This window comes from Crassostrea angulata, chromosome 7 (assembly GCF_025612915.1).
Source record: "Crassostrea angulata isolate pt1a10 chromosome 7, ASM2561291v2, whole genome shotgun sequence".
Classification (NCBI taxonomy): domain Eukaryota; kingdom Metazoa; phylum Mollusca; class Bivalvia; order Ostreida; family Ostreidae; genus Magallana; species Magallana angulata.
The window spans coordinates 14,484,417-14,550,223 of NC_069117.1; the positions used below are offsets into that span (position 1 = coordinate 14,484,417).

The 65,807-nt window shown below is 33.8% G+C and overlaps 3 protein-coding genes and 1 pseudogene across 4 annotated transcripts in view; 1 reads left to right on the plus strand and 3 right to left on the minus strand.

Annotated features, from left to right (window-relative positions):
• Positions 1-7,241: 7,241 nt before the first annotated feature.
• Positions 7,242-11,698, minus strand: LOC128157243 (zinc finger protein 726-like). 2 transcript variants are annotated; one of them, XM_052819702.1, is made up of 4 exons: positions 11,372-11,698; positions 10,197-10,427; positions 9,492-10,070; positions 7,242-8,230 (listed from the first exon to the last, which is right to left on the minus strand). In XM_052819702.1, exons 1-4 carry the CDS (start codon positions 11,454-11,456, stop codon positions 7,977-7,979), a joined length of 1,149 nt encoding a protein of 382 aa, XP_052675662.1. In that variant the 5' UTR covers positions 11,457-11,698; the 3' UTR covers positions 7,242-7,976. The 2 variants fall into 2 exon arrangements, with proteins under 2 accessions (XP_052675662.1, XP_052675661.1); XM_052819701.1 differs by having other exon boundaries at positions 10,197-10,430; positions 11,372-11,684.
• An 18,408-nt stretch (positions 11,699-30,106) lies between these two features.
• LOC128155424 (uncharacterized) lies at positions 30,107-51,917 on the minus strand. Its single transcript, XM_052817122.1, has 6 exons — positions 51,650-51,917; positions 50,465-50,608; positions 50,246-50,320; positions 47,022-47,216; positions 31,671-31,814; positions 30,107-30,974 (listed from the first exon to the last, which is right to left on the minus strand). The coding sequence occupies exons 1-6, from the start codon at positions 51,806-51,808 to the stop codon at positions 30,807-30,809; spliced, it is 885 nt and encodes a 294-aa protein (XP_052673082.1). The 5' UTR covers positions 51,809-51,917; the 3' UTR covers positions 30,107-30,806.
• On the plus strand, positions 34,418-44,542 carry LOC128155425 (uncharacterized; annotated as a pseudogene).
• Positions 51,918-57,482: 5,565 nt separating the features above from the next.
• LOC128156791 (uncharacterized) overlaps positions 57,483-65,807 on the minus strand; it is a 9,274-nt gene continuing 949 nt past the window's right edge. The window contains exons 2-4 of the mRNA XM_052819090.1: positions 65,090-65,807; positions 59,486-59,997; positions 57,483-57,494 (exon numbers count right to left, since the gene is read on the minus strand). The exon at positions 65,090-65,807 is cut by the window's right edge and continues 417 nt beyond it. Of these exons, the coding sequence (XP_052675050.1) occupies positions 57,483-57,494; positions 59,486-59,997; positions 65,090-65,807 (1,242 nt within the window). The remainder of the gene's footprint in view (positions 57,495-59,485; positions 59,998-65,089) is intronic.

Below are 65,807 nucleotides of genomic sequence, written 5' to 3' on the forward strand. Positions count from 1 at the left end.
CAGCGCCATTTTCAGACCCATTGGGAATTAATTCGAGAACGCGGACTAGCAATATTTAATTATAACAGCGGGAAAAGGTTAAGGTTAGAACTGCAAGACACACAAGAAAGTGTTCGAAGAATAATCAAAGATGGCAGTCAATTATTAAATATATCAAATTCTGAGCGTCAAGCATGAATCAAAACTTCGTCAAATCATTTGATTTTTTCTAGATTTAGGGATTGTTGGTAGCGGCATCCTATCCAGAGAAGATCAGCGCATTTATTTACAAATCAAAAAAATTGTTCCTAAAACGCTAGCTTTGAAATAGCTGCAAAACTATAACTCTTCCGGAAAATCCGCGAAGTCAGCCGTATACATGTACAGCTGGCTTTGAAATTTTTTAAACTATTTCAAGCGTGCATGTTTATGAATCTATCCTAAGACTAAAAAAAAGTATGAAGAGAGACATGGACCACCTCTAAAATATAATGTTGTTTTTAAAAGTATTTCAGTGAAAGAAGAAAGTTGTTCCTTAACATCAGCTTTAATAGAGCAAGTTTTGACGTATGTTGAGTCGGATGTTATCCCGGACAGTCCGATTTCAGCACACCCGACACGTGACACTGGCAAATGACACTGACACAACTTGTTACTGAAGCTGTTCTTGGAAGTTCGCCATATCATTTTTTAAATGTCTTTTATTCTATTTACTGTAATTTATCTTAAATAAAAATTTAATTGTTATTATATTAGGGAATAATTGATAAGCCATACCTAAATACAAAATGTGGTAACTTAAATAGGATTCAGAGGATGAAAAGGTATAAAAGAAAAAAAATCATATGTAGACAAACAATAGATCCCGAGCGATGATCGATCTTTGATTGGTTGTGCATTAAATAATTTCGATCCTTTAAACTACATGTTTTATTCATGTTTCGTTTATTTAAAGAAAGTATATTGATTAAGTTCGTGTTAGTCATATATTTTTATTTCACAGATTTGCCGAAGTATTTCAAATCTTTACTGTTGTGAAAATTCATAATAACAATATCACATTTCCTTTCTCCGTACAAATAAGATACTACCGTTTGTATATACTTAAATATATGTATGGTTTGTAGAACGTCATTGCGTCTCTAGAATAAATCAAAGTAGAACCAATGCGGATTTCAAACAAAAAAATCTGAAAAGGATTGGTTCAAAATTGAAGATGTCATACAGGGAATGTATCCGCGATCCCATTAAACGATATCTGCTGGTCTGTAGCTCTCGGTCTGAAAATTTCAGATGGACAACCTGGTACAGTTCCAACCTCTTGTACCATTATATGGTGTTGAGTGAAAATAAACTGAACTGAACCTGTTATAAAATTGCAATATATGGTGCACAAAAATTGCGTTAGTTTTGACTTCTTAGCCTCATTCACATAAATTCTGTGAAAAAATGGTGCAACTAAGGAAGGAGTCTTATCTGGTTTTCGACTTATCAAAAGTAAATTTGATTAAATGTTCAAAATCAAGATGAAAGGAAATTAAAATATCATATTTGTCTTTCTTTTTTACTATTATACAACTTGGCATATAAATAGTAATCAAAGTTTAGAATCTAACAAGGATTATATTTTTGGTGGAACATTGGCGTACTATCACATGTTTTTGCAATTCAGAAGTGCTGTAGAATCATGAATTTATTTTGCTTTTATAAAACAATAACATTAAAGCTGGACGTTTTCAGCTAAGTAAATGCAAGCTTATATTAAGATACTCGGGTTTCAAAATTTGTTTTTGAAATAAAATTTGCCTATTAAATTTTGAAAAGCTTTTTTAAGCGCTCATTCTATAAATTGATTTATGTGAAAATATAATTAAAATCGGATTTTCTCTCTTATCAAAGAGTAAATATGTAGCTTTTCTGTCAATTTATATCTGTATGTATGAAAATGACAATACCAAACTGTCAACCATCACAAAAATCCATTAAACGAAATACAAATTCAAAGCACAGCAACACGAACCTCTAAAAACATATAGGTAGGATCAGGTGCCGAGGAGGAGTGAGCATCCTCTGCTGACAGGTAACACCCGCCGTGTGCTCTTTGTTGTAATCGGAAAAAAACCCGGAAAATTCCGTAGACAATTAGTTGATTAATTATTGTCTAACAGTTAGTATAAAAAACGTCAGTCAGCATGCGAAAAGTCTTCATCAGAAATATTTTATTATTGGAAGCATAGAAAAATAATCAAAATATCTTCATTTAAGAAAATGACATGAAATGCTGACTAAACAATATCATTTTTAGTTTACATATATTTCAATTTAGTAGTATAAGCTGATATAAATTCTAATATTCTATCATTTTATTGAAGAATAGAATCTTCATATCATAAACAGGTGTCTGCATAACTGCAGATAACTACATTTTCTTTCCACATATAAGTTGAGAAAAAAGTTAGTGACCTTGATTTGACCTTTTGGCAAAAAAACAAGAAGGTCAAATTTGGTTTAACTTATACAATTATTTGGTTATGTGACCTGTTTGACTATTTAAAAAATCATGAATTTCTTAATATAAGACGTATGTCTGATAACGAAAAGATTCCTTCTTTAAATTCTTCAGAAAATATACTATTGATATCGTCACTTTACTTGCCTCGGACATTGAAGTGTGTTAAATTCACGTGCAGATCTAAAGTCGCAATTTTTACAAATTAAAAAAAAAAACTGCACCACTTCACTCTACGGGGCTGGTGAACTGACGGTGTTTAAAGGAATATTTTAAGGAAAATTATTTTGGAATCAAATATATATGTACAAAAATGTGTTCGGAATAAAAGATTAATCTGTCCAAAACTAGCACAAATTTATGTGCATCTTAAATTGCAACTTTTCAATAGGAATTGTTGCTTCCAGGTCATCCATCCGAAAGTTTTCAGACCGGAGCTACAGACCTGCAGTTAATCAAACAATTAACTGCCTAATAGAGCAAAACAATGCAAAACAATGCTAGAGGATTACATACAATGTACGGTTTAATACTGTGTATCCAATGAATCAAAAAAAAAAAATTTGCTGGTTGTGTGAATATGGTACATTTGAACACTTGCAGTGTATATATGTATTTCCCAATGCGAAATGCCTTGAGCGTACATCAAACAATAAAACTAGACCTGAGTGCTACATGTGCCATTCGAAGCCCATCATTCCTCGTCCGTTACGTTGATTGAGATTCGGCGCCGTGACGCATCCATAGATGGCACCGGTAAAAGACTAACAGAGTCCTGGTTGCGTGACAGGAGAAGGGGTATCTAATGTAGTGGATGGGCACACTTTGTTAACAACGAATTTGACACGAAACTTAGATTTAATTCAATTAGTAATGGAAACAATGCCTTGCAAACTGTAACCAGAACATTAGTGCTGCCCCTGCTCAAAATATAACAAATCTCGCGAGGTTTTGTGTTCTCGTGCGAGCAGCTATTTGAAACTGATTATGTCTGATTAATCAGTGTGAGCCGTATATTTTTGTTGGACTTTAAATTCATTACATACGCTTCACTAATTACGTCTAATTAGCTTTTCTCGTTAATCCTTTTTCCGATTTTTGTTGTCTAAAGCAATTTTCAGGAATACAATGATGTTGCATTTCTTCATAAAAATTTTGAATCTGGCTAACAAAAAATATAGTGATGTTATACAAAATTAAAGAATCAATCTTACATATTTTCAAGTTAAAAGGAGATCCAAATAGTATTAAGTACCCCTGATTTCAAAACATATGAAATCAAAGTAGGAAAAACATCTTTTTTAAAAAAAGTCTTTTTCGCCACGTTAATCAAAAATAAGAAGAGCCATAGGCAACATCAGTCTCAAAAGTAACACATTTTTGTTTTCTTATGTTAAACAATGGACTCATTTTTTGGTCCCACCCGCTTGTGATCAAGAATTGAAAAAATAAATATACATTCCGCCTTTACAAAAATTTTGATTATTGAGAATCAAAATTTGCATAAATTTTGATTCTAAATAATCTAAATTTTTGTTAAGGACCTATGTATTCTCCATATGTTTCCAAACACAGGTTTACTCTGTGATGTTTTTTAAAAAAATGCCTACGTATGTTTGTTCACTTTACTTATGCATTAATGTTAAACCTATGAATCGTATGGTTCTTGGTAATAAACAATACAATACCATACACCAATTTTTTTTTTACTGTTCCGTACATGGGCTTCAATATTGATTTCGCCCGGGTCACGACCTGAACAAACAATATAGTGTTTCTTATAGACATACAAAGTAATTTCATTTTTCAAGAAAAGCTGCATATGAAGAGTGCGCCGTTCAACATTTAAACAAATTTGGGTCTTTTCTATCTTAGTATACCTTTTTCAAGGTTCAATTGATATTAACCCAATGGTTCTAAAAATAAATTGAATATAGTTGAACAGTTAGACCTTGGCGATGACAATGAAAATGACGCACGCAAGGCAAATTACTTCTGAAAAGCTTTCTACTCAGATATGACAACAGAGATTTTGTACTTTAATCGAGATGAAATTAGACTTTCTGAAATGATAACTTTAATTTCCAAATTTGCCTTTTTTATTATGAATTTTACAATCGTATTAATTGGGGTGCATCAATGAATAAATATAAAACATCTTTTCTTCTTTTTTTGTAGTTGTCTCTTATTGTAGTTGGCATAAGTACATTTTTGATAGAAAATCGCCAAACGTTAGACATTTAGGAACTGGGGCAGTTATGTTCATCATTTTTTTTCCTTTTATTTCTTTTGTGTAAAACTGAATAGAATTTGATTGATAAATTCACTCGTTAAAGCACTTCATGCACAATGGTCTATATACCCGTACATGTATATACTTTATATGTATCCAGTATGATTGTCGCGCCGTTGACATTAGCTTGACAGGGAACATTGTAGTTTTAGATCTGGCCGGACTATCGAGGGGGGCCTTGCAGCAGCAGCGAACGTGATGAATTCCAGATTTATTCAAATTTGAATTGATGTACACACCATCACATTATTGGCATCGGTCAATCATGAATGCGGCCCCAGACTTTGAGTTGATTGAAGCTCCGAAAGGACACCGCATTTCTATTGATTCCGGTCCACAACGTGAAAAGTGCATACACGGCGTTTGACGGGTAACCACACTGTATATTACAGGAGAAAGGCTGTATATCTAAATAAATATATGAGTATTAAGGCTTTTAAAAACTCTGAATTGCTGCTTTTTTTCTTTTGAAGCATCATATTAATGATTTTCCCCTGCTATTGATAGAAATGCAAGTTATTTTCTGCATAGTTGACAGTAAAACGTGTATTTACAAAATTGTTGCTTATAGCTTATTGTAATATCATGACATCATCGTCCCTACTTCTAAACAATGGGCGTCTTAATTCTCTATTCTTACTCATAACGACTAGACTTTTTTATGGCTTGGTGTTGTGGATTTTGACAGATTCTGGCGATTTTCATAAAAATGACTGGTCCCATGGGTTCCATTGGCAACGCCAAGATTCCACAAAGGCTAACAAGACAACAAGCAGGTGTTCGGCTCTGCTCACCGCATCCCCTCCTGTCTGGCACAGAGAACTTAAGAAATCGTAAAACGGCAAAAAACGGAAAATCATTGACTGACTTCTGGGTGCAGCTTTCTGACCAGTCTATACATATGGCTAATATAATTCCTCCGTCAGAAAGTATCAATTCTAAGCTCAACGTACTAGTAATAAAATAATAATTCTGGTACTTTGCTTATACAATGTCATGTATATAGGGAAAAAAAGAAGGCATTCGAGATTAATTTCAGCGTATTAAAAACTTTTACTGAATTGAAGGACAATATCAACCGTACAAGTACAAACGAAATCAAGACACATTGATAAGGTTCAGAACGTACTAAGCCTGACTCTCTCTGTAGTGTTAGGAGGTGGGAAAGCGACAGATTGTAAGCTTGTTCACTAATCAGAACACTGTCTCTTGACCTTACACTGATTACGGAAACCTTCTCCATGTTTCGTGAGTTCCGGTTACTCCGGGTTGGGGACGAAATTATGGCATTGTGAAATCACATTCGTTTTCATGCATGGGGAGACTTTTTACGTTTATACATTATGTAACAGCAAAGAAGACAAACAAAACGAGACTGAAACATCCCACTAATGTTGCAGGTCAAATGCACATTTGTAAATATTTTATATAATTTATTACTTGCAATGTTGATGTAGTTTAAAATGGAAAGTTATAAAACCTTAATTATGATACAAGAGTTTGCAAGTGAAAATTTGCTTCATTTTTTTTCTATGTTGGGAGGTTAATGTACGACATTTCGCTACAAGTAAGTAAAGATGAGTTAACACCTTATAGATCGACACATATTTTCTCTCCTTAATAAATTCAAAGGAATGTGTTCTTAAGACTTTTAAGAAATAATGACTGGAAAGTGTTTTCTTTAAGAAAGATATAAATCGTCTTGCCTGAAAAAACACCGATTGATTTTTAAACAGGACAAGAATGAAAATCTGCCATACGACCAAGCACCAAATAAGTGTTTTTCTTCTGATTTAAAACGATTGTATCAGAGAAATATTCCCGGGGGATTCCTTTACCTGTGTAATAATGTACAGGTATGTTTTCCCACCTGTCGAGTTCTCGACACGTGCCTCTTTGTTACTCGAGGGATAATCCCTTTAAACATGGCAATTAAGATTAGTGGTGGTCATGTCTTTCTATCTGTCGACACTGATTTGGAAGATTTCGTTACAAATATGGCGTTATTTAAATTTCAGAATAATTAAAAGAAATATAAAAATTAACCAGTTGCCATATGCATTGCAGGAAATAATTTTAGATGGATTCCCTATCTGCCTTAAATCTGTATGGTTATTTCTAACACAATTGCATAATCATCCTCTAACATGTACAGAATAAACGAGACGTCCTAATCAGACAGTGTCTTTTTTTGGGTTTTAACGCTTGAAATAATAGAACTTAAACAAATAGGTGCGATTTACCGGTGTCTCAATCAACAGTCACATCCATTCAAATGCAACACACTGCTGTTCTTTAAAACCATTCAAATTTTATAATAGTTTATCAATTATTAAACTTGCTTTAATATTGTCGCTCAGTATTATGTAACGATACATGTCAAATTCAGCGGTGAAGCTATCATTTGTGTTAGGTGGGAGGGTTACTATTGATCAGTTTGACACCACAAAATAATGCTCCGATTTCCAGACTTTAGCATTCGTCATATTACGCATTTTATTTCTTTATCGCAGATTGCTATTTTCATTGTACAATAATACTAATAAAAGTATTACAATTACAGAGTTCCAATATTATCTTATGAATAAGGGGAACTATTTGAGAACTTGATATAAAATGAATTCTAACTTCTAAGAATATAAGAAATTGCAAACATGCTTCCTTATACGAACCTTTTGAATTTCAAAAACATTCAATTCTGTGTGTATGTAAATATAAGTAATAAACAGCAATATAAATATGATCATCGGGATTTGAACTTGATCAAATCTTCTAAGAAGCCATTCGGGTTTCACAGGATTATAGATCACGTGACCAAGTTCATATCCCGGTGAACTTTTTAACATGCTGTTTATTTCTTCAATAAAATCAATTTATTTTAGCACTGTGTAATTTTATTTAAATATCTATAAACTCACATACATGTATATATCTTGATTTATGTGCTGATACTTGCAACTTTAAAAGCATTGAAAGACTAAGTATGAATTGATGTAGAAAACCCCCTACTGCAAAAATATTTAGATAAACAATCATTAAAAATATACCATTGAAATGCACGAGGAAACAAACATTAAGAATATTAACAATACCTAACACCAAAGTAAAAAAAATTTTTACATTCACAACATATAAATAAATAATCTTGAGCATAACAGTACATAAAAAACTCTACACACATGGAACCATGTGATGCTAAATTGTACCATCTTCTTGTCTGTTTGAAACCTCGATTGTTGATGACGTCACTAAATCGCTAGATGATGTCGTCATTTCCTCTACGTGTTGGGTTTCATGGTGCCGGCGAAGGTCTACCTTTCTTTGAAAACTCCTGCCACACGCTGCACAGGAGAAAGGTTTGAAGCCAGTGTGTTTCCTGCAGTGCGTGATGAGGTTGGAGGACTGGCTGAAGGCTTTGCCGCAGTGGTTACATTTGTAAGGCTTCTCTCCTATATAAAAAGACGCAATGGATCTCGTTAAAAACTATTTTCAATTATGATGTTCTCGTCTAATAAAATTATTTTTAAGAGTAAGATGATGCATGTATATTAAATAAAGTATCTCCATGGATGATCACGAGTTCTTATATTATCCTCAAATCATGTTCAACCCCGACAATACTCTAACCACATCTTAAAGATACAATCATTGTTACCGCATTTTATTGCTGAATTCAACACCCTTTTCTCGTTTTTTGTGTTTGATAAACATGTTTTAATGAATGATTTTTTCTCTCTTTTTTTCACTTCACTTTTTAAAACTCTTCCTAAAAAAGACATATCATATACTTTTTTATTGTAGTGGATTCGATCTATATCACAATGTAACACATTAACGCTTTTTTTTTTTTGAATAAGAGGTCGGTAAACTACAATTTCGATTTATCATGTTTATACATATGTTGCTTGTATATCGCGTCAAGTTTCATTTCATTAACATATTTTGAATTATCTCAGCAGGATATTTTACTTATATTCTAGGTATCTGCTCACCATATGAATAAAAGTACAAAGAAAGATTTTTTTAAACTAAATAAAATATAATAAACTAGGCAGAAAGAAAAAGTCATTTATGATTTATGGGAAAAAAAACTTAATGACAAACAAAGCAGGCCAGTTCTTGTCAAAATAATTCTTGTTTGACTGTCCGTTACTTGCAATGCTTAACAATCTCTGTACTGTTTTAATTTCCTCGGTCAGATTATCAGATTAATACCGTGTGATTAACACAGATCTGACCCCACGACATCAGCCATTTGCTCTCGGGTTTCCCAATTCAATCTCTGGTCGCCATTGACTGATACTCCCCAACATTTATGAGGAAAATCAAATGACCCCAGAGATTTCCGAGGACCGGACAAAAACAGGTCTGCTAGTCAAATATCAGCCACAAATATGGAAAAATATGCTAGTACCAGGAATTTGATTGACAAATTAGTTTATACATGTGAACTCTTTCAGAGGGAGCCGTGGTTATTGTGTGACAGAGAAATATCCCAGGATCTGCCAAGTACTTGCTTTTAAAATTTGGTTTTGCATAGATTGCTACTACGGAAAATCGAATAACGGAATCAATGTACACTTAAAACAACCTCCATAATATTAAAAAAATGATATACTTATATTTCTTAATTGTTGAGATGTAATATTTAAAAAAAAAGTCCACAACCAAATAAGCAAATAAACCCCCAATAAAATACAAATCACGTACCGGTGTGGATGTAAGTGTGTTTCTTCATGTCCGACTTCTGGTGGAATCGTTTGCCGCAGTATGGGCACGGGTAGGGGCGTGTGTCGCTGTGTATCAGGAGATGTGTTGACAGTGTTGACGATCTTTTGAAGCTCTTGCCGCACTGCTGACAAACAAAACTTCTCTCCTGAGTATGAACCGCTCTATGTTGCGTCAAGCTGACGGAATGTCCAAAAGTCTTACTGCAGACGTCACAAGCGTACGGTCGTCTGCCACTATGAGACCGCCGCACGTGGACCTCTAAACCATGGGGGGTACTGAATTGCTTCATGCATTTCACGCACTCAAATGAACCCTTTTCGAATCCAGAGACTTCGCCTTCTTCTGTTGCGTTTAAAAAGTTCTTGAATAGCGATGTTTGAATGTCTTTTCCTTGGCCTAAAAATCGGTAAAATCTCGGATCTGACCATAATGTTGGTTGTGCATAAGGGAATATGTTATAAGGTGTCCGGTACATAGCCTGGGCCATTTGATATCGGTAAATGTCGTTGATATTTGGAGTCTTCAAACCACCAAATGAAAATGCTGGAATGATTGATGCTAGTAAAGAAAAAAAAACCGAAATAGAATTAGATACACAAGCACGTTTAAATTATTTACAGAGAAAATTTTCTTGTTTTGAAATACACCAATGTGCAAAATGCGTAAAATGAGTACGTGTATTACTTTTTCTTGGACTGTCAGGTATGGATGAAGTTTGTTTGTTCTTTACGGTGAGATCTGTGGCTTGGCCCGCGGGCTCGCACAACCACGGGCGAAAAGCACTGAATCTGGACGAATGTTCCTTTTCCGCCATATTCTCAGATTCCTTGCTTCTTGACCTTTGAAAGTTTGGGTCAGCATTGAAAGGTGACAATGCACGCGCATCTTCAGGCGGGGTCGGGGAGCAAGGGTCTTCTACTGAAAATAATTAGTGTATTTCATACATTAATAAAGAAATAAATAAACTATACGTTATCTTTAAAGAGGATGAAAAGATTAAATTATGACTATCATAATCTGGTTATTCTTGTCATTTCCGATGAATAGGAATATAATTTATTTTTAAAACTACTCTGAGTGCTCCTGATGAAATGATATAGAGTTAGATAGTGTGGCCATATAGGATGCAATAATTACACGGAGATAAATCTGCGGTTTATTTATTAATACAAAGTATATTTAAGTGTAATAATGTTTACAGATGTATAATAAACACTTTTTATTTTCCTCCATTTTTTTTTCAAAGTCATGGAATCGAGCGTTACATAGAAAAGTTAACAAACACAATTATTTTTAAGAAATAATTCTTATGTCTAAAAAAATTTCCAAAGACAAGAAAAAATAATTATTTTAACAAACAGAAAATGAATCATCTTTTACATTTTGAGAAATCAAAATATGTGTCTACAATGTGTTCTCTCAAAGTGAGTACCGGTAACTAAAACAATTCAATCTCAATCTGTTCAATTTTTCATGTTTATTAATGAGACAGAATTAGAAAGATACTATTAATCAATAATATTTCTCCGAAAGTGATAACGACAACACCGATTAATGGTTCAAAAATCCCAAACCATTTTTAAAACAAATTGTTTTAATAAATCTAAAGAAATATATACTTTTAAAAATCAATGATTGAAAGAAAGAAATAGTCAATTGGTTTAACTATTTGTGTCCATATTTGACATTCAGAAAAAAATGGAAAAACGATAAATCTTGAAATTAAAGAGGATAAAGTTGATTTTCAAATGTAAAATACCTCTTTGCATAAAATTTTATTCATTTATTCTGAGTTTATGAAAAAAATTTAAATTGATAAAATTTTATTCGCGCAGAAAATTTTCATTTAATTAAGTTACCTGATTTCCGGGGTTGCACTATTTTGAATGCACTTCTGTGTTCCTCTTCAGATAAGCGCACAGTACTCGAATTAATAAGTTCCATATTTGATAGATAAAGTATGGAACTAATACCGTGTTTTCTCTTTGCGCAAGAAAACAAAGCTTTTGTGCTCAGAGAACAAAAATTTGAATATGTAATCAAATAAGTAAAGGAAGGGACTACTATGTCCAAACAGGGCACCGACTAATGATAAAGTTCTAATAAAAGTTAACATGTGTCTGTTTTCTGTCGATTTAATTCCGTAAGGAGCTAAGAGCACATGCGCAATCGGAAGATTGTTACAGGTGCGAAAACTCTCATGTAAATCTTACTGTGATTGGCGGAGCGACTCGGTGTCATTAAATCACTCCGCCCCTTCATCTACCAGCGTTCAGACGATGCAGAAAACTCTCCCTAATAAACTCGCATCGAGTGAATGGTTTCTCTCATTTAATTCCCCAGTGATGCATTTAAATAGAATTCTGTTTTATGATTCCCTTATTATTTTCAGGGTTTTTTTCTTCCTTGCTCAGAAAATGGTAGGGAGGGGGTCCTAAAAACGCTTTGTTTACCGAAGTTATTTATTTAAGTATTTTCTTTACTCTCCGTTTAACTCGAATTGACCTTACAATTCTAGTGCTTAGAGATTAGTCAAAATAATTTATCAAAATAGTGAGCAACATTTCTAGAATGCAATACTATCTTGATTTGACATTCTAAAGATGAGTCAGTAATAAAAAGTCAAATACAGCGTTTTAAAAATCCTATTAAAAACACTATGTAACAAAATTATTTATTATCCGAATGCCTTGAATTTCAAATTCTGAATCATAATTACAATTTTATTCAATGTTTAAAAGTTTGAAATGGAGCAATCAAGATGTGTTGCCATTATTATCTTTATTTATCCCCCCCCCCCTTATTTTTAGGGGGTGGGATGAAGAAGTACAAATATTAAACATGCATTTTAACATTTTTGAAAAGAACTTTAGAGCCGTTCTGAATATAAATTAACTTTTGTTTATTTTTTTCCAAACATTGATTTTAAAGTAAATGTAATTTCAGTGTTATAATTTTCAGGTCATTAATAGCGATTTGTTATCGGACGAGTGGTCCATTTTCGGTTGATTTTTAAAACTTAAAAGTGACCATATGTATATATACCAAATTAACGATATAGCAAATTTAGAATAAAGGTATATAAAGAAATAATCATCGAAAGAATCCCCGCGCTGAAATGTTGAGCAAATGGCCCTCGGACGAGAATATAAGGTAAAAAGTTTAATAATTCATTTAAGCCATGGTTTGTATCTTTTTCCAGATAATGAGCAAATAAATCATATAACACGCTAAATAATTGAATATTTAAAAGGATTTGGAGGGAGATTATAAACCTTCCCTCTCTATCGGCTTTTATTTACAATTCTAATTTTTAATTCGTCAAAGGCAAGACGGCCTGCACAATATAATGAATTTATTTCTTTCACTGCATCATGATGCACGAGGAATTTCCCGCCGTAATTTATTCACTTTAACCATTTTGATTTCTTTTTCATATGCAACCTGTTCGTTGGTTTGATTTAGGACAGGGGTGTCAGTCTAATATTTCCATGTATCACAGCTTCAGGTTGTAAACGATTGAGAAACCAGGGAGCCACGATTGCCTGGTCAAATATATTGGCATGTGGTAAACGAAAACCACTGAAAAGACAATTTATCAGTTTCTAAAAAGAGGTGTTCTTCCTGTTCATATTATCCTGTTACTGAATTATTAATAGATTCAGTATTAAATCTTATCTACGCCTTTCAACGATATTTTTTTGTTGTTGCAGACATACTAGCAGGAGGTGTACAAAGCTATGCTAAATTCTGCCATCAATCAGTTAATAATTTATGATTTCGAAATTAAGGTGCAGTGAATTACACGTACGATTTGTCTGATTTTATCTTAAATAGTTCTGCCTCATTTCATGTATGTAGTGGAAACATTACATTAATTACCAGGCTTCATTTGACTACGTCTTTTCCCCTAAATTAGTAATTGTTTAGAAATAATGTTAGCAGTCGGCATAGTTACTATAACCAGTATAAAGACTAAGAAATGGCATATCTTACCGCTATACAACAAACACTGCTCATGGTGTCATGATGATCGTGGAACATTGCTGATGAATTTCACTATATATACTAAAGTGTAAGGCTTTAACTGATGTAAGGAAAATGTTGGATAGTCTTTTTTACAAAGATCAAGCGTAATTAAAGTTTTAGACCAAATGCCAACACATAATGAAGAGATGCTGAGAATGTGCTGCTGTTTATTTATCCAGAAACTTTCTGCCGCTTCAGGAGTTCCATTCATATCCACATTTTGTTATATTATTTTACAGGAATAGATTTAACTTTAACCTCTGACTAATTTATGTACAAATTGAAAAGTGAAATAAATTAATAAAACGCTTATTCACTAGAATTAAACCATTTTTCTGAAGTTTCAAACGAAGCATTTTTAAACGTTAAAAAAAACCCCGTCCTTTTATGACATACGACTTGGTACTCTATCTACTAAACTCGGAAATCAACGGGATTTTTAATACATGTATGTATGATCTCCTCTCAGAAAATATCACCGAGTGTCCTGAGGGTCAGTATATGGATCAATAGATAAATTCTATGATCGCTCATTGTGTGAAGCAAATATTTTCATCTACTAAATAAAATGCTTATAAATGTGTCTTTTAAATTCAGACACGAAGAATTCTTCGTTTTAAAACAGATATACATGTATTTCTAAAATTTAAATGTAAAAGATCTATTTTTGAGCAATTTTATCAGAAAAACATTGAAATTAAAATGATTACATAATATGTAATAATCTAATTTTGAAATACTGTTTCTTTGAATCTAATAATTTAAAATCTGTAAGACCTCTCTTCTTCTTAACATGGAGGGTCTTTCTCTTATTCCGTGACCCACCCCCCAATACCTACCTACCTACCTACCTACATACATATATATGATATCTATATTGTGTGATTTTATATTTGCATTATCCAACGAGTTGAAATGGTCTTTATATTCGCGACTCTTGCCGACAAATATATAAATTTGCTACAAATATATAAATTTTAAAAATTGGGATATTGAGTTCGATACCTTATGTGAACGTTATTGAAAGTTTGTCTCTTGTTTGTCCAATGAAAAAAAACACAACAGAGCAAACATCACCCTTACAATCGGACAATCAATGGATACAGGTTTGTCGACTTCACAATAAAGCATATCGACCTCGTACTTCATATATATATATATATATTTATCTATGAACAGACCTTATGTTCATATGGTATAAAAAATACACATGATCTTTTATCTCAGTACAATTAACAACTAAAAATGTTTGCCTACCAAAGCTCAGAAGAATTAGCCGAATAGTAAAACTTTCAAACAGGAGGACAAATGGACCGACTTGACAAAAAATGTTATGCTCCTAACCTTCGTGATTATTAAAAATGAATTTAGTTTTTTAGTCCGAATAATTTTAATTCTATTTAGAAAAAAAGTCAAGTTGATAAAATTTGATTAAATGACAGGTGTACGTCTTGCTCAAAATTATTTCTTACTTTTAAAATGGGAAAAGATATATATATGTATAATTATATGAAATTAACCGACACTTTTTCTTTTCAAAATTCAGTTCTTTTAAATTCTAATATGTTCGGTTATATCACTATTTGCAAGTGGCGCGTGCGTGAAAAAGGGGCGTTTACGACATTTTGAATGTATCGCTAGTTCAAGTGGTTAATAACACTGTAAAGATTTTTCAGAATTTTATGAACTAGCAACAGATACACAAACTTAAAATATTCCCATAACTCACGAAAGTCTTTTGAGACTGTTGTCATCTGCAAGTGTGCGTATGTCGCGTGCGCAAATAGTCACACAGTATAACGATAAAACACGATAAGATACGAGAGTTTAACGGAATCCCAGATTGCGACTGTCGCAAAATAAGTAAAGGATCGTGATGGGCCGATACGCTACAAGCTCTTGTCTATCCAACAAAAAGAAGCCGATAAGGGACCCCGACGATTCAGACCAAATCGACAGGTGAAAAACAAAGTATTGATAAGCGAGCACACATGTCAGTTCGTGGAAACATGACAGTCGTGGTGCTGGCTGAATTTATTTAACGTTTTACCTGTTAGTGTCATATGCTGGGCGCTTGATTCGCTTTTGTTCCCGTTTTTATTGACTTCCAAGCACTTCTCCTAACAAAACAACTCTATATATCATCGGTTTTTAAAAAAGTCAAACATTTTAAAAATTAATGTAAACATTCGCCCAAGACTTGCAAAGAATGCACTTTTTCATTTAAGATAAAACTTTCGACAGGAAATTAACTAGTATGTTATACTGAATTTTTCATTCAGATACATCATTGGTCCTTTCTCCTCTTAATGGGTATCACTTCCAGTAATTTATGTACAATGTGTTCACTTTGCAATGTTATCTATCAATTGGATCAGTTTTTAAAGAAAAATCCTTATTTCATCTTAGATATTTTCCAAAAAAACAGAGTCGACAGAATTCTAATTTTGAAATAATTTCATCTAAACTTGACACTTTAAAATATTCAACCCGAGAACTTAGGTTTCCTAAGCCATCTAAATGCTTGCCTTCTCAAGTAAAGTGTGCTAACATTTGATTATAATAACAATACATGTAGTTATTACCTACAGACCTATTTTGCAGCTTTACAAAAACATGCTTGTCTTATTATTAATATTTTTCAACATTAAATATGAACCAGATTAAAATCTATTTAACTACACGTATTCATTTGTAAATATCCAATATCAAGATTACGTTTTAAATGAAACTTTGAAATCAGATTAGAGAGTTTACTGTTTTCTCCATTTTTGTTGGAACGACTTGTTTAAATAAAGAATACCGCGGACTAGAAATCTTCCGAATTATTTATTTACTGTTTGTTTATCGTATTTAAATTTTTATTGCTGAAATACTTATTGTTAAAGAGTACGCGATCTGTTGACTCATACGTAAATCGTTTTCAACAAAGGCTGGTAGTGGTAGATATGGCAATCCGAATTTAATGAACAAGAAAAAGGAGTTAAAGACCCAGGTTTTAAAAAGATTGCTGTTTTATGGCGATTTTCAACCTGTCTGTATACTTTGATGAATTCTGTCAATATTTAATTAGATTACGGCTCCGTAGAATGGTAAGCACGCGAGTCTCTATTGTATTGGTTACTTGACACGAGAGAACTAGGGCTTTATCCGGAACTCTGTAAATCCGAATAGAAAACCTTAAAACAACTCGACCCGCTGTATATACATACAAAGCAATCCTTACGATTTTGTCTGAAATGACAAATTATTTTACAAAGACAGATACACTTCTCGGTTTATTTGAATTTTATATTAGATCTATTCCATTCATTGTATTCTAGACAACTTCAGCCGATGCTAAAAATCATCTCATGTCAGATGTCATATTATGTAACAAAATGTGTCTACCTTTTTGAAATATGAAATATCTAAAGCAGTAATGTAAATGATATTCATATTTATGGGGAAATAAAAAACTTCATTCAAAATTACCTCCCCCCTTTTTTCGCAGTTAAGTAGTTTTGAATTTTACAACGATTGGTGGGCGATTTTTATCAGTTCATTAAAAATTTATGTAAACAAGCGCAGCGTTTGAAAAAAAAAATTAAACCATCGTAAACAATTACAACCTGTCGTCTGTTTAAAAAAAAAAAAGACAATTGAAAAGACTCGAATTAAACATTGATCAGTGACATGAGTATAGTAAACTATTATAATGGTTTCTTTCGTCAGACTTGTCTCTGTAACATCTGCAAGTGTACTCGTATATCCGACGCGGGAACAAGTGGTATTAAGGAGAGGAAACTTCGAAATCCGATAAAATGTTGCGCCTTTTTATATAGATTTCGTGGTTTTTTTAGTCATTACATTCAGATTAGCCTAGGGAAAAGGTATGGGTTCATTCAATCGATTTTTTTGTGTAAGTCGCCAGACAGTGTTTAATAGCAATAGCACCGAGTATCTATCGTACACATAAAAACTCGCCAAACAAGTGAGAACTATCATGTCTTTTCCCTATTATTCATAAAACCCAGAAAACAAGCGAGAAAATCCTTATAAAGCCCGGCTTCTGGAGATTAAAGTATTGCACCGTGAATTATGAAAAATGGATAATAAAAAGTTCTATCAATCTTTGCTTTTGTTGAATGATCAAACGATAGGGGAAAATTGTTTTGAAGAAATTGATTTCAACACAAGAGCATCCGACATTGCACGGAGGGAGATTAGTTTTGTCACGTTTCTACAAATGTTTGCACTTGGACTCTCGCGAGATTTGCAGCGAGATCCCTTTCCTCAGCTGCGCAATAACGCACTTGACGCCCCTGAATATTGTCAGGAGAGGACTACTTGGCGAAATAGACATAATAACCAATATGCCAATGACTCTGGGAGATAAAATATTGACCGACGACCATACCCACTGTATGACAGTCTCTACTAGAATTAAAAGAACAGTATCCGCATTTAAATGCTATACATGTGTATAGACTACATATGTGTGTATCAAGCACTGTCTCAATGAAAGACGTACGTGTTGCAACAAAGATTGTATTCCGTGCCTATTACAGTATTGTATTCAATAAAATATTGCCATATCATATATTTAAAGGGGAAAAAATATTCGTCCAATATGGTGAAATTCGATGGCTTTCTTTATAATTTTTTACTCCGGCTTTGCTGAAAGTAAAGTTCTGACTTTAGGCATTCAAATTGTCAGTATTTCTATAAATAGCACAACCAAAAACCGAACAGCGTCAAAGTAGAAGCTTCCGCTATACTAAATGGTTACAAAGGGAACCATGTTTTGTGCATTCTATTTGTTCTTATTTTTAGCTTGCGAATATATATATGCGATTTTTATCATTTTAATTACAAGACTGCATTTTTGGCACATAAACAATGCGCATGAAATTCAATGAACAAGATTACAAAACAATAATATTCGGCTTCACATCGGAAAAAAGGAAATTTTTTTTATATCGCCTGGCTAAAAATTCAACGCGCTGTTGATTTTTCAACTACACAGACATATTTTTGTTGATAACCGCTAAGAAAACTTGGTCGCTCTCTGACGCTTTGCCGACATTATGAGCATGAGAGAGAGAGAGAGAGAGAGAGAGAGAGAGAGAGAGAGAGAGAGAGAGAGAGAGAGAGAGAGTTTACTACACAATATGCATAATAACACATCAAAAAGTCCGGCTTTCAAAACTTCAGTACTTTAATTTGTATGCTTTGTATCAGAAACGAAGAAATACCGATGACAGTATCAAAACTAAGTATACTGCATCACGGGTTTGTAAATCTGAAGGTACCCACATCGTCTTGTAAGCACTGCCTCGTGAGAAAATCCTCATTACAGCAAAATGATTCGGAATGAAGCAGAAGAAAAGAGCCATAAAAGTTTTCATTTTGTTCAGTTTTGCATGGTGTGAACTTGTTTGATGTGCACTACCGAAACTGGCTCAAATCTGGTTTCAGATACTTTTATGGTCGTCATATTCATGCTTTTATCGATGGATTACTGGTTTCTAATTAACGAAAATTACAAAACAGCACAGGGAAAAGATGTAATGAGTATAAAAAGTTGGAAAAATCTCACTGCCACTGAAACTTTGAAGCCCAAGAGTTATGCAACGCAGCAATAAAATTGGACTAAATTAGACATGATAGACTAGCAGCTAATCTCGGGCGGGTTAAATATTTTCTTGAAGAATCCAATTTTATCCGCGATAATTTTTCTAGGGTTGGTTGTGGTTCGGCACCCTTCTTAATTAAACACCTTCCCTTTCTCACACATAGCGTCTTTAACCATCTTATTGATGCTAATTTACAACGACTTCACATTTCTAAAATCATATTAAGCAGCCGAGCTCCCAATAGTATTGGACCAGCAGTCATAGTTTAAACATTATTGCTCTAACGAAAAACGGCATCGGTTATTTCAATGACAGAAAACGCGATTTGAGCGCGGAAAAGGAAGGTGTGGAAATTTAATCATGGAAAAGCGTATGTAAAGCAAATGACAAGGAGACATTTGTCAACCAAAGATTTTTTAATCTTTGATTACTAGTACCAGCTAGAGAAATTGTTTGCTAAATATTGAATGGAATATATAAAATGATAGTCTTACAAAATTGGTTTGCTCTCTAATTTTAAAGCACCCACATTGCAATTTTATCAGTTCTTAGTATGAATTAACGATTAGAAATGATCATACATGTATATAATGCATGTCATTTGGAATTCAAATGGGGCCGAGAAAAATAAATATAAAAATATCGCATGTAAAATAATTTTGTACATGCATGAAATGTTTTCTACTTCATTAAAAAAAAAACCCAAAAAACACACAAACCCAATTCAGATAATTCAGAATTTCAAATGCAAAAACCTGTGAACCCTTTACAAAGTTTAACATAGCCCTGTCAATAAATAAGAAATAAATATATGATAACATATACTAGTAGATTTACCAACAAATCATGCATGAAGAGGTGATTTGTGTTTTCAGGCTTTTGTTTATCAATTTTTTCTTAAATACAATCCTATCTAAAAATACTCTTCAAAAAATATTTCTTTAAAAATTAATCAAGAAAAAAAAATCAAATATAAATAAGTGTTTGTACTTTTAAAAAGGTATTCGTTTCATTTATTCAATTAATTATTCAGCATTAAATTAGAAAGATAAACATATATAGTTACTTTTTCTGAATATGACATGTCTCCTTTTCTATCCGGGGTGAGTTTGTGAGATTGTTCATGAGAGAGTTTGTGAGTTTGACTTTTCTATGGCGAGTGATTCATCAAACATTATACTGTGTGGCAACCATGCAACCTTACAAACATCTCAGAAATAAACAGCAAGTTTTAAATTCACCGGAATATAAACTTGGTTGGTCACATGATCAAATCATGTGAAGCCCGAAGGGCTTCTCAGATGATTTGATCACGTAACAACCAAGTTCATATCCCGGTAAAAGTTTTTACATTGCTGTTCAATACTTATAATTACATTTACACAAAATTGAACGTTTTCGATATTCTTATGGTTCAAATCGGTTCATAACTGCAAATGTATATATTGACTTTTAACACACATAAGAATAACGTGAATAACTTAGTAACCTCGCTGCGTAGTTTTTATTCTAATTAACTACACTTAACAATGGATTTCAAAGCATACTAAAAGGGAAAAATTCATAAAAGATATTGCTCTCAAGGCTGTGTTTGGCCTAACGTGTAGCTGCGATTACTGATTACCATAATTGTTTGTCATAAAGAGCAATCCCAAGATTTGGAAAATCGAAATCGACTTTGGTAATAAACGTTAATATTCATGAAATATTTGTTACTACAGAGAGTTGGATTCAAATCGAAAAATTAACTATTTACCACGGCATCGTATCGGAAAACTGAGTTCTAAATCCCCATGAATGCTCGCCCTTTGATTATATTCTTGGCGGGACAATATGCAAATAACAAAATGCAAACGAAGGAAGGTTAAATTAAATTCTTCAATATTAAATATTCATATGATTTTAGGAATCAAAACAGCGATAAGATTGCATTGAGACGTAAAGATCTGATTGTCAGCATTCAAAATTAATTATTGATTAAGATAGCTGAAATTTTACACATGAGAATGTAGAAAAGGTTTCACTTGTCAGTGAAGTTTAAATATACACGTATATCATTTAACCTTTTTATTTATTTAGAAAATGAAAATGAAAAAAACCCAACCAAAATAACCTTGAGGATGACTAAGTCATTAATTATTATATCAGATGTTTTTTCCTTTGTATAGTTTGTATAGTGATATATTTATCAATCGTCAAGTTAACTATAATATAAGACAAATATGAACTAATCTCTCCATTTACATAGATTTTACATTCATAGACAATCTTAAACTTGTCTTGATAATTCAATTAAGCATTGAATCATTTTTTGAAAGATGTGGTCTCATAACTGCAACGGTGTGTGCATACAAATTGAATAATGCGCACTAGCGCGTTATGAAAATTTGTTTGCACACACCGTTGCAGTTATGAGACCACATCTTTCAAAAAATAATGATTCAATGCTTATATTTACGTTTTTAAACATTTTTTCCCTTTCTGCAAATATATTTATTTTAAAAAAATTCTGCCTTATTCAACGAGTAATGCGCAATTCACGGAAGAGCCACTGGAACAGTCGAATTATGCTGACAAAAATAGTCCACAGCGTTTTAAATCATTGCAACACAATTTGACTTTTCATTCTGTAATCTGATTAATTTACTTTTGGCATACTAAAACAATAATCAACTGAAGTTATTTAACTATTAGAAAATATTCACAACAATGAAATATTAATCAGCGTAAGTATAATATCAGGTCGTAATCCGGTTTGAAGTCGCGAGGAGAGTCAGTCATGTTCTTTGAGAAATACTGAATGTATTCATACGCACCAGATTTGGTGATTGGGTCTTCTGTGTTATGCATAAATATCACTCAAATCAATCACTGCAATTTAATAGGGAAAAAGAACGTGAATGTAAATATTATATTTTATGCAGTCTACTTCGTGACATATTTTGTGTATCTACTGCATAGGGAAAGTTTCAGATTGCCCGATCTTTTTGTTCATCATACAATAAAAACAATCATATGTTCAAACTTTTAAGTTCAGACAAAATGCGATGTTTCTGACCGCAGTAACACATTGTATAATCTGTTCATGACTATTTTTTCTATACGATACGAACACTTATCGCTCATGAAAATCCGATAACATGCATATTTTTTTTTTATCTTAGCAAAAACATATACTCCATTCCATTTCTTTATTTACACGTATCTACCAATTAATGTTTTGGATGCGAACTACAAGAATTACAGACTTGATTATACACAGTAAATCAATTTTCTCTTGCTATATTTTTAATCAAGTAAATCTGTATGCTGTTTATACAGTCCAAGCTAAATCTGCAGCAACATCATTACCTCACTGGATGACAATTTTATTGAAGTTAAAATTTATCATTCTTCGGATATTAAATTCCTCTCCATTCTAATTGATGGAAAAAACCTTAATGTGATATAATACTATGTCCATGTATTTCATTGGTTAACCGATGTTTAACGTAAGTTAGATAAGTTATTGCTGATCTCATAGAAACAAAAGTTCAATTTTACACGATTTTGAATCCTGAAAAAAATTGAAAGACGAACATGAACCACAAAAAACCCCAATTAAAACAATCTTTGATTTATACAGTTCATTTGTTTTATAGGTAACATTGTATCCATATTTCTATGTTAAACAAAAACATTATTCTTTTGAAAATATTTATTAATTAAACTTCCGGTTCTTTTATACTGCTTTAGTCACCAAGCGTCTTAATACTGATGTCATATGAAGCGTTTGCAGGCTCTTTACCCCATCATTTCTAAATATTATGCAAGTCTGAATATTCTATAGCTTTTGTAAAAAGTATACAATTTATCATTATTTAAAAAATTAGTGATTTTAATTTTGAGAATGATGAGTCAATGCTTTTAAGAATAAAAAAAAGATCAGGCTAATATTCCAAACTTTTAGAAATTGCTAAACATCGCTCCAAATAAATGACCAAGTGTCCATCATACATGTATGCAACACATTTTTTTTTTTAAAAAAAGGACATAACTCTCGGAATAAAATAAAATTTACAACTTCCTTCGAATATGCACATCTACCAAGGATGGCCATTTTAGCTACAACATTTTATAAAATTCTAGTGAGGGGTTACAGAATAGTTGCGCTGTCAGGACTGGCGGAAGTCCAACCTTTTTAAGTTCAATTGTCACAAAACGAAAAGCCGTAACGAAGGCCGAGCTTTTGTATATATATGTGTCCTTATGCATATTGTGCAGAAAAGAGTGGAGCAATCTCTCTCTCACTCTCTCTCTCATGCGTTTAATGTCGGCAAAGCGTCATAGAGCGACTAAATTTTCTTAGCGACCATTGACAAAATTTGTCCGTCTATCATATATTGAATTTTAAACAAGCATTATAAAACCAATCCCTATTCATCGCTGATTTGTAAAGTAGTTCATTGATATTCTAATTTTTAAAACACGTAATTGATAAGAAAAAACCACTCGTCGCTCAATTTATTCACCCCCCCCCCCCCTCCGATTTATTTGGACAAAATATGACTCTTTGCGTAACTGTTTGGTAAAGCGGAATCTTTAACTCTGACGCTGTTCGGTTTTTGTTTACTTTTGAAGTTGTACTATTTAAAGTAACATTGGCGATTTGCCTGTTTACAGCCAGGTGTTTTCTTTCGGCAAAGTCCATGCAAACCATGCAAATACGCTAATCAGGTTAAATTTTATCCTCGTATACTACTTTCACAATTAAACGGTATGGAGTTGCGTTACAATCTGTTTCGGAAGTATTCAATGATTATGGCTGCAAGTTCAAAAGGGATATAGCTCTTAGAATAATAATGTATTTTACTTTCTCTAAAAAATCTATTGCGTAACATACAACGTAGGTTTATACAGGTCTTTCATAACATGGAGAACTCGCTGTTCATTTCTTCATCTAAAGATATACTAATCAGATCTATATTGAACGCCACAGAAAGCCTGGGAATATACACATCCAACCTATGCGGAAGAATCTAAATAATTCACTTATAGCAATAATTGCATAGAAACGCTAAACGTATCAGAAAAATAAAGTAGAGTTAACGTTCCAGATGACCTGCATTTTTTTCTTTTCTTAACATCGCGATTTTCTGTTACATATGAAATTATTATCGCCGACACTCCATTCCCTCTTGTTTTTAATAGCCCACCATTCAGTGGCGTCGGAAGCAAATTGAAAGTGGGGGGGGGGGGGGGCAGAGTTATAAAAAATCTTACCCCCCCCCCCCACGATGTATAAAATAGATTATTTTCGAACGCGCCCCAACAAGTTACTTACTTATATCACCTTCATAAACACTATGACTATCTTTATCAGCACCAGACGAACATATTTCCACGAATTGAAGATACACAAAACATCAAAAAACAATACAAACGAAAGTTGCAGGCAGCAGGTGACATTTCAGACCCTTGCCTCGCCCGATACCAGCTGTGGACGACAGTGCTCACTTGTACCAACAGAGGCACACGGTGTTCAAATAACCTGCTCTCACGAAAAATCATTAAGTGCATTTATCCGTTAAGTTATATATATTTAAAAATTGATCATTTTATGACACCATGCGCATAAATTTTATATCTTATTTTATGATATCACATGAGAGAAACACTAGAAAAGTTGCACGCGTTATTTAAAACAGACACACACAAACACGCGCATGCGATGTAATTTGCTTAGTTTTTATACAAGATTGCTAGTAAGAACTATATAGCCTATGATATGAGTTGAATTTGGCCCCCATATTTCGCCATTTTAAAAAGTGTTTCGGGAACAATAAAATGTTTTTTTTTTAGATGAGTTAATATTAAATATATTTTTCACCCATTTGTTTGATTTATTTGCATTCACTTGCAGTATATGACGTCAGAAGTGACGCTATTTCTATAATTCAATCAAAATCAATCAAAAATTGACATTTTTCTTATCTTTTAACGAACGGGAAACATAGAGCGCATGCTTGAACAAGGAACATTTTTTTGGTCAGTTATTAGTCTTGGCTAGTTACGTCTCTGATTAAAATATTTTGTTTGTTCAAGCTTGCGCTTTATGTTTTCTAAAAGAAAAACTGCTTGAAAGCAAGCTGTTTTATGCTAAAATGCAAAAATGGCGGGAAAAGGTTGTCTTTATGATATCATATTTCTAATTTATGGGCACTTGAATCAAAATCAACATAATGAAAAAACATCACATATATATCTGTACAAAGAAAACAAAGAATTAAAGTAAAATGATGATGTTCATTTTAGGGGGCCATTTAGGCCCATGTCATATATAGTCCTTTTATGGCGTATTTTATGAGTACTTCTAAAAGTGAAATATAAGTTAGAGTACATATATTGAAATCTGATTATCTAAATTCAGATAGCGACAATACAAAAGGAGCGGATCGATAATCTGTTTTTAATCATATTATACTATATCGAAAAATATCCTTGTGTAGTACTAGTAATTATTTATCCAAATCAATATCTGCTCAAAGACAATTAACTATATTTAAACATTATATACACTGTAGTACAGAAAAAACTTCGATTAATTTCATGCACATATCATTCAGAAACACATCACATATTGTTAGTGGTGATATAACTTGACAATTGACCACGCAAATGACAAAATTTCAGGCTCTTAGCCAGGCGAACGCAAGTGCTTTCAAATCATTTTCATCATAAAAATAAAAAAAATGAAATAAAATAAAAAAAAAAACAATAAAAATTAAACTTGAATAATGCGGATTAATTAAAACTTTGTTTTCGGAATTAAAATGAAACTAAACCATATAAATAATTCCGGAATTTTATCTTTTCCACCGATTAGTTTTACAATATTGTTGCGTTCATCATGATATGTTTCAAAAACAACAAAAAATTACCGATTTGCTCGGAAAGTCTCGAACATCAAAAGAATCAACTGCAACAAAGATAGATTTTGCATAGTTTAGAAAAATTTTCAGAAGCTGTTAAAGGTACATTTGATCATTTCTTTGACTCTCAAGGTACCGACTATCCGGCTTTATTTCAAACATGCGACAACGATTCTTAACGATACCCGATCCTCAGTCATGTTCGATAACTCCAAATTATCTAGTATTTTTTATTCGTATTATAATACTGCCTTTTATATAGACAAATTTAATAAGACTTCTTAAGTTAGTATCACAATCAGTTATTCAACAAAATGCTTGACCTGCTGGATCCATGGAGATGTACTGCATACACATGTAGGTGATGAGGTTGGAGCCACCGATGCACCAGTACAACCTTTTTTAAATTTATTTTTTATCTTAACTTTTTTATTTATTCTATAACATCTTGGGCATATTTGCAATACAGCTTTGTAAAATGCATGTATACCATCTTAAAATTTCAATTCATTTAAAAGTTTGAAGGACAAATACCATTTTTATGACGAAACGATACTTTGAGGCTTAGGATCGGAGAACGTAAGACAAAGCCCCTTACTGGGAAATGGGAGGTGGCTTATAAGTTTGATTATCCATTCATGTAGGAAAATGTTGCATTATTTCAGCGTCATGCGTCGCCTAAAGACATACCTCAGGGGCCCATTTCTCAAAAAGGCCTACGTCCAGGCGTAAGCTTAGCCCGGACTAAATCAGGGACTAAACCTCAAAACCAGACTAAGTTGCGTTTCACAAAAATGCGGAAACTTAGTCGGGACTAAATTTGGGTTTAAATCTACGCCTGCTAATGGGTAGGCGCAAGTCCTTAGTCTGTGCACAAAAATGGTGAGTGTTTTGTTTCTAAGGCAAGATATACAGAGAATTTTATTTTTTGGTTTGTTTTATGTGTTTTTTTTTTAGAGAAAACATTCACATTTATTTAAATATTTGTACATGTACGTATATCTTTTCACATTTATTTAAATATTTGTACATGAACGTATTACTTAAAAAAATACCTATTGTTCGATAGCTGTTTCTATTTCTAAATAAATTAAGATTAAATCAATTTGATAAATAATGGGCTCACCTTATTAAACGTATGTAATATACATTACTACTCGTAATGAAATTTACCTAAAGTGTGAAGAATGGGTATAACCCGATAAATGATATAAACACAATAATTAAAAAGATGCTTTATTTCTAAATTTAACATGTATTCCTCAACAAGATAGATGTATATAAGTACGAATAGATTATTGATTTATTTAATCAATACTCAGTAAGCATGAACTAGTTTAATGTTTCTAATCAAATTTGAACCTGTGAAACGAAACTGATTTCAAAATTATGAATAGGAGCAACTCAAAACGTTTACATCTGTAATTTGTCCTTGTGTGTGGTTGTTTCTTTACCTATACATGTATTACTGAAAACTTTACAACACGTATGCATTCTCATTTTCATTTTTTTACTCATTACAAAACCGTATGAAAGCTACATGTATTTTGGAATGTTTATAAACTCGCATTTAGATACAATTAATTTTGGTTTGTTAAAATATTACTTAAAAATATGTTTTAGAAGCGTGCAGAGTGTGCATCAATTTTAGTTCTGTTGACAAGCGTTTGTCAAGGTTATCGAATATTATAAAATTTCACATGCACACCTTGAATTTTTGGAAATCAAATTCATTAATCTTATTAATTCTAGGATGAAGTGATCAATTGCGTTCATATTTAACATCGATCGTAATTCTTTCTAGGTATGGGGCACATGTAATATCAATTATCTTCGTGCGTATTCATATGCATCGTTTATTTGTACGCATTTAATTGAATTGATCTTTAATTACTTGAATTCATGATAGTTTTGTTTCATCATATCTAAGATGTACGTATATCAAGGGATTTTTTTTTTATTTCGAAGTTGTCGACTTGCAATACAAAAGCGTTGTTTAGCAGTTTTACAACAGTGTGCATTATTTACAAATTTAACTAGCTTGCATTTGTCATACTTATTATATAAACAATTGTATACAATAACCCAAAGCAGATAGGGAAAAAAGTAAAACTCACATGCACTTGTTAAAACCGCAAAGATGCTAAATGTCTTATCCGGAAGAGGATAGGGGATTTTTTAGATGCCTTTTCCATTAAACTTGTAAAAACCTTTTATTTATAAAACTTTCTTTAAATAGGAAGGGTGTTCTTAGATAACTGCTTTTATATCTTTATTTTAATCAAGATACTGTATATAGGGTTATTTTGGTCTCGTGTAATTTCCGTCCTTCTACACTTGCAAACAGTTTCACTCTGTCGTGACTTTGCCCGGTCACAGTTGTTACTTAAGATTAGATATTGAAAATCAACATAAATTCGCCCGCTGACAACGAGGGTGAAATGATTGAAAATTAAACAGGGCGAATTATTCCCTGTTTATGGTGTATATTACTCTCATCCCCCCCCCCCCCCCCCGAAAAAACCCAAAACAAAACAATCGATCGATTAAACCAAAAACAGGAAAGGGAGTTGGGGAGACCCCGGCCTCAAATGTTGATAATTCCTGTCTTGTTAATTGTCGACTATTTATATCTTTCAAAATTGATACAATATCATATCGTATCATATAACTTTTTATAATATTACATATGATTTTATATTGTATCATATTAAACAATATTGTTTCATACCATACAATACTTTATCATAGGAATCATGTTATATCATTTATCAACAAACACATCTATCTATCGAGCAGGTTTGAGTGAGGTAGGAGATTTCTTTAGCATCCTTGATAATGGAGATCAGGCTCTGCATCTGAAGCAACCTCTGCGTTTCATTTATAATATAGTTAAATCAACTATGCAAGCTATCATCTATAAAACATGTGACCTGTTCCAAAAAAACTAAACCTCATCCAGCATCCGAAACCTATGGCTCAGATTCAGCATTCAAGCCTGTCAGGTGCATCAGTATACATAAGACGCATCTCCATGCAAGTTTGGTGAAGTTCAGACCAGTAATAACTAAGATATCATCATCAGAGGGCACCTGTTTCAAAAACTTTAACCAGCTCTAAAAACCTTAACCTCCTCCAGCATCCGAAACCTATAGCTCAGACTCAGCATTCAAGCCTGTCTGGTGCATCAGTATCATAAGACACACCATCCATGGAAGTCTGGTGAAGTTAGGACAAGTAGTAACTAAGATATAATCATCAGAGGGCACCTGTTTCAAAAACTTTAACCAGCTCTAAAAACCTTAACCTCCTCCAGCATCCAAAACCTATGGCTCAGACTCAGCATTCAAGCCTGTCTGGTGCATCGGTATCATAAGACACACCATCCATGGAAGTCTGGTGAAGTTAGGACAAGTAGTAACTAAGATATCATCATCAGAGGGCACCTGCAACAAAAACTTTAACCAGCTTCAAAAACCTTAACCTCCTTCAGCATCTGTAACCTATAGCTCAGATTCAGCATCCAAGCCTGCCTTGTGCATCAGTACCATAAGACACACCATCCATGCAAATTTGGTGAAGTACAGACCAGCAGTAACTTAGATATTGCTATCAAAGGGCACCTGCAACAAAAACTTTAACCTGGTCCAACAACCTTAACCTCCTCCAGCATCTGAAATTTAGGACTCAGATTCAGCATCAAAGTCTTTCAAGTCCATAAGTAGGTCAAGATGCATCATCCATGCAAGTTTGGTGAAGATAGGACAAGTAATAGGTTAGATACAGGACCTGCAACAAAAACTTTAACCAGGTCCGGACGCCGACGCCAAGGGTATAGCATAAGCTCCCCCTGACTTCGTCTCGGTGAGCTAAAAAGCAAACTTGAGACTCTGACATGTCAAACTAAGAGACTCAGGTGACTGTCAAGGCCTGTGGGCCTCTTATCTTATTTTTACCTGGTGAGCTTAATTCTACTTTAGAATCAAATTATTTACTTGTTACTATCTAAAATTGCTTAACATTATTAAGATGCATACACAGGAGGTTTCATTTATTCATATCTGTCCAATTACAAACCAACTGGCTTGGTATAAAAATACAAAATACTGAGTTATTCATAAGGTTTCAACACATTTAGGAAATTTTAGTTTAACACTGAATTTCTGCCATGATTTAAAAATCAGAGTAACAAAATGTCATCCATACATTTGACTCACAATAAACTATTAGTTATTCATACAAAAAAACATTTTTGACTTGTATAAATGTGTACGAAAAAGTGCTTTCTTCACGTACATAAAAAAACCACTGACATGCATGTACATGATGATTACTTACAAGGCCAATGAAAAACATCTTTGTTAGCCAACGGTCTATGATCCACTCCTTTCCTCTTAGTACAGGAGTGGATTGTAGACCTTAATTTGGTTAGCGACGATGAACGTAAAATAGCGACACAAAAAACATTTGTCAGTATAAACAGTACATTTGGTTTTATCATGTGTAAATCAATCACAACAAATTAAGATAAATGTAGATATGTGCAGGTGCTACATCCTCCACCAAATATTTAAAGTAACATCTTGAAATTCCCCATAAAAACTAAAATACACCCACTTTCCAAAATGAAGTACAAATATTAAACAAATTCATAAATCTTTGCACCAAATAAAGAGAAGTTCACAGTACGAATACATAGGCCTAGTAATAATGTCCATGTCTAAATAAACGGCAGCTTATTCCACTTTGTCTTTGTTTAATTTTTTGACTTCATGCATATATCCCAGTCCAGCATTTAGAGTCCAGACTGCTGTGGTTACGATGCTGAAGTACACGTGATAAATGCTCCACGGACTTTGGAAAAACTGAGCGATAAGTTGAAAAGTAATGATACAAGAGTTGACCTGCAAATTTGAAAATTGAAATAGATATATGCATAATTGTCCAAAAGCAAAACATGGTTGGTAAGTGTCATACTGCAACCGACATATGATTACAGTTTTGGTGGAATCTCCCCTGTTCATGATAACAATAAACTAGTTCTCATGCAGTTTGTCTGCTAGCTGTTCAGTTCTGGTTGTTTGTTCTCAAAGCCAATGTTTTGGAGATTGCTTCTGAACAAAAATTTAAGGCCTCTGAAGGGAAATGGGTTATGAAATATACATGTATAAAATTTACAATTGGGTTCCTCAGATACCAACGAAATCTCAGTATATGAACTGTAGGCTTGTATACTCTCATTTTTGATTTAGAGGAACATTGTTTGGGCTAATTGGATTGTCATCGTCATTATACATGGCCTGGAGAAGATTCAGTTTTACGGCTTGAAGGTGAGGATTTTTATAAAACAAATATTACCTGGATAAATCATACCTAAGATTTGATGTTGGTTTGATGGGCAATGTATTGACCACTCTTATACATATGCATTATTGTACATCAAAATTTTCTTTAGAAAACTTAACAATCAAGCTACATGTGTGTCAAGATTTAACTCGTCCTCTGCAAGTCAGGTCCAGTATTTAGGGCATCATGACTTACAATTCATTCTGTCAGCTTTTCTTCATCTAAAGTCTGGTATGATTGAAATGATTACTTACAAGGATGCGAAGGGCGAGGAACGTCATCTTGTCATCTTGGCTGCTAAATCTGGTTGCTGAGGCTGAGATTATACATGTCCCAAAGAGAAAAGCTGCCACATTACGGATGAGTGAGAGGTGAAGTTTGCCAAGTTTGCCATCAACCTGTCAATATACATACAGCATATATACATATAAGTATATACTAGATGTCTGTTTGTATGACATGAATTTTTTGCCACCCAGCAATTTATAACTGTATGACCTTTAGTACAAGTTAGGTCCTCAATAAAAGAGGCACATAGCAGCATAATACTTAAGAAGGCCGACTTAATTTTCATAGCACACATTTTTGTGCATTCTAGTAAAATACAGTTTATATATATTTTTAAAGAATATTTATTGATATGATTTATGAAATTTAACACATTAACAATAGAGAAAAATAATTCCGATTTTTTAAGGAAAATTTTATTTTTTCAAATATTTTTCCATTGTACGGTAGGTGAGCACAACGCTTGTGCTTTTATGATGTTGTGATAAAATGAAACTTTGTTGAAGTGCATTATAAGAAATAACATAAAAGAAAAGTAACGTCGTTGAAAATCTGTACACAGAATAATGCTATCCTCGGGGGTATTTTTCTTTTCTTTTTTTTATGAGTCCATTATTCCAATCTACATTTGTAATACTCCAAATTTATTGCAAAATTGGTGCATTTTAATATTTTGAGATAATACCAGATGGTAGAATTAAGTATTTTTTATATATAAAAGGTAGAAAAAGATGTTACTAATCACATATTACAATTTGACAAAAAAAAGCTATTGTAGTAATATTGTAATCTGCTTCAATTTGCGGAAAATGAAAATTTCCTATATATTTCTATAGTAAATGTACATGTTTTTTGAGATGGTCCCTAAAAAGAACAAGACAGTTGATTTTCTTGAAACTTTGCAAACAAACTAGAGTTGGTGTAATTTACATATGGTTAAAAAATGAAAAGTTTTGCTATTGTAGTTTCTCAACACAAAAACCCAAATCAGTCTCCTTAAACTAAATGTGTATTATTAAAAATTCAGTTAATACCTGTTATATCACAGTCTCTTTATATTGGCATAATAAACAAAATCAAGATGAAATTCAAATCAATATTCAATAGAATATAAATCAAACTGAAATAAAATACATCACTTTTCAAACACATCCCTCCCCCCCCCCCCCCCAACTTTTTTGCGCAGCAAAGATTTTTCTTAAATACAAAAAATTGAATTGAAAATAAGGAAATAAACAATGCAATTGAAGTTGAAGGAATACTTGCTGCCACCCCCCCCCCCCCCTCCCCCCACAATGGATAAGGATTTTTCCGGATTTTGGAAAGAACCTTTTTTTTTTTCTTCTTTCTTTGCTTGTGAAGATTTTTTGGATGAGTCTGCCCCCCCCCCCATTCAAAAACGATGCTACGTGCCTGATATCCACTTAAACTTACATTTAAAACAATATGATGTCATGATCAAAGCTTATTGCATTTGTCTACCAATTGATTTGCACATGTAAATTTTCTGCATACAAAAGGAGACAACTCTCATATTCTCTATATATTTGAAGCTTAGCTGCAGAAGAAGCTGTATACCTATTGGCTTTTTAAGCTATAATAATTGTGGCAATTAATTCTTGTAAGTTTTCCATTGATCTAAGTTTCTTAATTCCTTTTTTGGCCAATTCTTTTCGTACAAAATTAGGAAAATGACATGTATTTAAATCTGCCTCAATATCACAGCAAATGACCCAAATAACTCTTTCAACTTGCATGTAGGAACTGAGAAACAATAAAAAATAAACATAGGTACCGGTAATCACAGATTACAAAGCTCACCGTGACGAGCCATCACCTTCATGAAGCATCACCTTTATGAGACCACCTTTATCATATTATAATATGTAAATCATATGTAGTGTTCTTGGATATCCATGGATACTGTTATGTTAAAAAATTGTATGATAATCATAATTATGTTCATTTCATACAGTAGTATAAGACACAATGTTTATCAATACAATAATATAAAATATGATATTGCATCCGATGATACTTACAATATCAACAGTCAACATTTGTTTTGTTATATGAAAAAACAAACCAAAATTTAAGAAAGTAATTGAAAACAGATCACCATAATTTTCTCAGCTCAACAAAGAATTCACGAATTCACTTTTGTGCAAAGTTCATTTCCAAAATATCCCCAGCATCAAACGGTCACTGGTGATATTCCGCCGACCGTAAGACTTAACATACAGATGCTCTACCTGATTTTACATCACAGTAATTCGCAAATCCTAATATCTTTTATGATAGCAAACTGTCGCATTGCGCGTCCGTTATTTACTTGCCTTGACTGACTGTCTATTATGACGTCATCTTGTTTTGAAGTGGCTAAGAATTATTTACGTCATCGTTTACGAATCAACAAATCAGAGGCGATTATTTGAAATAAAGGGAATGTTCTCTAGATATAATTCCTAGCCGGTCAATATCAACAAAATATTGACCAGTCAATATTTTTCGGATGAGCTAATATTACAATTATTGACTATTCGTCTATATAGAGTTATATAGTGAGAATATATTATTGAATATAACAATTAAGAAATAATATTGACTGGGGTTGAACGCAACATTGATTATATTAGCCCCCGAGGGATGAATATATTGCCCTTCACTTTGCGTCGGGCAAAATATTTGTCCCAAGGGGGCTAATATAATCAATGTTGCCGGAAAACTCAGTCAACATTTGCTTTGTTATATTAAGGAACAAACCAAAATTTAAGGAAGGATTTAAAAACAGATCACCGTAATTTTCTCAGCTCAACATAGATCAAATTTACGAATTCAATTTTGCACAAAGTTCAATTCCAAAATATCGTCGGCATCAAACGGTCACTGCAGAAGTAACTTAGAAATTGCTATCAAAGGGCACCTGCACCAAAAACTTTAACCTTCTCCAAAATTCATGACCCAGATTCAGCATCCAAGTCTTTCAAGTCCATAAGCGGGTCCAGATGCAACATCCATGCAAGTTTGGTGAAGTTAGGACAAGTAATAACTTAATTTCAGGACCTGCAACAAAAAATGTAACCAGGTCCGCCGACGCCAGATGTATAGCATAAGTTCCCCCTTCTTTGTCTCGGTGAGCTAAAAAAATATTCTTATGTAAAACAGTAAGCCCTTTTGTAACAGGATGATTTTTTAGTCATGACATATTGAGCATGACAGTTCTCAAGAAGATTTTAAACAACTGTTTAAATATAATTATTAGAAATCTACATCAAACTTTGAACCCCTTTTTTTATAGATTGACTAGACTGAAGACACAATTTAATCATACAAATAACAGAAATCTGTTTTTATTACAATTGACTGAGTTGACATGTGTTGAACTTGAGCTACAAATTGGTATTTGTTTTTACAACAATTAACACAATAGTTGACTTGGTATTCTTCGATATACACATGTATCTCTGTCGTTATAATGATACCCAAGCTTACTTAAAACATACCAGTCCTATAACATCTTCGCTGCTATAACACATATTTCATACCCACATCTAATGTTGCATGAACCTTATTCACCTAATATCTCTAATGAATTACAATTTCAAGCACTTTGATTTTACTATTGTAATAATAAAGTTCATAAAATTTCATAAAGCCGTTTTTTAAAAGAGTAATCAATTAAATTATGATTTGTACATGTAATCACAAAAATTGATGATTACTCATGATTACTCAGCAACCTGTGATCGATTATCACTGTTTAATATGATTACTGATTACGATTACCCCATCCCTGGTCATGTTCAGCGTTAAGCTCATTGCTATAAAAACAATACAAAATCTGGAACTGGAACACAATTTGGAAGAAAACATAAGCACCCTTGAGACCCTTTTAAAAGTTTCCTGACCAAAAGGAAGTACATTTCTTTCTTATCTAAATAGCATGACCTTCAACATTTTCGCATCCTTCAAAATGGGGTCTTTCTCCGCTGAAATGTAAGTGCATTAAATAAATACTTTAATTTGCTTTTGAAATGTAGACATTTTGAGTGTATTTCTTGTTTATAGCGTGAATAAGAAATGTTTACAAATCAAATTTGACAGATGTGAGGGACTGCAGCACATGTCAGAGTCCGTGTTTGTGGGACTGTGTGAGATCGTGGGGACCTCACAACAGGTGGCTATCAGGAGGGAGATATGGGACATCAGTGAGATGTTGGAGAGACAAGTGAAATCTAATCGTGGGATCATGGGTATGTCAAGTGGAAGTCGGAGAGAAGGGTTCAGACTGAAGGGATCAGATATAGACACGATGTTCTGGTTCAACAACCACCGAGTGATCATGGACATATCTCAGTCTGGGTATTACAAATCAGACAATACAACCTTGATTCTCTCTGACAGTTCTGAAAGTCCACCAGGATTCACTTTACTCCAGTTACTGACACCATCAAAATACTATATTGTCATGTTAGCATGTGTCAGAATGAATGATAGGGTCTATATAAGTAGTTCTATGTACAGACAGTCAACTTCTTCTCCTAATTCTACAGAACATGGACCCTGCAGTAGTGGTATTCGAGGAAAATTAGAATATGATAATGCTCACTGTCTTTTTTGTGACTTTTGGCCTCCATCTGCCTCCTCATGGATAGACAGATGTCATTCATGGCCTGGTCCTGAAGTTGTTAGTGATATTGTCAGAAATGGATGTCACTTTGTAGCAATAGGACACCCATTAGGGCCCCATGGAAATAAAGAATGGAGAATTTCTTTTTCTAAGGCAGAATATACACTTGTGTCATCAATGAACCACTCTCAGTTTTTGACTTATGGACTGTTGAAACTTTTCTTAAGGGTGTTATTTACTCAGGGTTTGAGTTCTCAAATTCCGATTGTTAAAAAGTTCAATGTAATGAGTAAAATTTGATCTAAACACAAAAAGTGTTTATGAAATGAATTATTATTGACAAAAAATTCAATAGTTTTACTTTATTATGAAATTATGCTCAAACAAAAATTGACTTTTAGCCAAACAGAGGAAATTCGGACTAAATTTTGCAGATTTTGTTTTCTGCTAAAAGTTTTATGGCAGCAGTCTAATATCAAAAGTTAGGATTTTATATTTAAGTCTACGTAATTTTTCATATTTTCCGTTGGGTTTACCTAACTTATTCATTAAAATAATCTTATGGCACAAATAATAAAAATATTGAAAAACACTTAAAAACGATAAAAGACATCATATCTCAAAATTTTGATCATTGACCTCATATAAATTTTATACCAACAGAATAAGGTCAATATCCATGTAAGTAGTTCAATATCATAAATGTTTTTGTATTATCATTATTCAATTTTTTGTAAAATTAAATCAAAAAGGGGTAGGGATTCGAAAATTGATAGAGGAAATTCGAACTGAATTATTTTTTAAAATTGATGCTGAAATCTTAATGTTGTGTACTTATTTAGTGCCACTACCATTCATAAACTATATCTTATTTTTTAAAGTGTTTAATTATTTGTAATATTTTTATAATTAAGAAAATCTCAATGGTAGTGTAAAATTTTATGGGATTTTTCTTGATTTTTCAATAAATATTCAATGGCCATTAACTCAAAAAGTAGGTCATTGACCTACTTTTCTGAAAGTGAAAAATAACAATACAAGCAAAGGTCTATAACACACAATAGATGGTTTTTCATTATCATCAGTGGATTTTTTTTTCATTCTGAGTAAACGTCATCCTTAAAAGAAGTTTTATATCAACAATCAGAAGAAACCAATCAGCTGTTGTGTTCTTATCACATGAAGACAACAATTTTCTGGGCAATTCAACAAAACACACTGCCTCACTGGTGTTCACAAAATCTCCTGGCCGGTTTCTGGGTATGCTTCAAACTCCTCCTTAAATGGGTGTATGTGGGGATCTGTCCAAACTTTTTCATCCCACAAAACAACTTGTTTCGGACAAAGGTCCATGGCTCAGCACCAAACAGATTGTTCCTACAGTTACATGAATTGTACAAGAAAGGTCTGGCCTGTCTGTTACAGAGTTCCTCTTTTAGGTCCTACATCATTGATGTCCTGTACAATCCTAGACTTTCTATTTGTACAGATGAGAGTATGATTAGGTCTGAAGTTGATTATGATGCAGACCTGGTCATAGAGTCCTCATATGTTTTAATTACAGCAGGGTATCTGTATCAAATAATGAAAGCCATACACACAACAGAACAGTTTATGGATTCACCAATGACACATCATCAAGTTGTGGCCATGCAAAAATTTACAGCCTTCGTCCTTCAGCAAATTTCTTTTCGATTACAAAACATGTACACAAACACATGTGTCAACAAACAGACATATATTTCAGATAAAATCTCCTGTCACATGCTCAAATTAGCAGCCAAGTTTGGGTGTGTATCTGACATGTTGTACATTGCCATGTATTATTACAAGACACTCAGATACAGGGAAGCTTTATCTGTTATAGAGATGACAAAGGTCAAGTTAGCACAGCCATATCTGATGTATATGGGAGATGTAGACAGAGAGAGGTATACTGAAGCTGTAGGGGGACAGTCCTGGTCTACAAAGATAAGACAGGCTATAGCAGAGGATATCACACTTTACAACACAGTCTGTTATATCAGTGAATTAGTACCAGAACAGTCTTTTCTACAAACTGGCTTACATATCCCGGTGTTTGTGCTGTTACATTTCCTAGAGTTCTTGTGTTACAGACACATTGATACAACATTATCGCAAGCAGCTCTAGATGAGCTACAGGTCCTAGTCCACCATGATCGGGGACTGTATGTACCTGATCTACTCAGAGACATCTCCTGGGAGATCCTGGGGATTTGTCAACAGATCATAGGGAACCTCAAGGCTGCTCTATACTCATACCAACAGTCACTCACACAGCATCCATACAACAGAATACAAACTGCAACACAGAAGAGAATACAGGACATAGTTCAGTCAACACAACACCAATATGTAGAGGATCTGCCTTTGGATTGAAAAACATTTTAGGTAATCTCACCGAGACATGGCATCATCTTTTTGAGACTACCTTTATCATAGTATATGAAAATCATAGATAATGATCTTGGATATTCATGGATGCTGTTTTGACACAATAACATATATCATATGTTAAAACATAGGTTATCACGGATTACAAAGCTCACCGATATGAGGCATCACCATAATGAAGCATCACCTTTATGAGACCACCTTTATCATATTATATTGAAAATCACAGTTAATGATCTTGGATATACACGGATACTGTTTTGACAAATATTGTATTACTATATCACATGTATGATAATGATAAGTTCATTTCATATGGTATTATAAGATATAATGTTTATCAATACAATAATATAAAATACAATATTGCATCCTATGATACTTACAAAATATATCTTATAATACAATAAAATACTGTAATAAATAATGATGCAATATGAAAATGTAAAATATGATTTCAAGCAAGAATTTTTAAACTTTAACTTTGATTTTACTTTTATAGTCACTACATGTGTTCAACTTCATACTGTATTAAAATCGTAACTAAGTAATAGTTCAAACTATAAATATTTGTTTGATTTCTTAAAATTATCAATTTTCATGTCAAATTCTAGCAAAAATTTCAGGAAAATTATCATTTCTATTTGGGGTCCTATATTTCCAAACAAGAGGCCCATGGGCCACATTGCTCACCTGAGGAACAATAGGTATGATAAAATCAGCTCAATGGAGTCATAATACAAACTATCTGGACAATGTACAATAATACATGTAGATCCTGTATAAATAAAATCCATTTTCCCCTGGATATTCTTATGTTTATAATCATTAGTCCCTTTTCTAACAGGATGATTTTATAGTCATATCATATGTTGAGTATTGCAGTTCTAACAATAGTTTATATATGGGATATAAACGTACATCAAACTCTGAACCTTCTCGTATGGCCAAAGAATTGTCCTGGGGCCAAAGTCTTTACAATTATAAAGAATCATCTGGCTGATTAGTTTTTGAGAAGATTTTTAAAGATTTACCCTATATATTCCTTTGTTAAACTTTGACCCCCCCCCCCCCCATTGTGGCCCCACCCTACCCCTGGGGATCATTATTTTCACAACTTCGAATCCACACTACCTGAGGATGCTTTCACTCAAGTTTCAGCTTTTCTGGCTGATTAGTTTCTGAGAAGAAGATTTTTAAAGATTTACTCTGTTTATTCCTATGTAAAACATCGACCTCCCATTGTGGCCCAAACCTACCCCTGGGGATCATTATTTTCACAAATTTGAATCTACACTACCTGAGGATGCTTCCACACAAGTTTCAGTTTTCCTGGCTGGTTTCTGAGAAGAAGATTTTTAAAGATTTACTCTATATAATCATATGTTAAACTTCGACCCCCCATTGTGGCCCCAACCTACTCCCAGGGGTTATTATTTTCCCACCTTTAAATCTACACTACCTGAGGATGCTTCCACACAAGTTCCAGCTTTGCCGGCGGATTAGTTTCTGAGAAGAAGATTTTTAAAAATTTATTTTATATATTCCTATGTTAAATTTCGATCCCCCATTGTGGCCCCTGAATTAACCCTACCCCCTGGGGATCATTATTTTCACAACTTTGAATCAACACTACCTGAGGATGCATCCACACAAGTGTCAGCTTTCCTGGCTGATTAGTTTCTGAGAAGAAGATTTTTAAAGATTTACTGTATATATTCCTATGTAAAACTTTGATTCCCCATTGTGGCCCCATCCTACCCCCGGGGGTCATGATTTTCACAACTTTGAATCTACACTACCTGAGGATGCTTCCACAAAAGTCTCAGCTTTCCTGGCCGATTAGTTTCTGAGAAGAAGATTTTCAAAGATTTACTGTATATATTCATATGTTAAACTTCGACCCCCCATTGTGGCCCCAACCTACTCCCAGGGGTTATTATTTTCACACCTTTAAATCTACACTACCTGAGGATGCTTCCACACAAGTTCCAGCTTTGCCGGCGGATTAGTTTCTGAGAAGAAGATTTTTAAAAATTTATTGTATATATTCCTATGTTAAATTTCGATCCCCCATTGTGGCCCCTGAATTAACCTTACCCCCTGGGGATCATTATTTTCACAACTTTGAATCAACACTACCTGAGGATGCATCCACACAAGTGTCAGCTTTCCTGGCTGATTAGTTTCTGAGAAGAAGATTTTTAAAGATTTACTGTATATATTCCTATGTAAAACTTTGATCCCCCATTGTGGCCCCATCCTACCCCCGGGGGTCATGATTTTCACAACTTTGAATCTACACTACCTGAGGATGCTTCCACAAAAGTCTCAGCTTTCATGGCCGATTAGTTTCTGAGAAGAAGATTTTCAAAGATTTACTGTATATATTCATATGTTAAACTTCGACCCCCCATTGTGGCCCCACCCTTCCCCCGGGGGTCATGATTTTCACAACTTTGAATCAACACTACCTGAGGATGCTTCCACACAAGTTTCAGCTTTCCTGGCCGATTAGTTTCTGAGAAGAAGATTTTTAAAGATTTACTCTATATATTCATTTGTTAAACTTCGACCCCCCATTGTGGCCCCATCCTACCCCCGGGGGTCATGATTTTCACAACTTTGAATCTACACTACCTGAGGATGCTTCCACAAAGGTCTCAGCTTTCCTGGCCGATTAGTTTCTGAGAAGAAGATTTTCAAAGATTTACTGTATATATTCATATGTTAAACTTCGACCCCCATTGTGGCCCCACCCTACCCCCGGGGGTCATGATTTTCACAACTTTGAATCAACACTACCTGAGGATGCTTCCACACAAGTTTCAGCTTTCCTGGCCGATTAGTTTCTGAGAAGAAGATTTTTAAAGATTTACTCTATATATTCATTTGTTAAACTTCGACCCCCCATTGTGGCCCCACCCTCAGGTGAGCTAAAAAGGTTAAGATTCCAATTCAATAAGTTGGTTTCTGGAAGAACAGACTTTGAAAATTTTCGTAATAAATATTGACAAATTTTTTACTTTTTTAATCTTTATTAAGATCTGTGTACAAACATAGAATTGTGAGCAAATCTCTGTATCTTGCTTATAATTCGAAGCTTAACACTCAAATATGGTTATAGTAAATAGAAATTGTAGGGTAACAATTAAACACAAGCAATGTGCACTACATGTATAACAAATAAAGAACACAATTTATTTTTTCGAAATGAATCATATATATACATGTATATACCTACATATTTCCATCAGTGATATCAAACTATTTAAACTGAATAAACTCGAGAAAATGCCGAGCATCTCAACAAAACCTATTGCATTAATCTACCATTACGCAAAAGATAATGCCGAATTACCGATAGAATGAATTGTATTTCAGTACTTTTTTGATACATCAGATTTTGCTTAATTTGCGCAGGTAAACAGTTAACTGTTTGATTGATTTACCGAAGTCTCTGTTTGATTTGATACGTAAAAATCACAAAATACAGACGATAGTTCCCAGGTTACAAAGCATAAATAATGAAAACGAAACGATAATCAGCTAGAACAAGCTAACACCAATGTGGGTATATCCCTCTAACTATTTTTAGAATCGGTAGGACAACAAAGGAGTGCCTTTAAGCAAAATAGTCCCTATACTTGCAGAGTGTATATACATTTATTGGGACATTTTAAATCAGAATGCTTGACACATGTCAGAAAAGAGGATTTGCAATTTTTAAAACAAGTGTCAAAATTGAATTATCATTTGAAGAAAAGAATTGAAATTGTTTGATGTACACCCTTTCCAAAACTGAGAAATTCCCTACTTTTACTTTCATTTTCAGAGTTTTTCAATACAGACGCATTTTGCCGGAAAACGAATCTGACTTCAAACCACGAAATTTTAACAGGAAAGAGACAATTTGATGAGCTTTCATTCAAGAGGTCCCTCGTTGCTGAACGAAAATTAGGGCCGGAGCTATGAACCATAACGTTAACATTACCGCCTATGGAAAATGCATTAGTGGACTATACCCATGTCATGTGTGAAAACTGTCAACGCATTGAAATATTTAGCCTCAATTTACTTCACAAAATCGGCACCAATATATTTTGCATGTTTCAAAAATTTCCCTTCATACGCGAACTGTTGCACAACAAGCAAATTCATCATAGTCAGATCGACCCTTTTTCGTATAATGTCATGGCTGCTTTAAACAAAGAACCTCGTTTTAGAAGTATGGAATACGAGTCTTGGTAAAATGGGTATGCAAACCGGGCCGTGGCAAAATAAAAGCTGGGGCAGATCGGCAATCGTCAATTCCAAATACGCATTATTTTGCAGCAATATTTAGTTACAGTGAATACAAATATACTGGTCCATCATATATCCTGAAATTTTAATGAGATTGGCAGATTAATAACTGCCAATCTTTTGATTTGCCCAGGCCAAGTCTTGCCTACCCATTTTACCGGATGCCGAACCCGAAGCTATTAAACTGATTGAAACACGCCTTTCCTTTATTATTATTTTCGTAATAACTCAGATTTGAAACAGAAATAGCCCTTAATTTTTGCAATTTATACTTTCCTTCCCATAAGGATAATTTATGCTAAACTACGTTGAATTGGACTCAGTAGTTCTTGAGAAGAAGATTTTTAAAAATGCACCCCCCTTTTTCAACAGTTTCAAGGTTTTCTCCGCTTTGAATACAGATCTGACTTTTATTTCTGCAATTTATATTTGCCCTCCCATAAGGATGCTTTGTGCCAAATTTGGTTGAAATTGGATAAGGGGTTTTAGAGAAGAAGTTCAAAATGTAAAAAGTTTACAGACGGACAGACAGACGGACGGACGGATGGACAGACAGACGGACGACGGACAAAATGTGATCAGAATAGCTCACTTGAGCTTTCAGCTCAGGTGAGCTAAAAAGGCTTTACAATTATTTTTTAAATTGATCCTGCATCAGAAACTACATGTAGATTTATGTTATTTTGTATGTTTACTACTCATTAGAACATATTTTAAATATTTATTATCCTTAAAAAATACTTCAGATTTTAAATTGGTACCAAATTTTACAGGTCTATAGGTTCTACATTTGGCTACCATTGGTGGAGACGGTTCTGAAATGTGTGTCAGAAGAATTCTAATAACACTCATGACAAATTTTTTTGCCAAGGATTGTCTTTAAGGAGTCATTGAAAGTAAAGTTGAATTTAAAAATTAAGGTTATTTACCAATTATTCTAGTATATATAAACATGTTTACCAAGAATGATGTAAACTCAATGACTTGTTACATGTATTCTTGTTAAATTCTTATTTGAAAGCTTAAACATATACGAGGTACTTAAAAACTTAATCGTAATGTATGTTTACTCTTTACTGAGAAAAGTAACAAATCATTTGAATACCAAATACTACAATTTTAGAGAGTGTTCCAAAAAACAGAGCAACTGCTGATTCCATAAACAAAAGACATTGAGAACAATATCAATGGTAGAGGTATGCCAAAGAGAAGGGAATGAAGTAACTGGCAGAGAAGAAAAGGAGGAAGGAGGAGACTCAGATTTTTTTTTTTTATAAATGTTTTCTTCATGAACTGCATGAGCAATAAAATATATTACAATTTAATTACATTTACTCTTTTCTTTTTGCTCAGGTATTTTTCGCCTTATGTTGAAAGAATACAGTGGCCCAACAAATGCCCAATATTGTTCGGTACATTGGCCCAACAATAAGCTGACAAGTTGGTCCGATTAAGGGCCGATGGGCAAATTGCTGTTGGCCCAATTTTGAATGCTTACAATAGCCCAACGGTAAAAAAGTGACGTTTGCCAAATATACAAAGAATACAGTGGCCAACAATGACCAACTATTGTCTGTTACATTGGCCCAACAATAAACCAACAAGTTGGTCCGATTAAGGGTCGATGAGCAAATTCCCGATGGCCCAATGTTAAATGCATACGGTGGCCCAACATAAGAAATATTGTTGGCCCAATAAAGGTCCAATGATGTCTTGCTATCTGGGTTATGTTTATATGCATTAATATTATATGTCAAATCAAAGAAGGAATATAATTATATATCACAAAGAGGTCATTTTTTAATTTTTAATTTAATTAGTACGACTTTTAGCATGATCCAATAGGAACCAAATGCATAATGTACCGGTACATGTAGATATTTTGAAAAGCAAATATTTTATGCTTTCATCATGTTCATATGTTGTTGCTTTGCTAAATGTAATCAAAGATAAATTTCAAAAATCTATTATTCAATTTAATGTCAACTTTTACAATACATGTACTTTAGATTAGTGAAAGATAAGATATACGTATTCGTACCTTTTTTTTCCTCTACATTTTATCATTCCAAACTTAAATTATATACAAAATATACTTTGTACACTTTGATAAGTTAGAACCCTGGCATGAATCAAGTCTCTTAAATTAACAGATTATTTATAAGAAACGTGGGGGGTTTCTATTTTTTATATAAGTTACTTTAAAATATGACTAACTTAAAATCATTCCAGATAAACAAATAACGATGTGTCATGATTTTAAGTAAAGCTATCCCTCTGACATTTCAGTGTTGGTTTTACTTATTTTAACTTTAATGTTACGTAAATGACGCAATTGAAGACCAATTAAATAAGCAAATAAGCAATAACAAAAATAGATTTGACATTTATTCCCAAGTCCCTTGTATAACATGTTTGTTGTACGTGATGATAAGATGATTAACTTTGGTCTTTTGATGTATATCATGAATAATTTTAAAATATGAATTAAAAATTTATCTCATAAATTATGTATTTTTGTTGACTTGATAGTAAACATTCATATCTATTAATATTGTCATTAGTTTATATGCATTTTTTACCTTCAAGAAATGGCAACAAAGGAGGGAAAACAGCTCAGACAACTCTGGTTTAGGGAGAATTCTTGTGCACATCAGAGTTGTATAAATACAAATGAATATCTTGTGCATCGTCCATACATAGACAATTCCAAAAGAAAATGGAAGTGTTGGCATATGTCAACAGTCAACCCTTGAGTAATGAATGAGGAACATACACTGCCAGAAAAACATAATGCTTTCTTACCTTTTACTTGACCAAATCTTGTATTGTTTCAAAAAGATTTTAAAGTACATGTACTGCATGAAAAAAGAAACAAGCAAATCTTTGAAACATACAACCACATATTTCTCAAAATTGTTTATATTCTTGAATATTTCATGAAATTAAGTCATGTTAGTCAAGCTCCATGCAAGACTTTCCACATGTACATGCATGTATCAAAGGCCTTTTGTCACATTCAGTAATGTACAGATTAAGAACCAATTTAAGGACAACGCAGATATATCGCACACCTAAAAGAAGTGAATGTTACATACATGGAATTCTCTTCATATGACATCACAATCACTAAATCTCAATGAAAAATTGCTTATGATGCAATATATAATAGCTGTTCCACATCATCAATACACACTTTTTGTATTGCAAGTAGTGGTTCATCTTGCTATAATTTAACGTGCTAAAATACCGTTTTCAGCATTAATTAATATTCATAAATTTCTTCAGGGGATGTCCCAGTATTGTAGTGAGTTTACATATAAGCTCAAGTTATCTATAACGGTCTTCATAGATTAGTTCACAGAGTTTGAGCCAGTGAAAGCAGTTACATTATTCCAAACAACTTCAATACTCGTATTGATAATATAGTAAAACCACCCCCGTTCTTAAGTTTTGAGGTATTTTATCATTAAAAAATGTTCAGCACACTCTGATAGTTGTTTTGTTTCATATATCTACCTCAATATTATGTACATAACCTTTTTCTTAAAAGTTGCACAGTTTCATGAAGAATTGAAAAAAAAAATGACACAGTGCACTTTGGATGTGCCTCTGTAAAAACTAAGTTGATATGATGACATGGTCATTTTTTACATGAAATTAATTCAAAATCATCATATAAGTATCATATTTCAATTTGGATAAAAAATCTTTTGCAGAATATTTTTAAACTTATTTTTTCTCTCTCAAGAATGCTTTTCCCCATTATGTTCGATCGAAAAAAAAAATTATGCAAACATCTTTTGGAATTGTGCTTACTATCAATCTAATTCAATTTTTAGGTTATATTTTGGTTGATTTTGATATAACTTCAGGATTTAATTCATATACAAAATTCTTTTGAAAATCACTTTTGTAGAAGTGAATTGGGTCTGTTGTCCTTAATCTAAATTGAGGAGATACCAACCTGGATTTTAAATACATGCCCTGGAAAGACAAAGTACATCAAAGCCATAAAGAATGTAAGGAGAGTGTCCATTCTAAGATGAAGGTCTATTCTTAGATGTGCTTCGTTTGCGTATCCCCAGTCCTGACATCTTAACGAGTGGTACAAACTTCCCAGAAACCAGAGGACATCTCCATATGTCCCGAAATACAAACTCTGCAAAAACAGAAACTCATTAGTCATTCGTATTTATCACGTACCGGTACATAAATCAATAAGATCGATATATATCCTCATTTAGATTTCAAAAACCTTATAAATACATATTCTATAACCAACCAGATCTGACATCAATCAAAATGTATATTTTTTCGATGGATTACCGTTTACCAACGTAAAAGAAAAATAAATTTGCCAAAGGATGCATGTATAGATAAAAGCGGTCCTTAATAATTGTCATTTAATATGTGGACCTGCGAGGTAATACCAGTTGTGTGCAGTGTACAGACACATTCCTGCAATTAAATTATTGGAAGCTGACGATGTTAATTAGATTTTTCATGGAGAATTTTTATCTATCAGAATACCAAGCTCATGAACTAAAAAACAGTTCTTTTCCAAAAATCCTAATGAAATCAGAAATTATATTATTTTTTGGTGTGATATAGCTGTTTGATATATTTACATATTTTTTAAGCCATAATGAGACAGGATCCACTTTTCAAAATCCAGTTACATCATATATTTTAAAATATATGCATTAACAAGAGCTGAAGCATACAATTGATGTAACAATCAATGAAATGTCTTTCCCTATGTACCAGAAATACATCCCTGGTACCTGTACCTGAAGTAAATGAAATGATTGAAAATCTCTGATTATAAAATCTTTTTTTTATGCTTACTGTAAATCTAAATATCAGACACCTGATGTTATGCAAGTATTGCTGTTTTTTTAGGGATTTAGTGATAATTGATACAGTCATATGAATTCACATAATCATTATCACCTTTTAGTTTGAAGCCATAGCAGGACTTTTTAGAAATACAATATTTCATTGGTCGACAGGAATACGGATAGGCAATCATAGAATTTTGGAAATTGCCTTCCTATTTTAAGTCCAATTTAAAAAAAAATCAAATATTATATTCACTTCGTATTGACTCCTTCACACCAATTATGATAGTGCTCTTTTGCAGGACATACATTTGTAGTTTGGTGTAATAGATAACGTAACATCAATTGCTTCATTTATTTCATCTAATTATCTACCTACTAAAACTTCGGCAAAGTACCGTTATATCAATTTGCCCTGCAAAAGAACAGTACCGCAGTTATCATGAAGGGGTAAATATCCAATACAGGTGAATATTATTATAGTTATTAGGTTTTTTACTGACTGACTACAGAAATATATTGGATTGTTCAGTCTAATAGACAGGGAGATGAAGCTTATTTATTACAGTGTATTACTATTTCTGTGGCTCGTCAGTAACAAACCTAATACAGGTATCTGTTTTTGTTTTCCTGATATTAAACTATCAAGTGAGGCATTTATTTCTTTAGAAATGTTGATCAATCTTCAAAATTCCATGTATAAAAGTGGTTTATATCTTGTCCAATATATTTGACACAGTCAATCTCTTCAAAATCTCATTCTCACCTTTCAAGTAGTCTTTAAAAATCTTTGCTGCCCCTTGGTCTTTTATAATGTTTTGTTGCCTTTAAGTTTAAAATGTTTTCTACCTTTCCTCCACAGAGGTTTGAGCAAATTTCAAAGATGCCATTTTTTTCTTTTCCATGCAGACACAGCAATGTGATGTCAATTCAAAGGGCGGCTACTCTAATTTAAAATTAATTTCAAAGGGCAACTACTTCAAATATTTCAAGAACATGTGAAAGGTGGTTTTGCATTAAATATTATGAAATGTCGAGATGAGTAGGCGAGGCGTTGGCCATATTGCCAAATAATTATTCTCACCGGAAGGACATAGAGATATATCCAGCAGTCACGTATCATGTTTAAATCAAAGAAAGTAAGACATTTTAGTCCAAAGGAGAACAAAACGTTTTGTTTTGTAAGGATTGTTGGATATCAGCCAATCAGAGAGCTAGGAATTATAATGAATATTAGTGTCTGAAGATGGAAACAATGGAGCAAATTATATGCATGCTATGTTATACAATAAGTCTGCCTTTTACATCAAAATTAAATTCAAATCATTTAGTCGTTCATCTTTTCAAGATAAATATAATACATGTAGATCAAAGTTGGTTCTTGAATTGCAAAACCATTACAAAATCATTTATATTTCAAGCCAATCCTTTTAACATATGTTTTAAATTATTGGTTCTAAATTAGTAAAATGAAACAAAAGTGAGAAGATAAATAATTACGGTATGAGAGGCCCACTTGTATTGACAGTCACCTTCGTACCATAGCCCTGTTAGACTGATATTTAGGAGTCTCATCTTTGTATTTTAAGCTTCGATCATTTTGAAGTCTTTAACCCTAATCTGAGACTCCTTGTCTTTGATATAGTCAATCTTTTATAATATTTACAGTTTCATTTATAATGCACACAAAATTTATGCCTACCAGTACATCTTATTTCTACAAGTATGCAATGCACAGGATATTAAAGTATATTTCCTAAATTAGAACACACATTTAATTCAATATTGCCAAGAAACAATTTACTATGTAGTTTTCGAGATGAAGTTAAAACCAGGCATTCAGTTTTCCTCAAATACATGTATATATGGGAGTAAAGAAGATTTTCTAAGATTTAATACATTTTTACTTTATGGCCATATTGGCCTCGCCCTAGGGCCTGAATCCCGACTTGGGGGCCATGAATTTCACAATTTTGGTAGAGGACTTCGTGGACATCATAACCATGCATCCCAATGAGTGGGAGAAGAGCAGAAGATTTTTCAAAAATTTGTTGTATTTTTTTTAAAATTTGGTCTGCCTTTGACACGGGGGTGCATGGTAGAGCCATTAATTTTACAAATTAAAATTCTCTTACCATATAGATGCTTTACACAATAAATGGTAACAACTGGCATTCTAGTTTTCAAGAAGCTCAAAATGTTAAATTCTCGTGACGACGGACAAAGACCAATTGCAATTAGTCACCTGAGTGATTCAAGTGACCTAAACATACATAACTTGTCTTAATTCTTTTGTGAAATACAGCCCTTCACACTCCTCTCAAAATCTAATACTACATGTATGTACCCTGTCATTCCACTGAGGATCCTTGGTAATATTGTAAATGGAATACACTCGATTCAATATGTAAACACTGGTTGCCTGATGAAGAGAGAAACCAATAATGAATATTATAATACAGTAAATGAAATTTGATACAGTAATTTCATCTTCAGCTATAAGTTTTCAGCTCATAAAAGCTCAAAAACAGTGAGCTAAAAAACAGTGTGCACATTCATAACTTACAATAACTCGAGACCATAGGAATGTAATCTTGACTGTAGGATCGTCGGAGTTCTGAGTTAAGACACCAAACAGAGAGGTGACTAGTAGAACGAATCCAAAGAGTCTATAAAAATACTCATGCTGCATATCTATCTCACCATCCACCTGAAATTAAAGCAAAAAAAAAATATATGATAGATGATATCAAATAATGAATTAATAATGGTGAGTTTGTTGTCAGGTGCTGACACCCAGGTGCTTTGTTTTTAGGTAATCTGCGTCTCGTTTCTTTCTACTAAGTTCAACATGTTAACATGTACATGTATATCAGACCATGGCTAAACAAATCAGCTGGAATTGGACTTCGATGGGACATGTGAGTTTAAACAATGAGTGCAAAATCAGATGTTTCTTAAGTCATTCCAATGTTATATTTGTACCTGAGAGTTTTGAGGCAATGTTATGTCGGGCCAGATTGTCTGCCAAATCAAAACTGATGGCTTATATTAATATGTATCTGTGTGACAGTTAGACTAGGCAGAGATACATACATTGTATTTGAGTACTTTCGCTTGCAATGCAAAAGCCCAGTAGATTGCCTGATAAGCTAGAGCCTAAGAGGGGGTCATTTCACAATAAGAATCTGGAGATTTTTCATTCTATTGATTGGACATTTTTCAAAGAATATGTGCAGCATAAAATTTAAATATCTTGGGACAGAGCTTGTAAACAGTAATTATATCATGTACACTACTAACTATGGAACTGTCTTGCTATAATAAATCATTGCAAAGATGTCCAGAATTTTTAACATGCACTGGAAAGCCAATGACTTGCTAGCTAACACCAAATGTCACTAAAGGTGTCTATGGTGACTGACGCCAGTGATGGAAAGGCCGGCCTAAAGTTAGCAGCTATAGTGTCCCTGCACAAATCCATGTATTTTTTTTTTCATTGGATCATATATGCACAAGATTGAATATGCATGACCTGGCCTATTAGGTCTGGGATGCAATTTCTTCATATAAAAGACGTGTGATTAGTTCGACTCAATACGTTAAGGTAAGTGGTCAAGGGCCAGACTCCAGGGAAGGTGAAACGTGTATGTTGGCTTGTTGACAACATGGCCGAATTGCCTCGATGCCATTTTCTAACATTAATTCTTAAAATAAAAGATATCGGTATGTCTGTCAAATATTATCTTACTTGGTATTGCATAACAAACTGTGGAAATGTTATGCACATCAGCCCCCATGCTGATGTGATTGTCAAATCAGCGGATATCCACACTTTCTGACCAAGAGGCAAGATGCCAAGACAAAGAACAGTCATAACAATAGACGGTAATAGCTCATACACATCCATTGTTATTAGAGATTTCTTTCCTCAGAGGGGTTCCTGATGACTTGACTTGGTTTTTTGATGTAAACAGTTAACCGTCCTTGAGATCTTTTCCAAAAATGCCGCCTCGGTGTTACATTGCAAAATTCCCAAATGCAGCTAGACGATTCGTCCCAGAGACGTTTCAGCCCAAGATTGCTCAAGTGAAAAATAATCAAAGCGACATTTTTTTTAATGGTAAAAGACTAGAGTATTGTTTCGTTAATCATATTATCGGTTATCTTTTCCCCGTACTTTACATGGGTTACAGTTTTAAATGAATAATTTTGAAAATTAAACAATTTCTTCACATTCGATTCAATTCATGAATATATTTTATAACCAATTTTATAAAGACGGCATGGGGCGGTTCCAGGATTTCAGTGTGGTTAGAGGGGCGCCAGTTGTAGACAAGGGGTATTGGCAGGCACGAAGCATCGTTTTTGAAAAAGGGGGGGGGGGGCAAACTCATCCAAAAAATCTTGACAATCAAAAAAAAAAAAAAAGATTTAAAGCTTACTTTCCAAAATCCTCATAATCCTAATCCGTAGGAGGGGGGGGGGGGGGCAAGTATTTTAAGAAAAATCTTTGCTGTGCAAAAAAAGTGTGTGTGTGTGTGTGTGTTGGGGGGGGGGGCAGACCCCCCCCCCCCTCCCCTGATGCTACGTGCCTGATTGGGTTGCCTTGAGGCCCTAAGTGGGCCCAGAGCAAAGCATTGATGGGTCCGCTGCCTTGCAGACATTATTTTTTATCTTAGAGGAACGACTCTACATTAATCAGTTTTAAAAATGGTCAATACAATTATGTGAATGGAGTTTTAAAAAATAAACACGCCGATATATATAGAGGTGTATCAGTTATAATCCACTCTAGGAAGACTTACTGGTAGATAATATATTCTAGTTAGGCTCGAAGGTGCATGTGGTTGTTCGGCCACATTTGAATAGATCTAAGGTGAACATGACTAAAATGGGTTTTCTAACATACGTTACACTATATTGAACCCACGGGTTTTCTTCTGTCAAAACTAGTCTTTTGTATAGAAATCCCATGAGTTAAATAAGAGTCACAATTAACTTGAATTAATGTTTTGGTTTTTTTTCCAAAAGGAGTATATGATTTAACTTTATTTGACAATTTAGGGTAATCTGCCACTGGCAGACTTCTAGATAGTTTGTTTGTCAAAGCGAAAGGTGAACAAAACTCCAGAATGTTACTTTATTGTTTCATTATTCACGGCAAAAATTTAGTTTACGAATGTAAATTATAGTTTACAGATGTGAAATCTATTGGTAAATGGTAACATTATTTGCAGACAGAAAAACTTAGATTGTTATTCGTTGACAATAGTTTACAACCGTTACCGTTAAATATAGTTTTACAGATGAAAACTATAGTTAACAAATCGTTTAATTCATAGGTGTCGGAATCCCCCCCCCCTTTCTCTCGCAGCAAACATATAGTTGTTCCTAAATTTACTTAAAGCAATATGAGCTGTATTCTTTAGAATTTTATTATGCTGCAAAAACCTTCTAGTATGATAAGACTGCATAAACTTAAACTTTTATGATAAATAAGATTTTAAAAAATCATTAATTTTTGTCAAAGGAAATATTTCTCTTCTATGGAATATATATCAAATCAATTTGTGTACAGGACGACAATAATTCAATTTTGTTCCAAATAAGGCTTCTTAACGGCCTTTTCCACAAAAATATGGCTAACAGAAATTTAAAAACCATGATATTTTTGTCATTTTAGTAGAAAAGAACATTTTAGTAAAAAAAAAAAATTCAACATGAAAAATGCAGCTCATATTGCTTTAAAAAGAATGAAATATAAATAGTGATATTTAGAATTGGAGATTATACTAGCCCCCCCCCCCCCCCACCCCCCCCCCCCCCCCCCCCCCCCACGCATTAGGAATTTCATGAATTGGGGGAAATTATTTTGGTAGGTAAGATTTTAATTTGGAGTTAAAGGTAATCTCACCCCCCCCCCCCCACCCCACCCCCGGATTAGGATTTTCATAATTTTGGGAAATCGGTTTTTTTTTTTGGTTTTTTTATTTTGCTTGTCAAGATTTTTTATGATTAATCTAATTAGTCTACCCCCTCCCCCTCCCCCACACACACTTTTAATTTGCTTATGACGCCACTGTAATTTACGGTTGTGAAACTATGTTAGCTCATTTTTGTGAATTTGGCGTACAATACGTTACACCTTAATGTTTTTCAAAGCACTATACAATGGTAAAATTTATACCTTCAATTTCACAATCCTGTAGGTACCCTTTATTTAATGGATCTCGACCTTATATGGAATATCTATATAGCTATCTTCATGAATCTAAATGACTTCAATTTGATACATGGCAAAACCGTTATTTCTTGATAACAATGAGCTGATAGCAGCTATAAGATAAAAATATCATGGCTTCTCTTTCATAAGTATGTATGTCATACATTACTAAAAAATATGTTCACTACTAAATGCGGAAAAATCTAGAGATCTATACAAAATTCTTTAAAATAGTGCAATCGAACCAATGTGCAGAACAAGTCGAGCCGTCTTCTGAATAATAATTTAAGTGATTTAGAATGGGAGACCATTTTCTCCATCTCCTCCCGAATCGACATAAATCCAATTTCGAATTAACCATAAAATTTTAGCAACAAACTTTTTTTTACATAAAATAAAAAAGGTAGACTCATACAAATGTTCCTTTTGTGAAAAAGAAATTGAAACTACTGAGCACTTTTTGGGGAATGTAAATCTATACAAGGTTTTTTGATAGCTGCAGGTCTGTAGCTCCCGCTCTGGAAAAAACTCGGATGGACGACCAAATTTTTTCAGACCGGGAGCTCCAGACCTGAATGATTTGCTACTTATTGTTTTTAGAAATATTCCTACTTTTAAAAGTTTTTTGTGGTTTTTGTACAGAAAGAATTCATTTTTGGATCTCAAGAGGATTTGGATCGAGTGAAATATATTTATAGCCTTACAAATTAAATATTAATGTCATATATATAGTACGAGAATTTGTCGAAGGAAACCTTCTCTGAATGGTTCGATATCCTCCAAAAAGAATATGTATGACACAAATAGATATATTGCTTTTAAAAATAATAGACAGGTACTATTTGATGACGCCTGGGAAAACTGAAAGAATTTATTCAATATTTAGAGCAACCCCCCCTCTCTCTCTCTCTCTCTCTCTCTCTCTCTCATATTTATCATGTTAATATGTAATCTGTTATGATTTATGTTATATGAATACTTGAATATAAAAAGATAAAAAAAATTCATGAAAACATTTTATTTCCGTTAAACTTTTAAATTTGGATAGTTTGCTATACGAGGGTTGTATTTTCATAAGGAGATATTCTTCTTAAGGATATCACTGCAATCTGAAAATTGTCACGACCATCGAACCCTCTTATTTTTTATAAGAATTGAAATGAAAGTTCTGGGTTTTTCATCATAGTAGTAAATGTCATATTTAAAGGGGCATGGTCACGATTTTGGTCAAATTCTATTTTTCTGTTTTTATTATTTAGAATTGAATGCTTTAGGAATGTATCTCTATTTAGAAGTCACACCCTTTTGTTATTCGTCTTGTTATTTTGGTTATAAACAAAGACTTGGGCAGCTTCTCAACCCAATGGATGTATCCGTTTGTTGAGGCTAGATAGATTAAAAGAAGGCAGGAATAAAGCAAACGTCCGGCTGGTTTTATTCAATGATGAAAAGTGACCAACAAAGCTATAAAGAGCGACTCAAGGCCTTACAAATTTACCAATGTTATTACAAATTTCATTCCATCAAAGTTACTTAATTTAAACATGTTAAAGGTATAATAAAAAGAAATTAAACAACATATCATAAATCAATATCTGGATTAAATCAAACCAAAAATAAAACAATGTTATAAAACAAACCTGACATAACCTTTTTCTATACTTTTTCATGTAAACAATGTAACCAATAAAGTTGGGATCAGAGACTCGGCGATCGATTACGTAATACAAATAACTGAAAAGCTTTGCAAATTCTACTTTACCTGACATTGCTTCAAAAATGCGAAAACATGCATAATGCTTAAATGCTTTTGAGAATATAAATGCCATTATTATGTAATAGATCATTAATAACACATCGGCGATCATCTCACTAATATTTTCTAACAATAATGAAAGTAAGTCTGTCCATTTTTGGCAATAATTCGCACCTCGATCCCGATCCCATTGAACATAAAAATTTACAAATTTTACTGTGCAACATAAAAACTATTTCACTACATACCTTCACTCTGTAAACAGGTTTGCATTAGTGATGTATACAAAGGTAACTAACTACACTATAATTATTTCTAACTTAGACAAAGACCAAAGTGAGCAATGACCAAAATTAAAAAAAAATTAAACTTTTAATTAAATCCTTTACTAAATTAATTTCAAGCTCTAAAATTTCTTAATTCGAATGATTTTAAAGTTTAACCACAATAATTAATTACCTAAGAAAAATAGAACTAAAGTTACCTAGATAGATTAAAAGAAGGCAGGAATAAAGCAAACATCCGGCTGGTTTTATTCAATGATGAAAAGTGACCAGCCGGGACGCGCAACCTGTTTGAATCAAATTTCTAAGATGTCCTTTTTAACCAATCAAAATGATTCTGGAGATATTGGTTGTCCAAAAAAAAGAATTAGATTACAAAAGAACATTTGGTCAATGCGTGTCCACTTAATCTATAAGTCTTTGTGACGCAACTAATTAAACAACACTTGGCCAGGTAAATAATTCTAGGGGCATCGTTAATCCCGTAACAAAGAACTTATTACTCATGGACTAAATCAAATGGATGCTATAAAAACATTTACAACAAAATTACCTCAAAAATCTTGTGAAGCCCACGTTCGAAAAACATTTATCAGGAGAACAAAGAAACCTTAAGTTTGGCATACCCGATAAAATAAAGTTGACATGTGCAATAAATAAAATGACACCTCAGAGTAACCAGACAAAAGCTAAAATAAAAAACATAAAAATTTCTGAACGTTTTTTTCTTAAAGCACCAAAATCATTAAATTCTGTAATAGTTAAATTTATCATAAAATATATTTCAAAGAAATGAAAATTTAACTGTTTGAATTACTAGATTTAAATACATATTTCAGAGATGAATAAGTATATTGAAAAACTGTAAGTTTTTCTCCACGACAAATGTCTTTTATTAATTTTCAATCTAAAGTTGAAAATGATTACATGACAAATTACCCCCCTGGCCACAATAGGTTTGGTCCCCAAACCAAAAATAAAACAAGTAGAGATTAAAATAAAAACCTAATATAAGTATTTACAATTGAGCAATAAAAAAAAATTGTTGCTGAATATAGTGAAAATTCACAGGTATCATTATGCTAATCAAGTTTCTTCTTTGATTTATTAAACAGAAGAACAGCATTTATAGAACACAAAAATGGTAGACAAATAAAACAAATCAGCAAACAAATAAAACATATATACATAAGATAGAACTACACTACATGTTGCACAGTATAAAAAAAAATATTTATTTGCAGAAAAAGAATTCAAATATCATCAAGTCCTGTTTATCATTCAAGTCAATTAATGCCCATAAAAAGATAAAACTCACTCATGTTGGTTGCTGAAAATGAAGGTATGATTAGTTAACTAAACAATTGTAAGCAAGTCACAAGAGTTTTGACTTAAGGAGGAGGGAGTTATGATTGTATTAAAACCTTGGTGTGTAACCATAACATATGCACAATATGGTTGTTTTAAAATTTTTGTCACATTTGAATGATTAAGCCAATTCAAAGTAATTACTTTCGGAATTTGGATTGTTTTGGAAGATTGTTTATCAATAACGTCGAATTGATCCCAGTCTGCATAAAGTTTAAAATTTAGAAAATTTGGGGAAGTTGTTAAATTTCTAATGACCGGGCTCTGAAATTTGTAATAAGATGGACACAAAGGCAAGGTCAAAAGAGGAATTATTGCACATTTACCACCAGATGTAATTTCCAATTGTAAAATTGTTTCTTTAGATGGTCTTGATCTCCAAAGGTAAGAGATAATAATGCACAAAATAATAATTATGATGAAACCAACAGTGAAAACTGCATGAATCCAAGAAATCTCAGAAATTAACAACTTTTCAATAGACACTGGCGCTTTCAAAACAGGTGCTGTTGTTTTAGCTTGATAAATAAATGAAGGAATTGTTTGAGAATTTGCTTGTGCCACTTGTTGTAAGATTAATAATTCAATTTTGAGTTTTCTTAATTTGATTAAAGCCAAAACACAGAAAATCAGAGAGACAACTGTTCCTCCCATAGTGGTAAATATTAAAATAGCATTGGTGTCAGGCCAGGAAGAAGGAATATTAATCAATCCATCAATAAGAGGTTCTGATAACTGCTTAAAAATTGTCTCATCTTTCTTTGCTGCTTCAGCCATTTTATTTAAACTTAATTGATACCTGTGATCATCAGCAATGACTTTATCCATGGAATGGTTAAAAATTTTAAACAATGGGACTTTCAAATCAATAGGCTTAGGGAATATAGTATCACCTAATAAATTTGCAAGTTTGTTTTCATCAAAAAATTGTTGAAGTAAAGCAAGGTTGAAAGGATGCAGAATTGTAAAATTTTGCTGGGATTGATAGCAATTCACTAAACGAGGGGGTAAATATAAAGAATCAGTTGACAATGAACACTTGCATGGTACATGAATGATACAAAATGCACAACCTGAAATCACTTTCTTTTCTTTTGGGCAATCAAGTGATAAACTTTGAATCTTATAAATCAATACAGATGTTGGGGATAATTCAATGATGTTGGAATTCAACACATTTGGAATGAACTTAAAGTTACAGAGTTTATGAATCGCCTTGACATCATTGTTAAAAAGTGCAATGGAGCAATCCTTACTGGTTATAGGCTTCAATGGTAAGTTATGATCACAAAGGATAGTGGGACCTGCATGCACACAGTTAAGTAAAACATCAGATTTAAGGTTGAGATAGTAGTCATGGTGCTTGGTAATTGCAAAGTATTTTGGCATGTTAAGAAGTTGGGTAGCATGTGATGAGGAATTATTAATAGGAACAGGAAGGGAGGTAACTTCGTAAAGTTGCATTGGGGCCTTGTGAGTGGAAATGGGAAATTTAACAGATAGGTAGACATGCTTATTATTTCGTGCGTAGAGGAATTTACCATGTGAGTAATAGTACGTGGGATTAGTATGAGTTAGGTAGAATCCTTTGTGTGAAGTTCTGAGCATTTTTGAAATATCTTGTATAACTGATTTCAATTTTTGTTTTGGAATAAGAAAGGGAGATAACTTTCCTTCAATTAAATTTTGAATTGCAGATTGTAAATTGTCCAAATTGCTTCTCAATACATTTGCCTCATTTATTTGTTGAATCAAAAGAGATGACACATTAGTCATGGCATGCTCCATTTGAACAAATTTAGCATCAACTGCAGCAGCAATGTTGTTAATAACTTTAGTATTCAACTGAATTCCTTTAAGCAAGTTAGTAGTGCGATTATTAACAATGGATATGAAAGAAGACAGATGTGCATCATATTGTTGCATAGCAAGTGCAAATTTAGTAGTGCGTGCATTAAGAGCATTGATATGTCGGGCTAATAACTGAACATCTTCTATAGTGGCTGTTCCAAATAGACTTCTTGATAGAGAGCCAATAAAGGGCAAAAATGCTCTTGGGGATTTTTTTGAAGATTTTGTTGGAAAATTAGTTTGAGGAATTAAAGACCTAATAGTTTTCACAACTTCCTTGACATGACTTTGAGTTTCAACATGCAGAGTTTGAAAAACACTAACTAAATCATTCCATTTGTAACAGTGAGACTCATTACGATTGCACCTAGTTGAGACATTGGTGGGCTTAATAGAATTGGGTAGCTGTAGGTGAAAGGTGTGGGTCCAATATTCTTGTGACAAAACTAGAGTTGAGTCCTTCTTAAAGATTACTCCATAGTTGAGGCGATGAATGTTGTCTCCCACTGGACTAAACTCAACTTCTTTGTTTGTTGCAACTGCTACTGGGATTAGGGATAGCATGAAAAGACTGATGAGAGGCAGGAGTTGGTACCAGATTGATGAGAGAGACCCTACAAAATGCCAAAATGGGAAAAAAAAATGAGTTGTGATGATATCATTGACTGCAAGGTGGCCAACCTAACAATCTAGCACTATATAACCTACATAATATAATGTAAAAATGGGGGGCATCATCACAACAATTTTGATATTTTCAGAATTTAGAAAATACACCTAATGTCATCCTAATTTAGTTAGAAAAATAAAATATTAAACTCTCTACCAATGCAATCTCCTCATTAATCTCTTAAAGATCAATACTTATCAAAACCCTAACCTAAGCAGTCAAAAATAAACTGGAAGAGAAGAAGTCCATTGTATTGACACTGTTGCTTGTATGGAATAATTATACATGAAGATTTTAGATGTAAGACATGTAAGGAATCATTACATGTAAAGTGGCGCAATAAAGATGTGATGTATGGGATATCTACATACACATAAAGAAATATGAACATGTAGGGGATGTATACATGTCATAAATGGGATCAATATCATGTAGGGGATGTTTACATGACTTAATTGGGATAAACACAAGTATGGGATATATACATGTGTGTAATGGGATAAATAGTGTGTATGGGATAGCTACACATAAGAACAAAAAACATAACTCTGTGGCATATACAGAGAGCAATTATAAGTTTGGGGATGAATTTTGCATACAAAAGGGATAATAATTAGGATATCTATTTCAGAGATAATGGAATGGTAACAATTGGAATAAAGAGTAGTTTCTTGAGATTAAGAATAGCTTCTTACACATGATAATGAAGGAATGAGTTTAAGATTGGGATGGTTTTACAAAACAAGTTCGTTTACGTTTACCATATTTGGTAAAGCGTCTGTTGATATCGGCTAGCATTTCAGGTGAGAACATTTCATCTGGTTCCCATGTCCTTGTACCGTCTTCCCATACAACCCTTATTAGTCTTCTGTTGTTCTTAAATTTGGCTGTTGGGATTTCTTTGATATTCCACATTTTATCCTGTGGCTGAGAAGAAGTACTCTGGTTACCTGTTGCAGGTGGTGTTGGATGATCTTGTGGTAAATTAGGCGTTGAGTCAGGAATGTTAGGAAGGGGATGGTGAGCAGGAGTGGGATTTGGAGTATTTTGTGGTCTATCAGGTGTAGCTGGGTTAGGAGGATCAGGTGCATCATTGCCTTCTGTTGATTGTGCATCATTGCCTTCTGTTGATTGTGTATCCTCTTGTCCTTCATCAGATGGGGGAAGTTGTAGATGAGCTCTGTATGTTTCTGGAGGATAGTAGTCTTTTAAGTGAATTGCACTTACCAAGGATGGGTGTACCTTGTTGTCAGATATTCGACGTAAGCGGTAGGTATAATTTGGTCCCAATCCTACGATTTGGTATGGTCCAGTACACTTATCCCATAGTTTGGAGGACTGACCTTTAGGCACTTGATGAGTTGTTGTCAGTACAGTGTCACCAATCTTAAAGTGAGGTGTTTTTGCTGTTCGGTCATATCTCTCTTTGTTCCTCTGCTGGTGATATTCCACATTTTTCTGTCCAATCTCATGGGATATTTTGAGACGTGACATGAACTCTCTTAGATATTCCCGTGTGTCCTGACTTAAGTTGTCCTTAGGTTGTAAATCTACGTCAAATGGTAATCTCATCTCTTTACCAAACATCATATGGAAGGGAGAGAACTCAGTAGAATGAGAAGAGACAGATTTTCTGAAGGACATTAAAATACCAGGGAGAAACTTGGGCCATAATTGTTGATCCTTATCACAATATGCACGAAGAGATTGAGCTATGACACTATTCTGGCGTTCAACTAACCCATTGGTATTGGGGTGATATGCACTGGTATGATGCTGAGAAATGTCAAAAATTTCACAGAGAGCATTGATAAGTTTAGACATAAAGTTCCTACCTCGGTCAGAAAATAAAATTGAAGGAGCACCATAGCGAGCAAAGATGTTTTCAAAGAGAACATTAGCAACTTCCTTTGCATTCTGAGATTTAAGAGGGAATGCTTCTGGCCAATGGGTTCCAGCATCAATACACAATAGGATATACTCATATCCTTCAGGACTCTTGTGTAGCGGACCTAAAATATCTATTTGCCAGCATTCAAACCTTTCTCTAGCAGGCATGGGTTGCATGGGTGGCTTCACAGGATTGTAGTTCCTCTTGGCAAATTGACATCTGGAACAGGATTTGACATAGTCCACTATGTCTTGATGCATCCGTGGCCAAAAGTATCACTGTATCAAGGAAGCACGTACCTTTTCTATTCCTAAGTGTCCACCACCTGCCAAACTATCGTGATATTGTTTAAGTGCATCTAGTCGCAAGACTTTAGGAAGAGCTATCTGTGTTATATACCTCATTTCCTCTGGTTGTCTGCTACAGCGTCTTTGAAAAAGATGGGTCAGAATACCATTCACTATAGAATAGTGTTTAGACTCGGCTACTATACTGTTATGTTTAGAAGTGTCTTGAGGCAGTTCTTGCTTTTCTACATACCTTATAATATCCTTGAAGTCTGGACATTCCCGTTGTAATTGAGCAAGTGATTTTCTATTATCTAACACTGGTTGTAGGTGATCTTCTTCTAGGACTACTATATCAGTTTCAGAAGGGTCATAGAATAAATTTACTTGCACACATACCTTTTCAATGTCATTTTCTTCATCAGAAGATTCTGTCAGACAGATGGAATTGATAGGAGGTGTGGCAATAGTAATATTCTCTTGCTCCTCTGGGTAAGGGCGTCTGCTGAGAGCATCAGCTACAAAGTTGTTCTTACCTGGTCTATGGATGATTTCAAAATCATACTCCTGCAATTTCAATGCCCAACGTTCTAACCTACCTGTGTGTTTGGCAGACTTTAACCAGACTAGTGCTCTGTGATCTGTATATATGGTGAACTTACCTCCCACAAGATAGGGTCGATATGCTTCCACTCCCTTTACTACAGCTAAGAGCTCTTTTTCAGAAGTGGTATAACGTTTTTCCTCCTTAGATAAGGCCTTACCTCCATAGGCGATAACATGTTCCTTTTTGTCTGAGGATTGCTGACTTAGATAATAACCTATAGCTTTGTCTGACGCATCGCAGGTTAAGATGAAAGATTTCTGAGGATCAGGATAAGAAAGTATAGGTGCAGAAATAAGGGCACTTTTGAGAGTTTCAAAGGCAGTTTGGCATTCGGAGGTCCATTGAAAGCGTACATCGTGTCGTAGGAGTGCATTTAGGGGAGTAGCTATTTTAGCATAATTGTGAATGAACTTGCGATAATAATTGGCCATACCCAAGAAACTTCTGACATGTTTTTGTTTTCTGGGGACAGGAAATTCATTGACTGCTTTGGTTTTTTCTGGATCAACTTCAACCCCATGACGTGAGATGACATGACCCAAAAACTTCAACTGTTTGACAGCAAAGTGACACTTTGAAGTTTGTAAGGTCAGGCCAGCTTCACGTAGCTTACTGAAAACCTGAGCAATGTCTCTAAGATGGGTTGAAAAGTCCTTGGAGAAAATCAATACATCATCAATGTACACAAGTACAGACCTGAAGTTCATTTCCCTAAGAACCCCTGACATGAGTGTCTGAAAGGAAATTGGTGAATTCATCAACCCGAATGGCATCCTTTTCCACTCATACACTCCATCTTGGGTTATAAATGCGGCTTTATGCTGTGAACATGGGCTCATTTCTACCTGCCAAAATGCAGATCGAAAATCAAGATTTGTGAAGTATTGAGCTTTAGTTTCACCAATAGCATCAAAAACAGTTTCAAGGTGAGGCAAAGGAAAGGACATTGGGACTGTGATCTTATTCAGAGCTCTGTAATCACATGCAAATCTCATCTGTCCATTCTTTTTCCTAACCATGACAACTGGAGAATGCCACTCAGAATTCGAAGGCTGGATGATGTCATGCTTGAGCATTTCATCGACCTGCCTTCGGATTTCCTTAGCGGTTTGAGGTGAAGTTCTATAGAACTGTTTTCTGACTGGCTTGGATCCAGGGAAGGTCTCAATTTTGTGTTTGTACAAACTGGTCTTCCCTAGCTCAGACAAGTCAGCAGAAAATATATCTCTGTAACCAACTAAAAACTTCTGAAGATTTTGTTTTTGAATTTCAGTTAGATCAGAATCAGAGAGGTCAAACTGTAAATCAGATTTGCACTCTGACTTCTCTGTTCCCATACTCACAGTATTAATGTTGGTGACACTTTCTTCTTCTAGGGGTATAACCTTACCTTTGGATAGTTCTTGTACTGTAGCAAGTACTTGATTATGGGTAAGATTGATGTCATTATAAGTAGGGTTCATGACCTTCAGATATGCACCATGATTGTGCACCGTGACAATGCATTTAGCAGCAATTATATGTTTAAGAGCTAGTGCTGGCACGGGCTCTAACAACACCTCTTCACCTTCTACACACCTAGAAATCTTAACTCTGATAGTTGTTTCACTACGCTTGGGAATAATGACATTGCCAATGGCTCTAGCTAACCCAGTATCAGCAATAATGGGACAAACATGCATGTTAGTCTTAGTATCTATGTTCAATGTGTTAGTTGCATAGTCAATATTGGCATGATTGGTTCTCAAAAAGTCTAAGCCAAGTATGAAGGAATAATGAAGATCTTGTATGACATGCACAGAGTGAACAAACACCATACCATCAATAAATATTTCTATATCTAACATTCCCAGCACCTTTAAATAGTTTCCTGTGACACCTTTGACTTTTGGATGTTTAGCACTTAAAAGGGGAGAGTCTTTATAGCAAGTCTTACCTAAAAATTCCTGACTTACAATTGTTATACTAGCACCAGTGTCTAATAGAGCACGAATTCTTTTGTTTCCTACATTAATAAGCACTTTATTTTCCTTTAGTGAAGATACTAAACAAATTTCATGGCTTTTGCCTTTGTGCCCATCCTTAGACAAATGCCTATGGACAGGCTCGCACCCCTAACGATTTTGATTAAATTGAAGGGAATTTTCGATAAACCTCTTGTGACATACTTTAACTAAATGATTCTTGACACCACAATAAGAACAAAATTGATCATTAGCAGGGCATTTCGACTTGTCAAAACAGGACTTACCCCCACATCTGAAGCAAGGTCCTGGCTCTCTGCTCCTGTTAGTCTGTCTGAAGTTGTCCCTGTCCCTTGAGACTGGTTGGGGCCTTCGTTGTTGGGTTTGGCCTGCAAACACACCATTGACATCTGCAAGCTGATCGTCTAAGTGGTTTCGGACCTTGGTCTCCACTGCAGCATCCACACTGGCAAGGGCGATTTTGATTCCCTCCGCAAGGGCCGTCTTTAGGTCAGTAGGCGGGGTGTCGGTATCCTTACCAGTAGCTTCCTCTGCAAGGGCTGCCATTTTTCGGAGGTCTTCCAGGGACTTTGGGTTCTGTGGGACCACTATTACCCTCAGCTTCTGAAGAAGACCCTCTCGAGCGAAGTATGTGATGCTGTCCTCTTCCATCGAGCAGTCAGCAGCCAGTTTCCTCACTCGGTATAGGTATTTATCCACAGATTCGTCGGCTCCCTGCTTCACCCGCATCAAAGCTTGACTTATGGGGACTGTCGGTCGGAATCTAGAAAAGAAAGCATCCCTGATGCTGGTTAGTGAGGTTTTTGACAAGCTGTCCAAGTGTGTGAAGAATTGAAGGGCTATTCCCATCAAATAGAATGGCAATAGTTTTATGGCTTTGGCCTCGGTGATTGAATGTAGGGCGATGTAGGCCATAAATGTGGTCCACCATTCTGACACAGGGGTATTGCCATCAAATTTGTCCATTTGTGGCACTGGGATTCT

Excerpts from the sequence above, each read along its gene's own strand:
- LOC128157243 (XM_052819701.1), bottom strand. The coding sequence starts at position 11,456 with ATGGAACTTATTAATTCGAGTACTGTGCGCTTATCTGAAGAGGAACAC. Across the intron at positions 10,431-11,371 it reads AGTGCAACCCCGGAAATCAG|TAGAAGACCCTTGCTCCCCG; the intron begins GTAACTTAATTA and ends AATTATTTTCAG. Across the intron at positions 8,231-9,491 it reads ACACACTTACATCCACACCG|GAGAGAAGCCTTACAAATGT; the intron begins GTACGTGATTTG and ends CTTTTTATATAG.
- LOC128155424 (XM_052817122.1), bottom strand. The coding sequence starts at position 51,808 with ATGGATGTGTATGAGCTATTACCGTCTATTGTTATGACTGTTCTTTGT. Across the intron at positions 50,321-50,464 it reads TCCTATGGTCTCGAGTTATT|GCAACCAGTGTTTACATATT; the intron begins GTAAGTTATGAA and ends TCTCTTCATCAG. Across the intron at positions 47,217-50,245 it reads ATCCTCAGTGGAATGACAGG|AGTTTGTATTTCGGGACATA; the intron begins GTACATACATGT and ends CTGTTTTTGCAG.